This window comes from Taudactylus pleione, unplaced genomic scaffold (genome assembly GCF_031769625.1).
Source record: "Taudactylus pleione unplaced genomic scaffold, aTauple2 ptg000128l, whole genome shotgun sequence".
Taxonomy (NCBI): Eukaryota; Metazoa; Chordata; class Amphibia; order Anura; family Myobatrachidae; genus Taudactylus; species Taudactylus pleione.
The window spans coordinates 9924678-9995361 of NW_028284530.1; positions in this window are offsets into that span (position 1 = coordinate 9924678).

Genomic DNA, 70684 nt, shown 5'->3' on the forward strand with positions numbered 1-70684 from the left:
GAGGAGAGGCTGGAGTGTGAGGAAAGGAGCAGGGTGATGGAGAAGATGAGAGTCTGGAGTGTGAGGGAAGGAGCAGGGTAATGGAGAAGAGGAGAGTCTGGAGTGTGAGGGAAGGAGCAGGGTAATAGAGAAGAGGAGAGGGTGGAGTGTGAGGAAAGGAGCAGGGTGATGGAGAAGAGGAGAGTCTGGAGTGTGAGGGAAGGAGCAGGGTAATAGAGAAGAGGGGAGGCTGGAGTGTGAGGGAAGGAGCAAGGTAATAGAGAAGAGGAGAGGCTGGAGTGTGAGGGAAGGAGCAGGGTGATGGAGAAGAGGAGAGGCTGGAGTGTGAGGGAAGGAGCAGGGTAATGGAGAAGAGGAGAGGCTGGAGTATGAGGGAAGGAGCAGGGTAATGGAGAAGAGGAGAGTCTGGAGTGTGAGGGAAGGAGCAGGGTAATAGAGAAGAGGAGAGGCTGGAGTGTGAGGGATTGAGCAGGGTAATGGAGAAGAGGAGAGGCTGGAGTGTGAGGGAAGGAGCATGGTAATGGAGAAGAGGAGAGGCTGGAGTGTGAGGGAAGGAGCAGTGTAATGGAGAAGAGAAGCGCTGGAGTGTGAGGGAAGGAGCAAGGTAATAGAGAAGAAGAGAGGCTGGAGTTTGAGGAAAGGAGCAGGGTGATGGAGAAGAGGAGAGTCTGGAGTGTGAGGGAAGGAGCAGGGTAATGGAGAAGAGAAGCGCTGGAGTGTGAGGGAAGGAGCAGGGTAATAGAGAGGAGGAGAGGCTGGAGTGTGAAGAAAGGAGCAGGGTAATAGAGAAGAGGAGAGTCTGGAGTGTGAGGGAAGGAGCAGGGTGATGGAGAAGAGGAGAGTCTGGAGTGTGAGGGAAGGAACAGGGTAATGGAGAAGAGGAGAGTCTGGAGTGTGAGGGAAGGAGCAGGGTAATGGAGAAGAGGAGAGTCTGGAGTGTGAGGGAAGGAGCAGGGTAATGGAGAAGTGGAGAGTCTGGAGTGTGAGGGAAGGAGCAGGGTGATGGAGAAGAGGAGAGTCTGGAGTGTGAGGGAAGGAGCAGGGTAATAGATAAGAGAAGAGGCTGGAGTGTGAGGGAAGAAGCAGGGTAATAGAGAAGAGGAGAGGCTGGAGTGTGAGGAAAGGAGCAGGGTGATGGAGAAGATGAGAGTCTGGAGTGTGAGGGAAGGAGCAGGGTAATGGAGAAGAGGAGAGTCTGGGGTGTGAGGGGAGGAGCAGGGTAATAGAGAAGAGGAGAGGCTGGAGTGTGAGGAAAGGAGCAGGGTGATGGAGAAGAGGAGAGTCTGGAGTGTGAGGGAAGGAGCAGGGTAATAGAGAAGAGGAGAGGCTGGAGTGTGAGGGAAGGAGCAAGGTAATAGAGAAGAGGAGAGGCTGGAGTGTGAGGGAAGATGCAGGGTGATGGAGAAGAGGAGAGTCTGGAGTGTGAGGGAAGGAGCAGGGTAATGGAGAAGAGGAGAGGCTTGAGTGTGAGGGAAGGAGCAGGGTAATGGAGAAGAGGAGAGTCTGCAGTGTGAGGGAAGGAGCAGGGTAATAGAGAAGAGGAGAGGCTGGAGTGTGCGGGAAGGAGCAGGGTGATGGAGAAGAGGAGAGGCTGGAGTGTGAGGGAAGGAGCATGGTAATGGAGAAGAGGAGAGGCTGGAGTGTGAGGGAAGGAGCAGGGTAATGGAGAAGAGAAGCGCTGGAGTGTGAGGGAGGAGCAGGGTAATAGAGAAGAAGAGAGGCTGGAGTGTGAGGAAAGGAGCAGGGTGATGGAGAAGAGGAGAGTCTGGAGTGTGAGGGAAGGAGCAGGGTAATGGAGAAGAGAAGCGCTGGAGTGTGAGGGAAGGAGCAGGGTAATAGAGAAGAGGGGAGGCTGGAGTGTGAGGGCAGGAGCAAGGTAATAGAGAAGAGGAGAGGCTGTAGTGTGAGGGAAGGAGCAGGGTGATGGAGAAGAGGAAAGGCTGGAGTGTGAGGGAAGGAGCAGGGTAATGGAGAAGAGGAGAGCCTGGAGTGTGAGGGAAGGAGCAGGGTAATGGAGAAGAGGAGAGTCTGGAGTGTGAGGGAGGGAGCAGGGTAATAGAGAAGAGGAGAGGCTGGAGTGTGAGGGAAGGAGCAGGGTAATGGAGAAGAGGAGAGGCTGGAGTGTGAGGGAAGGAGCATGGTAATGGAGAAGAGGAGAGGCTGGAGTGTGAGGGAAGGAGCAGGGTAATGGAGAAGAGAAGCGCTGGAGTGTGAGGGAAGGAGCAGGGTAATAGAGAAGAAGAGAGGCTGGAGTGTGAGGAAAGGAGCAGGGTGATGGAGAAGAGGAGAGTCTGGAGTGTGAGGGAAGGAGCAGGGTAATGGAGAAGAGAAGCGCTGGAGTGTGAGGGAAGGAGCAGGGTAATAGAGAGGAGGAGAGGCTGGAGTGTGAGGAAAGGAGCAGGGTAATAGAGAAGAGGAGAGTCTGGAGTGTGAGGGAAGGTGCAGGGTGATGGAGAAGAGGAGAGTCTGGAGTGTGAGGGAAGGAGCAGGGTGATGGAGAAGAGGAGAGTCTGGAGTGTGAGGGAAGGAGCAGGGTAATAGAGAAGAGGAGAGGCTGGAGTTTGAGGGAAGGAGCAAGGTAATAGAGAAGAGGAGAGGCTGGAGTGTGAGGAAAGGTGCAGGGGGATGGAGAAGAGGAGAGTCTGGAGTGTGAGGGAAGGAGCAGGGTAAAGGAGAAGAGGAGAGGCTTGAGTGTGAGGGAAGGAGCAGGGTAATGGAGAAGAGGAGAGTCTGCAGTGTGAGGGAAGGAGCAGGGTAATAGAGAAGAGGAGAGGCTGGAGTGTGCAGGAAGGAGCAGGGTAATGGAGAAGAGGAGAGGCTGGAGTGTGAGGGAAGGAGCATGGTAATGGAGAAGAGGAGAGGCTGGAGTGTGAGGGAAGGAGCAGGGTAATGGAGAAGAGAAGCACTGGAGTGTGAGGGAAGGAGCAGGGTAATAGAGAAGAAGAGAGGCTGGAGTGTGAGGAAAGGAGCAGGGTGATGGAGAAGAGGAGAGTCTGGAGTGTGAGGGAAGGAGCAGGGTAATGGAGAAGAGAAGCGCTGGAGTGTGAGGGAAGAAGCAGGGTAATAGAGAGGAGGAGAGGCTGGAGTGTGAGGGAAGGAGCAGGGTTATAGAGAAGAGGGAAGTCTGGAGTGTGAGGGAAGGAGCAGGGTAATGGAGAAGAGGAGAGTCTGGAGTGTGAGGGAAGGAGCAGGGTAATGGAGAAGAGGAGCTTCTGGAGTGTGAGGGAAGGAGCAGGGTAATGGAGAAGAGGAGAGTCTGGAGTGTGAGGGAAGGAGCAGGGTAATGGAGAAGAGGAGAGTCTGGAGTGTGAGGGAAGGAGCAGGGTAATAGATAAGAGGAGAGGCTGGAGTGTGAGGGAAGGAGCAAGGTAATAGAGAAGAGGAGAGTCTGGAGTGTGAGGGAAGGAGCAGGGTGATGGAGAAGAGGAGAGGCTGGAGTGTGAGAGAAGGAGCAGGGTAATGGAGAAGAGGAGAGTCTGGAGTGTGAGGGAAGGAGAAGGGTAATGGAGAAGAAGAGAGGCTGGAGTGTGAGGGAAGGAGCAGGGTAATGGAAAAGAGGAGAGGCTGGAGTGTGAGGGAAGGAGCAGGGTAATAGAGAAGAGGAGAGGCTGGAGTGTGAGGGAAGGAGCAAGGTAATAGAGAAGAGGAGAGGCTGGAGTGTGAGGGAAGGAGCAGGGTGATGGAGAAGAGGAGAGGCTGGAGTGTGAGGGAAGGAGCATGGTAATGGAGAAGAGGAGAGGCTGGAGTGTGAGGGAAGGAGCATGGTAATGGACAAGAGGAGAGGCTGGAGTGTGAGGGAAGGAGCATGGTAATTGAGAAGAGGAGAGGCTGGAGTGTGAGGAAAGGAGCAGGGTGATGGAGAAGAGGAGAGGCTGGAGTGTGAGGGAAGGAGCAGGGTAATAGAGAAGAGTAGAGGCTGGAGTGTGAGGGAAGAAGCAGGGAAATAGAGAAGAGGAGAGGCTGGAGTGTGAGGAAAGGAGCAGGGTAATGGAGAAGAGGAGAGTCTGGAGTGTGAGGGATGGAGCAGGGTAATGGAGAAGAGGAGAGTCTGGAGTGTGAGGGAAGGAGCAGGGTAATAGAGAAGAGGAGAGGGTGGAGTGTGAGGAAAGGAGCAGGGTGATGGAGAAGAGGAGAGTCTGGAGTGTGAGGGAAGGAGCAGGGTAATAGAGAAGAGGGGAGGCTGGAGTGTGAGGGAAGGAGCAAGGTAATAGAGAAGAGGAGAGGCTGGAGTGTGAGGGAAGGAGCAGGGTGATGGAGAAGAGGAGAGGCTGGAGTGTGAGGGAAGGAGCAGGGTAATGGAGAAGAGGAGAGGCTGGAGTATGAGGGAAGGAGCAGGGTAATGGAGAAGAGGAGAGTCTGGAGTATGAGGGAAGGAGCAGGGTAATAGAGAAGAGGAGAGGCTGGAGTGTGAGGGATTGAGCAGGGTAATGGAGAAGAGGAGAGGCTGGAGTGTGAGGGAAGGAGCATGGTAATGGAGAAGAGGAGAGGCTGGAGTTTGAGGGAAGGAGCAGGGTAATGGAGAAGAGAAGCGCTGGAGTGTGAGGGAAGGAGCAGGGTAATAGAGAGGAGGAGAGGCTGGAGTGTGAGGAAAGGAGCAGGGTAATAGAGAAGAGGAGAGTCTGGAGTGTGAGGGAAGGAGCAGGGTGATGGAGAAGAGGAGAGTCTGGAGTGTGAGGGAAGGAACAGGGTAATGGAGAAGAGGAGAGTCTGGAGTGTGAGGGAAGGAGCAGGGTAATGGAGAAGAGGAGAGTCTGTAGTGTGAGGGAAGGAGCAGGGTAATGGAGAAGTGGAGAGTCTGGAGTGTGAGGGAAGGAGCAGGGTGATGGAGAAGAGGAGAGTCTGGAGTGTGAGGGAAGGAGCAGGGTAATAGATAAGAGAAGAGGCTGGAGTGTGAGGGAAGAAGCAGGGTAATAGAGAAGAGGAGAGGCTGGAGTGTGAGGAAAGGAGCAGGGTGATGGAGAAGATGAGAGTCTGGAGTGTGAGGGAAGGAGCAGGGTAATTGAGAAGAGGAGAGTCTGGAGTGTGAGGGGAGGAGCAGGGTAATAGAGAAGAGGAGAGGCTGGAGTGTGAGGAAAGGAGCAGGGTGATGGAGAAGAGGAGAGTCTGGAGTGTGAGGGAAGGAGCAGGGTAATAGAGAAGAGGAGAGGCTGGAGTGTGAGGGAAGGAGGAAGGTAATAGAGAAGAGGAGAGGCTGGAGTGTGAGGGAAGATGCAGGGTGATGGAGAAGAGGAGAGTCTGGAGTGTGAGGGAAGGAGCAGGGTAATGGAGAAGAGGAGAGGCTTGAGTGTGAGGGAAGGAGCAGGGTAATGCAGAAGAGGAGAGTCTGCAGTGTGAGGGAAGGAGCAGGGTAATAGAGAAGAGGAGAGGCTGGAGTGTGCGGGAAGGAGCAGGGTGATGGAGAAGAGGAGAGGCTGGAGTGTGAGGGAAGGAGCATGGTAATGGAGAAGAGGAGAGGCTGGAGTGTGAGGGAAGGAGAAGGGTAATGGAGAAGAGAAGCGCTGGAGTGTGAGGGAAGGAGCAGGGTAATAGAGAAGAAGAGAGGCTGGAGTGTGAGGAAAGGAGCAGGGTGATGGAGAAGAGGAGAGTCTGGAGTGTGAGGGAAGGAGCAGGGTAATGGAGAAGAGAAGCGCTGGAGTGTGAGGGAAGGAGCAGGGTAATAGAGAGGAGGAGAGGCTGGAGTGTGAGGAAAGGAGCAGGGTAATAGAGAAGAGGAGAGTCTGGAGTGTGAGGGAAGGAGCAGGGTGATGGAGAAGAGGACAGTCTGGAGTGTGAGGGAAGGAGCAGGGTAATGGAGAAGAGGAGAGTCTGGAGTGTGAGGGAAGGAGCAGGGTAATGGAGAAGAGGAGAGTCTGAAGTGTGAGGGAAGGAGCAGGGTAATGGAGAAGAGGAGAGTCTGGAGTGTGAGAGAAGGAGCAGGGTAATAGATAAGAGGAGAGGCTGGAGTGTGAGGGAAGGAGCAAGGTAATAGAGAAGAGGAGAGTCTGGAGTGCGAGGGAAGGAGCAGGGTGATGGAGAAGAGGAGAGGCTGGAGTGTGAGGGAAGGAGCAGGGTAATGGAGAAGAGGAGAGTCTGGAGTGTGAGGGAAGGAGAAGGGTAATGGAGAAGAAGAGAGGCTGGAGTGTGAGGGAAGGAGCAGGGTAATGGAAAAGAGGAGAGGCTGGAGTGTGAGGGAAGGAGCAGGGTAATAGAGAAGAGGAGAGGCTGGAGTGTGAGGGAAGGAGCAGGGTAATGGAGAAGAGGAGAGTCTGGAGTGTGAGGGAAGGAGCAAGGTAATAGAGAAGAGGAGAGGCTGGAGTGTGAGGGAAGGAGCAGGGTAATGGAGAAGAGGAGAGGCTGGAGTGTGAGGGAAGGAGCATGGTAATGGAGAAGAGGAGAGGCTGGAGTGTGAGGGAAGTAGCATGGTAATGGAGAAGAGGAGAGGCTGGAGTGTGAGGGAAGGAGCAGGGTAATTGAGAAGAGGAGAGGCTGGAGTGTGAGGAAAGGAGCAGGGTGATGGAGAAGAGGAGAGTCTGGAGTGTGAGGGAAGGAGCAGGGTAATAGAGAAGAGGAGAGGCTGGAGTGTGAGGGAAGGAGCAGGGTAGTGGAGAAGAGGAGAGGCTGGAGTGTGAGGGAAGGAGCAGGGTGATGGAGAAGAGGAGAGGCTGGAGTGTGAGGGAAGGAGCAGGGTAATGGAGAAGAGGAGCGGCTGGAGTGTGAGGGAAAGTGCAGGGTAATAGAGAAGAGGAGAGTCTGGAGTGTGAGGGAAGGAGAAGGGTAATAGAGAAGAGGTGAGGCTGGAGTGTGAGGGAAGGAGCAGGGTAATAGAGAAGAGAAACGCTGGAGTGTGAGGGAAGGAGCAGGGTAATGGAGAAGAGAAGCGCTGGGGTGTGAGGGAAGGAGCAGGGTAATGGAGAAGAGGAGAGTCTGGAGTGTGAGGGAAGGAGCAGGGTGATGGAGACGAGAAGAGGCTGAAGTGTGAGGGAAGGAGCAGGGAAATAGAGAAGAGAAACGCTGGAGTGTGAGGGAAGGAGCAGGGTAATGGAGAAGAGAAGCACTGGAGTGTGAGGGAAGGAGCAGGGCAATGGAGAAGAGGAGAGGTTGGAGTGTGAGGGAAGGAGCAGGGTGATTGAGGAGAGGAGAGGCTGGAGTGTGAGGGAAGGAGCAGGGTAATAGAGATGAGGAGAGGCTGGAGTGTGAGGGAAGGAGCAGGGTAATAGAGAAGAGGAGAGGCTGGAGTGTGAGGAAAGGAGCAGGGTGATGGAGAAGAGGAGAGGCTGGAGTATGAGGGAAGAAGCAGGGTGATGGAGAAGAGGAGAGGCTGGAGTGTGAGGGAAGGAGCAGGGTAATGGAGAAGAGGAGAGTCTGGAGTGTGAGGGAAGGAGCAGGGTGATGGAGAAGAGGAGAGGCTGGAGTGTGAGGAAAGGAGCAGGGTGATGGAGAAGAGGAGAGGCTGGTGTGTGAGGGAAGGAGCAGGGTGATGGAGAAGAGGAGAGGCTTAAGTGTGAGGGAAGGAGCAGGGTAATGGAGAAGAGGAGAGTCTGGAGTGTGAGGGAAGGAGCAGGGTAATGGAAAAGAGGAGAGTCTGGAGTGTGAGGGAAGGAGCAGGGTTATGGAGAAGAGGAGAGGCTGGAATGTGAGGAAAGGAGCAGGGTGATGGAGAAGAGGAGAGTCTGGAGTGTGAGGGAAGGAGCAGGGTAATAGAGAAAAGGAGAGGCTGGAGTGTGAGGGAATTAGCAGGGTAATGGGGAAGAGGAGAGGCTGGAGTGTGAGGGAAGGAGCAGGGTGATGGAGAAGAGGAGAGGCTGGAGTGGGAGGGAAGGAGCAGGGTAATGGAGAAGAGGAGAGTCTGGAGTGTGAGGGAAGGAGCAGGGTAATAGAGAAGAGGAGAGGCTGGAGTGTGAGGAAAGGAGCAGGGTGATGGAGAAGAGGAGAGTCTGGAGTGTGAGGGAAGGAGCAGGGTAATAGAGAAGAGGAGAGGCTGGAGTGTGAGGGAAGGAGCAGGGTAATAGAGAAGAGGAGAGGCTGGAGTGTGAGGAAAGGAGCAGGGTGATGGAGAAGAGGAGAGTCTGGAGTGTGAGGGAAGGAGCAGGGTAATAGAGAAGAGGAGAGGCTGGAGTGTGAGGGAGGAGCAGGGTAATAGAGAAGAAGAGAGGCTGGAGTGTGAGGAAAGGAGCAGGGTGATGGAGAAGAGGAGAGTCTGGAGTGTGAGGGAAGGAGCAGGGTAATGGAGAAGAGAAGCGCTGGAGTGTGAGTGAAGGAGCAGGGTAATAGAGAAGAGGGGAGGCTGGAGTGTGAGGGAAGGAGCAAGGTAATAGAGAAGAGGAGAGGCTGTAGTGTGAGGGAAGGAGCAGGGTGATGGAGAAGAGGAAAGGCTGGAGTGTGAGGGAAGGAGCAGGGTAATGGAGAAGAGGAGAGCCTGGAGTGTGAGGGAAGGAGCAGGGTAATGGAGAAGAGGAGAGTCTGGAGTGTGAGGGAGGGAGCAGGGTAATAGAGAAGAGGAGAGGCTGGAGTGTGAGGGAAGGAGCAGGGTAATGGAGAAGAGGAGAGGCTGGAGTGTGAGGGAAGGAGCATGGTAATGGAGAAGAGGAGAGGCTGGAGTGTGAGGGAAGGAGCAGGGTAATGGAGAAGAGAAGCGCTGGAGTGTGAGGGAAGGAGCACGGTAATAGAGAAGAAGAGAGGCTGGAGTGTGAGGAAAGGAGCAGGGTGATGGAGAAGAGGAGAGTCTGGAGTGTGAGGGAAGAAGCAGGGTAATGGAGAAGAGAAGCGCTGGAGTGTGAGGGAAGGAGCACGGTAATAGAGAAGAAGAGAGGCTGGAGTGTGAGGAAAGGAGCAGGGTAATGGAAAAGAGGAGAGGCTGGAGTGTGAGGGAAGGAGCAGGGTAATAGAGAAGAGGAGAGGCTGGAGTGTGAGGGAAGGAGCAGGGTAATGGAGAAGAGGAGAGTCTGGAGTGTGAGGGAAGGAGCAAGGTAATAGAGAAGAGGAGAGGCTGGAGTGTGAGGGAAGGAGCAGGGTAATGGAGAAGAGGAGAGGCTGGAGTGTGAGGGAAGGAGCATGGTAATGGAGAAGAGGAGAGGCTGGAGTGTGAGGGAAGTAGCATGGTAATGGAGAAGAGGAGAGGCTGGAGTGTGAGGGAAGGAGCAGGGTAATTGAGAAGAGGAGAGGCTGGAGTGTGAGGAAAGGAGCAGGGTGATGGAGAAGAGGAGAGTCTGGAGTGTGAGGGAAGGAGCAGGGTAATAGAGAAGAGGAGAGGCTGGAGTGTGAGGGAAGGAGCAGGGTAGTGGAGAAGAGGAGAGGCTGGAGTGTGAGGGAAGGAGCAGGGTGATGGAGAAGAGGAGAGGCTGGAGTGTGAGGGAAGGAGCAGGGTAATGGAGAAGAGGAGCGGCTGGAGTGTGAGGGAAAGTGCAGGGTAATAGAGAAGAGGAGAGTCTGGAGTGTGAGGGAAGGAGAAGGGTAATAGAGAAGAGGTGAGGCTGGAGTGTGAGGGAAGGAGCAGGGTAATAGAGAAGAGAAACGCTGGAGTGTGAGGGAAGGAGCAGGGTAATGGAGAAGAGAAGCGCTGGGGTGTGAGGGAAGGAGCAGGGTAATGGAGAAGAGGAGAGTCTGGAGTGTGAGGGAAGGAGCAGGGTGATGGAGACGAGAAGAGGCTGAAGTGTGAGGGAAGGAGCAGGGAAATAGAGAAGAGAAACGCTGGAGTGTGAGGGAAGGAGCAGGGTAATGGAGAAGAGAAGCACTGGAGTGTGAGGGAAGGAGCAGGGCAATGGAGAAGAGGAGAGGTTGGAGTGTGAGGGAAGGAGCAGGGTGATTGAGGAGAGGAGAGGCTGGAGTGTGAGGGAAGGAGCAGGGTAATAGAGATGAGGAGAGGCTGGAGTGTGAGGGAAGGAGCAGGGTAATAGAGAAGAGGAGAGGCTGGAGTGTGAGGAAAGGAGCAGGGTGATGGAGAAGAGGAGAGGCTGGAGTATGAGGGAAGAAGCAGGGTGATGGAGAAGAGGAGAGGCTGGAGTGTGAGGGAAGGAGCAGGGTAATGGAGAAGAGGAGAGTCTGGAGTGTGAGGGAAGGAGCAGGGTGATGGAGAAGAGGAGAGGCTGGAGTGTGAGGAAAGGAGCAGGGTGATGGAGAAGAGGAGAGGCTGGTGTGTGAGGGAAGGAGCAGGGTGATGGAGAAGAGGAGAGGCTTAAGTGTGAGGGAAGGAGCAGGGTAATGGAGAAGAGGAGAGTCTGGAGTGTGAGGGAAGGAGCAGGGTAATGGAAAAGAGGAGAGTCTGGAGTGTGAGGGAAGGAGCAGGGTTATGGAGAAGAGGAGAGGCTGGAATGTGAGGAAAGGAGCAGGGTGATGGAGAAGAGGAGAGTCTGGAGTGTGAGGGAAGGAGCAGGGTAATAGAGAAAAGGAGAGGCTGGAGTGTGAGGGAATTAGCAGGGTAATGGGGAAGAGGAGAGGCTGGAGTGTGAGGGAAGGAGCAGGGTGATGGAGAAGAGGAGAGGCTGGAGTGGGAGGGAAGGAGCAGGGTAATGGAGAAGAGGAGAGTCTGGAGTGTGAGGGAAGGAGCAGGGTAATAGAGAAGAGGAGAGGCTGGAGTGTGAGGAAAGGAGCAGGGTGATGGAGAAGAGGAGAGTCTGGAGTGTGAGGGAAGGAGCAGGGTAATAGAGAAGAGGAGAGGCTGGAGTGTGAGGGAAGGAGCAGGGTAATAGAGAAGAGGAGAGGCTGGAGTGTGAGGAAAGGAGCAGGGTGATGGAGAAGAGGAGAGTCTGGAGTGTGAGGGAAGGAGCAGGGTAATAGAGAAGAGGAGAGGCTGGAGTGTGAGGGAGGAGCAGGGTAATAGAGAAGAAGAGAGGCTGGAGTGTGAGGAAAGGAGCAGGGTGATGGAGAAGAGGAGAGTCTGGAGTGTGAGGGAAGGAGCAGGGTAATGGAGAAGAGAAGCGCTGGAGTGTGAGTGAAGGAGCAGGGTAATAGAGAAGAGGGGAGGCTGGAGTGTGAGGGAAGGAGCAAGGTAATAGAGAAGAGGAGAGGCTGTAGTGTGAGGGAAGGAGCAGGGTGATGGAGAAGAGGAAAGGCTGGAGTGTGAGGGAAGGAGCAGGGTAATGGAGAAGAGGAGAGCCTGGAGTGTGAGGGAAGGAGCAGGGTAATGGAGAAGAGGAGAGTCTGGAGTGTGAGGGAGGGAGCAGGGTAATAGAGAAGAGGAGAGGCTGGAGTGTGAGGGAAGGAGCAGGGTAATGGAGAAGAGGAGAGGCTGGAGTGTGAGGGAAGGAGCATGGTAATGGAGAAGAGGAGAGGCTGGAGTGTGAGGGAAGGAGCAGGGTAATGGAGAAGAGAAGCGCTGGAGTGTGAGGGAAGGAGCACGGTAATAGAGAAGAAGAGAGGCTGGAGTGTGAGGAAAGGAGCAGGGTGATGGAGAAGAGGAGAGTCTGGAGTGTGAGGGAAGAAGCAGGGTAATGGAGAAGAGAAGCGCTGGAGTGTGAGGGAAGGAGCAGGGTAATAGAGAGGAGGAGAGGCTGGAGTGTGAGGAAAGGAGCAGGGTAATAGAGAAGAGGAGAGTCTGGAGTGTGAGGGAAGGAGCAGGGTGATGGAGAAGAGGAGAGTCTGGAGTGTGAGGGAAGGAGCAGGGTAATGGAGAAGAGGAGAGTCTGGAGTGTGAGGGAAGGAGCAGGGTAATGGAGAAGAGGAGAGTCTGGTGTGTGAGGGAAGGAGCAGGGTAATGGAGAAGTGGAGAGTCTGGAGTGTGAGGGAAGGAGCAGGGTAATGGAGAAGAGGAGAGTTTGGAGTGTGAGGTAAGGAGAAGGGTAATAGATAAGAGAAGAGGCTGGAGTGTGAGGGAAGAAGCAGGGTAATAGAGAAGAGGAGAGGCTGGAGTGTGAGGAAAGGAGCAGGGTGATGGAGAAGATGAGAGTCTGGAGTGTGAGGGAAGGAGCAGGGTAATGGAGAAGAGGAGAGTCTGGAGTGTGAGGGAAGGAGCAGGGTAATAGAGAAGAGGAGAGTCTGGAGTGTGAGGAAAGGAGCAGGGTGATGGAGAAGAGGAGAGTCTGGAGTGTGAGGGAAGGAGCATGGTAATAGAGAAGAGGAGAGGCTGGAGTGTGAGGAAAGGAGCAAGGTAATAGAGAAGAGGAGAGGCTGGAGTGTGAGGAAAGGTGCAGGGGGATGGAGAAGAGGAGAGTCTGGAGTGTGAGGGAAGGAGCAGGGTAATGGAGAAGAGGAGAGGCTTGAGTGTGAGGGAAGGAGCAGGGTAATGGAGAAGAGGAGAGTCTGCAGTGTGAGGGAAGGAGCAGGGTAATAGAGAAGAGGAGAGGCTGGAGTGTGCAGGAAGGAGCAGGGTAATGGAGAAGAGGAGAGGCTGGAGTGTGAGGGAAGGAGCATGGTAATGGAGAAGAGGAGAGGCTGGAGTGTGAGGGAAGGAGCAGGGTAATGGAGAAGAGAAGCACTGGAGTGTCAGGGAAGGAGCAGGGTAATAGAGAAGAAGAGAGGCTGGAGTGTGAGGAAAGGAGCAGGGTGATGGAGAAGAGGAGAGTCTGGAGTGTGAGGGAAGGAGCAGGTTAATGGAGAAGAGAAGCGCTGGAGTGTGAGGGAAGGAGCAGGGTAATAGAGAGGAGGAGAGGCTGGAGTGTGAGGGAAGGAGCAGGGTTATAGAGAAGAGGGAAGTCTGGAGTGTGAGGGAAGGAGCAGGGTAATGGAGAAGAGGAGAGTCTGGAGTGTGAGGGAAGGAGCAGGGTAATGGAGAAGAGGAGCATCTGGAGTGTGAGGGAAGGAGCAGGGTAATGGAGAAGAGGAGAGTCTGGAGTGTGAGGGAAGGAGCAGGGTAATGGAGAAGAGGAGAGTCTGGAGTGTGAGGGAAGGAGCAGGGTAATAGATAAGAGGAGAGGCTGGAGTGTGAGGGAAGGAGCAAGGTAATAGAGAAGAGGAGAGTCTGGAGTGTGAGGGAAGGAGCAGGGTGATGGAGAAGAGGAGAGCCTGGAGTGTGAGGGAAGGAGCAGGGTAATGGAGAAGAGGAGAGTCTGGAGTGTGAGGGAAGGAGAAGGGTAATGGAGAAGAAGAGAGGCTGGAGTGTGAGGGAAGCAGCAGGGTAATGGAAAAGAGGAGAGGCTGGAGTGTGAGGGAAGGAGCAGGGTAATAGAGAAGAGGAGAGGCTGGAGTGTGAGGGAAGGAGCAAGGTAATAGAGAAGAGGAGAGGCTGGAGTGTGAGGGAAGGAGCAGGGTAATGGAGAAGAGGAGAGGCTGGAGTGTGAGGGAAGGAGCATGGTAATGGAGAAGAGGAGAGGCTGGAGTGTGAGGGAAGGAGCATGGTAATGGAGAAGAGGAGAGTCTGGAGTGTGAGGGAAGGAGCATGGTAATTGAGAAGAGGAGAGGCTGGAGTGTGAGGAAAGGAGCAGGGTGATGGAGAAGAGGAGAGGCTGGAGTGTGAGGGAAGGAGCAGGGTAATAGAGAAGAGTAGAGGCTGGAGTGTGAGGGAAGAAGCAGGGAAATAGAGAAGAGGAGAGGCTGGAGTGTGAGGAAAGGAGCAGGGTGATGGAGAAGATGAGAGTCTGGAGTGTGCGGGAAGGAGCAGGGTAATGGAGAAGAGGAGAGTCTGGAGTGTGAGGGAAGGAGCAGGGTAATAGAGAAGAGGAGAGGGTGGAGTGTGAGGAAAGGAGCAGGGTGATGGAGAAGAGGAGAGTCTGGAGTGTGAGGGAAGGAGCAGGGTAATAGAGAAGAGGGGAGGCTGGAGTGTGAGGGAATGAGCAAGGTAATAGAGAAGAGGAGAGGCTGGAGTGTGAGGGAAGGAGCAGGGTGATGGAGAAGAGGAGAGGCTGGAGTGTGAGGGAAGGAGCAGGGTAATGGAGAAGAGGAGAGGCTGGAGTATGAGGGAAGGAGCAGGGTAATGGAGAAGAGGAGAGTCTGGAGTGTGAGGGAAGGAGCAGGGTAATAGAGAAGAGGAGAGGCTGGAGTGTGAGGGATTGAGCAGGGTAATGGAGAAGAGGAGAGGCTGGAGTGTGAGGGAAGGAGCATGGTAATGGAGAAGAGGAGAGGCTGGAGTGTGAGGGAAGGAGCAGTGTAATGGAGAAGAGAAGCGCTGGAGTGTGAGGGAAGGAGCAAGGTAATAGAGAAGAAGAGAGGCTGGAGTTTGAGGAAAGGAGCAGGGTGATGGAGAAGAGGAGAGTCTGGAGTGTGAGGGAAGGAGAAGGGTAATGGAGAAGAGAAGCGCTGGAGTGTGAGGGAAGGAGCAGGGTAATAGAGAGGAGGAGAGGCTGGAGTGTGAGGAAAGGAGCAGGGTAATAGAGAAGAGGAGAGTCTGGAGTGTGAGGGAAGGAGCAGGGTGATGGAGAAGAGGAGAGTCTGGAGTGTGAGGGAAGGAACAGGGTAATGGAGAAGAGGAGAGTCTGGAGTGTGAGGGAATGAGCAGGGTAATGGAGAAGAGGAGAGTCTGGAGTGTGAGGGAAGGAGCAGGGTAATGGAGAAGTGGAGAGTCTGGAGTGTGAGGGAAGGAGCAGGGTGATGGAGAAGAGGAGAGTCTGGAGTGTGAGGGAAGGAGCAGGGTAATAGATAAGAGAAGAGGCTGGAGTGTGAGGGAAGAAGCAGGGTAATAGAGAAGAGGAGAGGCTGGAGTGTGAGGAAAGGAGCAGGGTGATGGAGAAGATGAGAGTCTGGAGTGTGAGGGAAGGACCAGGGTAATGGAGAAGAGGAGAGTCTGGGGTGTGAGGGGAGGAGCAGGGTAATAGAGAAGGGGAGAGGCTGGAGTGTGAGGAAAGGAGCAGGGTGATGGAGAAGAGGAGAGTCTGGAGTGTGAGGGAAGGAGCAGGGTAATAGAGAAGAGGAGAGGCTGGAGTGTGAGGGAAGGAGCAAGGTAATAGAGAAGAGGAGAGGCTGGAGTGTGAGGGAAGATGCAGGGTGATGGAGAAGAGGAGAGTCTGGAGTGTGAGGGAAGGAGCAGGGTAATGGAGAAGAGGAGAGGCTTGAGTGTGAGGGAAGGAGCAGGGTAATGGAGAAGAGGAGAGTCTGCAGTGTGAGGGAAGGAGCAGGGTAATAGAGAAGAGGAGAGGCTGGAGTGTGCGGGAAGGAGCAGGGTGATGGAGAAGAGGAGAGGCTGGAGTGTGAGGGAAGGAGCATGGTAATGGAGAAGAGGAGAGGCTGGAGTGTGAGGGAAGGAGCAGGGTAATGGAGAAGAGAAGCGCTGGAGTGTGAGGGAGGAGCAGGGTAATAGAGAAGAAGAGAGGCTGGAGTGTGAGGAAAGGAGCAGGGTGATGGAGAAGAGGAGAGTCTGGAGTGTGAGGGAAGGAGCGGGATAATGGAGAAGAGAAGCGCTGGAGTGTGAGGGAAGGAGCAGGGTAATAGAGAAGAGGGGAGGCTGGAGTGTGAGGGCAGGAGCAAGGTAATAGAGAAGAGGAGAGGCTGTAGTGTGAGGGAAGGAGCAGGGTGATGGAGAAGAGGAAAGGCTGGAGTGTGAGGGAAGGAGCAGGGTAATGGAGAAGAGGAGAGCCTGGAGTGTGAGGGAAGGAGCAGGGTAATGGAGAAGAGGAGAGTCTGGAGTGTGAGGGAGGGAGCAGGGTAATAGAGAAGAGGAGAGGCTGGAGTGTGAGGGAAGGAGCAGGGTAATGGAGAAGAGGAGAGGCTGGAGTGTGAGGGAAGGAGCATGGTAATGGAGAAGAGGAGAGGCTGGAGTGTGAGGGAAGGAGCAGGGTAATGGAGAAGAGAAGCGCTGGAGTGTGAGGGAAGGAGCAGGGTAATAGAGAAGAAGAGAGGCTGGAGTGTGAGGAAAGGAGCAGGGTGATGGAGAAGAGGAGAGTCTGGAGTGTGAGGGAAGGAGCAGGGTAATGGAGAAGAGAAGCGCTGGAGTGTGAGGGAAGGAGCAGGGTAATAGAGAGGAGGAGAGGCTGGAGTGTGAGGAAAGGAGCAGGGTAATAGAGAAGAGGAGAGTCTGGAGTGTGAGGGAAGGAGCAGGGTGATGGAGAAGAGGAGAGTCTGGAGTGTGAGGGAAGGAGCAGGGTGATGGAGAAGAGGAGAGTCTGGAGTGTGAGGGAAGGAGCAGGGTAATAGAGAAGAGGAGAGGCTGGAGTGTGAGGGAAGGAGCAAGGTAATAGAGAAGAGGAGAGGCTGGAGTGTGAGGAAAGGTGCAGGGGGATGGAGAAGAGGAGAGTCTGGAGTGTGAGGGAAGGAGCAGGGTAAAGGAGAAGAGGAGAGGCTTGAGTGTGAGGGAAGGAGCAGGGTAATGGAGAAGAGGAGAGTCTGCAGTGTGAGGGAAGGAGCAGGGTAATAGAGAAGAGGAGAGGCTGGAGTGTGCAGGAAGGAGCAGGGTAATGGAGAAGAGGAGAGGCTGGAGTGTGAGGGAAGGAGCATGGTAATGGAGAAGAGGAGAGGCTGGAGTGTGAGGGAAGGAGCAGGGTAATGGAGAAGAGAAGCACTGGAGTGTGAGGGAAGGAGCAGGGTAATAGAGAAGAAGAGAGGCTGGAGTGTGAGGAAAGGAGCAGGGTGATGGAGAAGAGGAGAGTCTGGAGTGTGAGGGAAGGAGCAGGGTAATGGAGAAGAGAAGCGCTGGAGTGTGAGGGAAGGAGCAGGGTAATAGAGAGGAGGAGAGGCTGGAGTGTGAGGGAAGGGCAGGGTTATAGAGAAGAGGGAAGTCTGGAGTGTGAGGGAAGGAGCAGGGTAATGGAGAAGAGGAGAGTCTGGAGTGTGAGGGAAGGAGCAGGGTAATGGAGAAGAGGAGCTTCTGGAGTGTGAGGGAAGGAGCAGGGTAATGGAGAAGAGGAGAGTCTGGAGTGTGAGGGAAGGAGCAGGGTAATGGAGAAGAGGAGAGTCTGGAGTGTGAGGGAAGGAGCAGGGTAATAGATAAGAGGAGAGGCTGGAGTGTGAGGGAAGGAGCAAGGTAATAGAGAAGAGGAGAGTCTGGAGTGTGAGGGAAGGAGCAGGGTGATGGAGAAGAGGAGAGGCTGGAGTGTGAGAGAAGGAGCAGGGTAATGGAGAAGAGGAGAGTCTGGAGTGTGAGGGAAGGAGAAGGGTAATGGAGAAGAAGAGAGGCTGGAGTGTGAGGGAAGGAGCAGGGTAATGGAAAAGAGGAGAGGCTGGAGTGTGAGGGAAGGAGCAGGGTAATAGAGAAGAGGAGAGGCTGGAATGTGAGGGAAGGAGCAAGGTAATAGAGAAGAGGAGAGGCTGGAGTGTGAGGGAAGGAGCAGTTTAATGGAGAAGAGGAGAGGCTGGAGTGTGAGGGAAGGAGCATGGTAATGGAGAAGAGGAGACGCTGGAGTGTGAGGGAAGGAGCATGGTAATGGAGAAGAGGAGAGGCTGGAGTGTGAGGGAAGGAGCATGGTAATTGAGAAGAGGAGAGGCTGGAGTGTGAGGAAAGGAGCAGGGTGATGGAGAAGAGGAGAGGCTGGAGTGTGAGGGAAGGAGCAGGGTAATAGAGAAGAGTAGAGGCTGGAGTGTGAGGGAAGAAGCAGGGAAATAGAGAAGAGGAGAGGCTGGAGTGTGAGGAAAGGAGCAGGGTGATGGAGAAGATGAGAGTCTGGAGTGTGAGGGAAGGAGCAGGGTAATGGAGAAGAGGAGAGTCTGGAGTGTGAGGGAAGGAGCAGGGTAATAGAGAAGAGGAGAGGGTGGAGTGTGAGGAAAGGAGCAGGGTGATGGAGAAGAGGAGAGTCTGGAGTGTGAGGGAAGGAGCAGGGTAATAGAGAAGAGGGGAGGCTGGAGTGTGAGGGAAGGATCAAGGTAATAGAGAAGAGGAGAGGCTGGAGTGTGAGGGAAGGAGCAGGGTGATGGAGAAGAGGAGAGGCTGGAGTGTGAGGGAAGGAGCAGGGTAATGGAGAAGAGGAGAGGCTGGAGTATGAGGGAAGGAGCAGGGTAATGGAGAAGAGGAGAGTCTGGAGTATGAGGGAAGGAGCAGGGTAATAGAGAAGAGGAGAGGCTGGAGTGTGAGGGATTGAGCAGGGTAATGGAGAAGAGGAGAGGCTGGAGTGTGAGGGAAGGAGCATGGTAATGGAGAAGAGGAGAGGCTGGAGTGTGAGGGAAGGAGCAGTGTAATGGAGAAGAGAAGCGCTGGAGTGTGAGGGAAGGAGCAAGGTAATAGAGAAGAAGAGAGGCTGGAGTTTGAGGAAAGGAGCAGGGTGATGGAGAAGAGGAGAGTCTGGAGTGTGAGGGAAGGAGCAGGGTAATGGAGAAGAGAAGCGCTGGAGTGTGAGGGAAGGAGCAGGGTAATAGAGAGGAGGAGAGGCTGGAGTGTGAGGAAAGGAGCAGGGTAATAGAGAAGAGGAGAGTCTGGAGTGTGAGGGAAGGAGCAGGGTGATGGAGAAGAGGAGAGTCTGGAGTGTGAGGGAAGGAACAGGGTAATGGAGAAGAGGAGAGTCTGGAGTGTGAGGGAAGGAGCAGGGTAATGGAGAAGAGGAGAGTCTGGAGTGTGAGGGAAGGAGCAGGGTAATGGAGAAGTGGAGAGTCTGGAGTGTGAGGGAAGGAGCAGGGTGATGGAGAAGAGGAGAGTCTGGAGTGTGAGGGAAGGAGCAGGGTAATAGATAAGAGAAGAGGCTGGAGTGTGAGGGAAGAAGCAGGGTAATAGAGAAGAGGAGAGGCTGGAGTGTGAGGAAAGGAGCAGGGTGATGGAGAAGATGAGAGTCTGGAGTGTGAGGGAAGGAGCAGGGTAATTGAGAAGAGGAGAGTCTGGAGTGTGAGGGGAGGAGCAGGGTAATAGAGAAGAGGAGAGGCTGGAGTGTGAGGAAAGGAGCAGGGTGATGGAGAAGAGGAGAGTCTGGAGTGTGAGGGAAGGAGCAGGGTAATAGAGAAGAGGAGAGGCTGGAGTGTGAGGGAAGGAGCAAGGTAATAGAGAAGAGGAGAGGCTGGAGTGTGAGGGAAGATGCAGGGTGATGGAGAAGAGGAGAGTCTGGAGTGTGAGGGAAGGAGCAGGGTAATGGAGAAGAGGAGAGGCTTGAGTGTGAGGGAAGGAGCAGGGTAATGGAGAAGAGGAGAGTCTGCAGTGTGAGGGAAGGAGCAGGGTAATAGAGAAGAGGAGAGGCTGGAGTGTGCGGGAAGGAGCAGGGTGATGGAGAAGAGGAGAGGCTGGAGTGTGAGGGAAGGAGCATGGTAATGGAGAAGAGGAGAGGCTGGAGTGTGAGGGAAGGAGAAGGGTAATGGAGAAGAGAAGCGCTGGAGTGTGAGGGAAGGAGCAGGGTAATAGAGAAGAAGAGAGTCTGGAGTGTGAGGAAAGGAGCAGGGTGATGGAGAAGAGGAGAGTCTGGAGTGTGAGGGAAGGAGCAGGGTAATGGAGAAGAGAAGCGCTGGAGTGTGAGGGAAGGAGCAGGGTAATAGAGAGGAGGAGAGGCTGGAGTGTGAGGAAAGGAGCAGGGTAATAGAGAAGAGGAGAGTCTGGAGTGTGAGGGAAGGAGCAGGGTGATGGAGAAGAGGACAGTCTGGAGTGTGAGGGAAGGAGCAGGGTAATGGAGAAGAGGAGAGTCTGGAGTGTGAGGAAAGGAGCAGGGTAATGGAGAAGAGGAGAGTCTGAAGTGTGAGGGAAGGAGCAGGGTAATGGAGAAGAGGAGAGTCTGGAGTGTGAGAGAAGGAGCAGGGTAATAGATAAGAGGAGAGGCTGGAGTGTGAGGGAAGGAGCAAGGTAATAGAGAAGAGGAGAGTCTGGAGTGCGAGGGAAGGAGCAGGGTGATGGAGAAGAGGAGAGGCTGGAGTGTGAGGGAAGGAGCAGGGTAATGGAGAAGAGGAGAGTCTGGAGTGTGAGGGAAGGAGAAGGGTAATGGAGAAGAAGAGAGGCTGGAGTGTGAGGGAAGGAGCAGGGTAATGGAAAAGAGGAGAGGCTGGAGTGTGAGGGAAGGAGCAGGGTAATAGAGAAGAGGAGAGGCTGGAGTGTGAGGGAAGGAGCAGGGTAATGGAGAAGAGGAGAGTCTGGAGTGTGAGGGAAGGAGCAAGGTAATAGAGAAGAGGAGAGGCTGGAGTATGAGGGAAGGAGCAGGGTAATGGAGAAGAGGAGAGGCTGGAGTGTGAGGGAAGGAGCATGGTAATGGAGAAGAGGAGAGGCTGGAGTGTGAGGGAGTAGCATGGTAATGGAGAAGAGGAGAGGCTGGAGTGTGAGGGAAGGAGCAGGGTAATTGAGAAGAGGAGAGGCTGGAGTGTGAGGAAAGGAGCAGGGTGATGGAGAAGAGGAGAGTCTGGAGTGTGAGGGAAGGAGCAGGGTAATAGAGAAGAGGAGAGGCTGGAGTGTGAGGGAAGGAGCAGGGTAGTGGAGAAGAGGAGAGGCTGGAGTGTGAGGGAAAGTGCAGGGTAATAGAGAAGAGGAGAGTCTGGAGTGTGAGGGAAGGAGAAGGGTAATAGAGAAGAGGTGAGGCTGGAGTGTGAGGGAAGGAGCAGGGTAATAGAGAAGAGAAACGCTGGAGTGTGAGGGAAGGAGCAGGGTAATGGAGAAGAGAAGCGCTGGGGTGTGAGGGAAGGAGCAGGGTAATGGAGAAGAGGAGAGTCTGGAGTGTGAAGGAAGGAGCAGGGTGATGGAGACGAGAAGAGGCTGAAGTGTGAGGGAAGGAGCAGGGAAATAGAGAAGAGAAACGCTGGAGTGTGAGGGAAGGAGCAGGGTAATGGAGAAGAGAAGCACTGGAGTGTGAGGGAGGGAGCAGGGTAATGGAGAAGAGGAGAGGTTGGAGTGTGAGGGAAGGAGCAGGGTGATTGAGGAGAGGAGAGGCTGGAGTGTGAGGGAAGGAGCAGGGTAATAGAGAAGAGGAGAGGCTGGAGTGTGAGGGAAGGAGCAGGGTAATAGAGAAGAGGAGAGGCTGGAGTGTGAGGAAAGGAGCAGGGTGATGGAGAAGAGGAGAGGCTGGAGTATGAGGGAAGGAGCAGGGTGATGGAGATGAGGAGAGGCTGGAGTGTGAGGGAAGGAGCAGGGTAATGGAGAAGAGGAGAGTCTGGAGTGTGAGGGAAGGAGCAGGGTGATGGAGAAGAGGAGAGGCTGGAGTGTGAGGAAAGGAGCAGGGTGATGGAGAAGAGGAGAGGCTGGTGTGTGAGGGAAGGAGCAGGGTGATGGAGAAGAGGAGAGGCTTAAGTGTGAGGGAAGGAGCAGGGTAATGGAGAAGAGGAGAGTCTGGAGTGTGAGGAAAGGAGCAGGGTAATGGAAAAGAGGAGAGTCTGGAGTGTGAGGGAAGGAGCAGGGTTATGGAGAAGAGGAGAGGCTGGAATGTGAGGAAAGGAGCAGGGTGATGGAGAAGAGGAGAGTCTGGAGTGTGAGGGAAGGAGCAGGGTATTAGAGAAAAGGAGAGGCTGGAGTGTGAGGGAATTAGCAGGGTAATGGGGAAGAGGAGAGTCTGGAGTGTGAGGGAAGGAGCAGGGTGATGGAGAAGAGGAGAGGCTGGAGTGGGAGGGAAGGAGCAGGGTAATGGAGAAGAGGAGAGTCTGGAGTGTGAGGGAAGGAGCAGGGTAATAGAGAAGAGGAGAGGCTGGAGTGTGAGGAAAGGAGCAGGGTGATGGAGAAGAGGAGAGTCTGGAGTGTGAGGGAAGGAGCAGGGTAATAGAGAAGAGGAGAGGCTGGAGTGTGAGGGAAGGAGCAGGGTAATAGAGAAGAGGAGAGGCTGGAGTGTGAGGAAAGGAGCAGGGTGATGGAGAAGAGGAGAGTCTGGAGTGTGAGGGAAGGAGCAGGGTAATAGAGAAGAGGAGAGGCTGGAGTGTGAGGGAAGGAGCAGGGTAATGGAGAAGAGGAGAGGCTGGAGTGTGAGGGAAGGAGCATGGTAATGGAGAAGAGGAGAGGCTGGAGTGTGAGGGAAGGAGCAGGGTAATGGAGAAGAGAAGCGCTGGAGTGTGAGGGAAGGAGCAGGGTAATAGAGAAGAAGAGAGGCTGGAGTGTGAGGAAAGGAGCAGGGTGATGGAGAAGAGGAGAGTCTGGAGTGTGAGGGAAGAGCAGGGTAATGGAGAAGAGAAGCGCTGGAGTGTGAGGGAAGGAGCAGGGTAATAGAGAGGAGGAGAGGCTGGAGTGTGAGGAAAGGAGCAGGGTAATAGAGAAGAGGAGAGTCTGGAGTGTGAGGGAAGGAGCAGGGTGATGGAGAAGAGGAGAGTCTGGAGTGTGAGGGAAGGAGCAGGGTAATGGAGAAGAGGAGAGTCAGGAGTGTGAGGGAAGGAGCAGGGTAATGGAGAAGAGGAGAGTCTGGAGTGTGAGGGAAGGAGCAGGGTAATGGAGAAGTGGAGAGTCTGGAGTGTGAGGGAAGGAGCAGGGTGATGGAGAAGAGGAGAGTCTGGAGTGTGAGGGAAGGAGCATGGTAATAGATAAGAGAAGAGGCTGGAGTGTGAGGGAAGGAGCAGGGTAATAGAGAAGAGGAGAGGCTGGAGTGTGAGGAAAGGAGCAGGGTGATGGAGAAGAGGAGAGTCTGGAGTGTGAGGGAAGGAGCAGGGTAATAGAGAAGAGGAGAGGCTGGAGTGTGAGGGAAGGAGCAAGGTAATAGAGAAGAGGAGAGGCTGGAGTGTGAGGGAAGGTGCAGGGTGATGGAGAAGAGGAGAGTCTGGAGTGTGAGGGAAGGAGCAGGGTAATGGAGAAGAGGAGAGGCTTGAGTGTGAGGGAAGGAGCAGGGTAATGGAGAAGAGTAGAGTCTGCAGTGTGAGGGAAGGAGCTGGGTAATAGAGAAGAGTAGAGGCTGGAGTGTGCGGGAAGGAGCAGGGTAATGGAGAATAGGAGAGTCTGGAGTGTGAGGGAAGGAGCATGGTAATGGAGAAGAGGAGAGGCTGGAGTGTGAGGGAAGGAGCAGGGTAATGGAGAAGAGAAGCGCTGGAGTGTGAGGGAGGAAGCAGGGTAATAGAGAAGAGGAGAGGCTGGAGTGTGAGGAAAGGAGCAGGGTGATGGAGAAGAGGAGAGTCTGGAGTGTGAGGGAAGGAGCAGGGTAATGGAGAAGAGAAGCGCTGGAGTGTGAGGGAAGGAGCAGGGTAATAGAGAGGAGGAGAGGCTGGAGTGTGAGGAAAGGAGCAGGGTAATAGAGAAGAGGAGAGTCTGGAGTGTGAGGGAAGGAGCAGGGTGATGGAGAAGAGGAGAGTCTGGAGTGTGAGGGAAGGAGCAGGGTAATGGAGAAGTGGAGAGTCTGGAGTGTAAGGGAAGGAGCAGGGTAATGGAGAATTGGAGAGTCTGGAGTGTGAGGGAAGAAGAAGGGTGATGGAGAAGAGGAGAGTCTGGAGTGTGAGGGAAGGAGCAGGGTAATAGATAAGAGGAGAGGCTGGAGTGTGAGGGAAGGAGCAGGGTAATAGAGAAGAGGAGAGGCTGGAGTGTGAGGAAAGGAGCAGGGTGATGGAGAAGAGGAGAGTCTGGAGTGTGAGGGAAGGAGCAGGGTAATAGATAAGAGGGGAGGCTGGAGTGTGAGGGAAGGAGCAAGGTAATAGAGAAGAGGAGAGGCTGGAGTGTGAGGGAAGGAGCAGGGTGATGGAGAAGAGGAGAGGCTGGAGTGTGAGGGAAGGAGCAGGGTAATGGAGAAGAGGAGAGGCTGGAGTGTGAGGGAAGGAGAAGGGTAATGGAGAAGAAGAGAGGCTGGAGTGTGAGGGAAGGAGCAGGGTAATGGAAAAGAGGAGAGGCTGGAGTGTGAGGGAAGGAGCAGGGTAATAGAGAAGAGGAGAGGCTGGAGTGTGAGGGAAGGAGCAGGGTAATGGAGAAGAGGAGAGTCTGGAGTGTGAGGGAAGGAGCAAGGTAATAGAGAAAAGGAGAGGCTGGAGTGTGAGGGAAGGAGCAGGGTAATGGAGAAGAGGAGAGGCTGGAGTGTGAGGGAAGGAGCATGGTAATGGAGAAGAGGAGAGGCTGGAGTGTGAGGGAAGGAGCATGGTAATGGAGAAGAGGAGAGGCTGGAGTGTGAGGGAAGGAGCAGGGTAATTGAGAAGAGGAGTGGCTGGAGTGTGAGGAAAGGAGCAGGGTGATGGAGAAGAGGAGAGTCTGGAGTGTGAGGGAAGGAGCAGGGTAATAGAGAAGAGGAGAGGCTGGAGTGTGAGGGAAGGAGCAGGGTAGTGGAGAAGAGGAGAGGCTTGAGTGTGAGGGAAGGAGCAGGGTGATGGAGAAGAGGAGAGGCTGGAGTGTGAGGGAAGGAGCAGGGTAATGGAGAAGAGGAGCGGCTGGAGTGTGAGGGAAGGAGCAGGGTAATAGAGAAGAGGAGAGTCTGGAGTGTGAGGGAAGGAGAAGGGTAATAGAGAAGAGGTGAGGCTGGAGTGTGAGGGAAGGAGCAGGGTAATAGAGAAGAGGAGAGGCTGGAGTGTGAGGGAAGGAGCAGGGTATTGGAGAAGAGGAGAGGCTGGAGTGTGAGGGAAAGAGCATGGTAATGGAGAAGAGGAGAGGCTGGAGTGTGCGGGAAGGAGCAGGGTAATGGAGAAGAGAAGCGCTGGAGTGTGAGGGAAGGAGCAGGGTAATAGAGAAGAAGAGAGGCTGGAGTGCGAGGAAAGGAGCAGGGTGATGTAGAAGAGGAGAGTCAGGAGTGTGAGGAAAGGAGCAGGGTAATGGAGAAGAGAAGCGCTTGAGTGTGAGGGAAGGAGCAAGGTAATAGAGAAGAAGAGAGGCTGGAGTGTGAGGGAAGGAGCAGGGTGATGGAGTAGAGGAGAGTCTGGAGTGTGAGGGAAGGAGCAGGGTAATGGAGAAGAGAAGCGCTGGAGTGTGAGGGAAGGAGCAGGGTAATAAAGAAGAGGAGAGGCTGGAGTGTGAGGAAAGGAGCAGGGTAATAGAGAAGAGGAGAGTCTGGAGTGTGAGGAAAGAAGCAGGGTGATGGAGAAGAGGAGAGTCTGGAGTGTGAGGCAAGGAGCAGGGTGATGGAGAAGAGTAGAGTCTGGAGTGTGTGGGAAGGAGCAGGGTAATGGAGAAGAGGAGAGTCTGGAGTGTGAGGGAAGGAGCAGGGTAATGGAGAAGAGGAGAGTCTGGAGTGTGAGGGAAGGAGCAGGGTAATGGAGAAGTGGAGAGTCTGGAGTGTGAGGGAAGGAGCAGGGTAATAGAGAAGAGGAGAGGCTTTAGTGTGAGGGAAGGATCACGGTAATAGAGAAGAGGAGAGTCTGGAGTGTGAGGGAAGGAGCAGGGTAGTGGAGAAGAGGAGAGGCTTGAGTGTGAGGGAAGGAGCTGGGTGATGGAGAAGAGGAGAGGCTGGAGTGTGAGGGAAGGATCACGGTAATAGAGAAGAGGAGAGTCTGGAGTGTGAGGGAAGGAGCAGGGTAGTGGAGAAGAGGAGAGGCTGGAGTGTGAGGGAAGGAGCAGGGTGATGGAGAAGAGGAGAGGCTGGAGTGGGAGGGAAGGAGCAGGGTAATGGAGAAGAGGAGAGTCTGGAGTGTGAGGGAAGGAGTAGGGTAATAGAGAAGAGGAGAGGCTGGAGTGTGAGGAAAGGAGCAGGGTGATGGAGAAGAGGAGAGTCTGGAGTGTGAGGGAAGGAGCAGGGTAATAGAGAAGAGGAGAGGCTGGAGTGTGAGGGAAGGAGCAGGGTAATAGAGAAGAGGAGAGGCTGGAGTGTGAGGAAAGGAGCAGGGTGATGGAGAAGAGGAGAGTCTGGAGTGTGAGGGAAGGAGCAGGGTAATAGAGAAGAGGAGAGGCTGGAGTGTGAGGGAAGGAGCAGGGTAATGGAGAAGAGGAGAGGCTGGAGTGTGAGGGAAGGAGCATGGTAATGGAGAAGAGGAGAGGCTGGAGTGTGAGGGAAGGAGCAGGGTAATGGAGAAGAGAAGCGCTGGAGTGTGAGGGAAGGAGCAGGGTAATAGAGAAGAAGAGAGGCTGGAGTGTGAGGAAAGGAGCAGGGTGATGGAGAAGAGGAGAGTCTGGAGTGTGAGGGAAGGAGCAGGGTAATGGAGAAGAGAAGCGCTGGAGTGTGAGGGAAGGAGCAGGGTAATAGAGAGGAGGAGAGGCTGGAGTGTGAGGAAAGGAGCAGGGTAATAGAGAAGAGGAGAGTCTGGAGTGTGAGGGAAGGAGCAGGGTGATGGAGAAGAGGAGAGTCTGGAGTGTGAGGGAAGGAGCAGGGTAATGGAGAAGAGGAGAGTCAGGAGTGTGAGGGAAGGAGCAGGGTAATGGAGAAGAGGAGAGTCTGGAGTGTGAGGGAAGGAGCAGGGTAATGGAGAAGTGGAGAGTCTGGAGTGTGAGGGAAGGAGCAGGGTGATGGAGAAGAGGAGAGTCTGGAGTGTGAGGGAAGGAGCAGGGTAATAGATAAGAGAAGAGGCTGGAGTGTGAGGGAAGGAGCAGGGTAATAGAGAAGAGGAGAGGCTGGAGTGTGAGGAAAGGAGCAGGGTGATGGAGAAGAGGAGAGTCTGGAGTGTGAGGGAAGGAGCAGGGTAATAGAGAAGAGGAGAGGCTGGAGTGTGAGGGAAGGAGCAAGGTAATAGAGAAGAGGAGAGGCTGGAGTGTGAGGGAAGGTGCAGGGTGATGGAGAAGAGGAGAGTCTGGAGTGTGAGGGAAGGAGCAGGGTAATGGAGAAGAGGAGAGGCTTGAGTGTGAGGGAAGGAGCAGGTTAATGGAGAAGAGTAGAGTCTGCAGTGTGAGGGAAGGAGCAGGGTAATAGAGAAGAGGAGAGGCTGGAGTGTGAGGGAAGGAGCAAGGTAATAGAGAAGAGGAGAGGCTGGAGTGTGAGGGAAGGTGCAGGGTGATGGAGAAGAGGAGAGTCTGGAGTGTGAGGGAAGGAGCAGGGTAATGGAGAAGAGGAGAGGCTTGAGTGTGAGGGAAGGAGCAGGGTAATGGAGAAGAGTAGAGTCTGCAGTGTGAGGGAAGGAGCTGGGTAATAGAGAAGAGTAGAGGCTGGAGTGTGCGGGAAGGAGCAGGGTAATGGAGAATAGGAGAGTCTGGAGTGTGAGGGAAGGAGCATGGTAATGGAGAAGAGGAGAGGCTGGAGTGTGAGGGAAGGAGCAGGGTAATGGAGAAGAGAAGCGCTGGAGTGTGAGGGAGGAAGCAGGGTAATAGAGAAGAGGAGAGGCTTTAGTGTGAGGGAAGGATCACGGTAATAGAGAAGAGGAGAGTCTGGAGTGTGAGGGAAGGAGCAGGGTAGTGGAGAAGAGGAGAGGCTTGAGTGTGAGGGAAGGAGCTGGGTGATGGAGAAGAGGAGAGGCTGGAGTGTGAGGGAAGGATCACGGTAATAGAGAAGAGGAGAGTCTGGAGTGTGAGGGAAGGAGCAGGGTAGTGGAGAAGAGGAGAGGCTGGAGTGTGAGGGAAGGAGCAGGGTGATGGAGAAGAGGAGAGGCTGGAGTGGGAGGGAAGGAGCAGGGTAATGGAGAAGAGGAGAGTCTGGAGTGTGAGGGAAGGAGTAGGGTAATAGAGAAGAGGAGAGGCTGGAGTGTGAGGAAAGGAGCAGGGTGATGGAGAAGAGGAGAGTCTGGAGTGTGAGGGAAGGAGCAGGGTAATAGAGAAGAGGAGAGGCTGGAGTGTGAGGGAAGGAGCAGGGTAATAGAGAAGAGGAGAGGCTGGAGTGTGAGGAAAGGAGCAGGGTGATGGAGAAGAGGAGAGTCTGGAGTGTGAGGGAAGGAGCAGGGTAATAGAGAAGAGGAGAGGCTGGAGTGTGAGGGAAGGAGCAGGGTAATGGAGAAGAGGAGAGGCTGGAGTGTGAGGGAAGGAGCATGGTAATGGAGAAGAGGAGAGGCTGGAGTGTGAGGGAAGGAGCAGGGTAATGGAGAAGAGAAGCGCTGGAGTGTGAGGGAAGGAGCAGGGTAATAGAGAAGAAGAGAGGCTGGAGTGTGAGGAAAGGAGCAGGGTGATGGAGAAGAGGAGAGTCTGGAGTGTGAGGGAAGGAGCAGGGTAATGGAGAAGAGAAGCGCTGGAGTGTGAGTGAAGGAGCAGGGTAATAGAGAGGAGGAGAGGCTGGAGTGTGTGGAAAGGAGCAGGGTAATAGAGAAGAGGAGAGTCTGGAGTGTGAGGGAAGGAGCAGGGTGATGGAGAAGAGGAGAGTCTGGAGTGTGAGGGAAGGAGCAGGGTAATGGAGAAGAGGAGAGTCAGGAGTGTGAGGGAAGGAGCAGGGTAATGGAGAAGAGGAGAGTCTGGAGTGTGAGGGAAGGAGCAGGGTAATGGAGAAGTGGAGAGTCTGGAGTGTGAGGGAAGGAGCAGGATGATGGAGAAGAGGAGAGTCTGGAGTGTGAGGGAAGGAGCAGGGTAATAGATAAGAGAAGAGGCTGGAGTGTGAGGGAAGGAGCAGGGTAATAGAGAAGAGGAGAGGCTGGAGTGTGAGGAAAGGAGCAGGGTGATGGAGAAGAGGAGAGTCTGGAGTGTGAGGGAAGGAGCAGGGTAATAGAGAAGAGGAGAGGCTGGAGTGTGAGGGAAGGAGCAAGGTAATAGAGAAGAGGAGAGGCTGGAGTGTGAGGGAAGGTGCAGGGTGATGGAGAAGAGGAGAGTCTGGAGTGTGAGGGAAGGAGCAGGGTAATGGAGAAGAGGAGAGGCTTGAGTGTGAGGGAAGGAGCAGGGTAATGGAGAAGAGTAGAGTCTGCAGTGTGAGGGAAGGAGCTGGGTAATAGAGAAGAGTAGAGGCTGGAGTGTGCGGGAAGGAGCAGGGTAATGGAGAATAGGAGAGTCTGGAGTGTGAGGGAAGGAGCATGGTAATGGAGAAGAGGAGAGGCTGGAGTGTGAGGGAAGGAGCAGGGTAATGGAGAAGAGAAGCGCTGGAGTGTGAGGGAGGAAGCAGGGTAATAGAGAAGAGGAGAGGCTGGAGTGTGAGGAAAGGAGCAGGGTGATGGAGAAGAGGAGAGTCTGGAATGTGAGGGAAGGAGCAGGGTAATGGAGAAGAGAAGCGCTGGAGTGTGAGGGAAGGAGCAGGGTAATAGAGAGGAGGAGAGGCTGGAGTGTGAGGAAAGGAGCAGGGTAATAGAGAAGAGGAGAGTCTGGAGTGTGAGGGAAGGAGCAGGGTGATGGAGAAGAGGAGAGTCTGGAGTGTGAGGGAAGGAGCAGGGTAATGGAGAAGTGGAGAGTCTGGAGTGTAAGGGAAGGAGCAGGGTAATGGAGAATTGGAGAGTCTGGAGTGTGAGGGAAGAAGAAGGGTGATGGAGAAGAGGAGAGTCTGGAGTGTGAGGGAAGGAGCAGGGTAATAGATAAGAGGAGAGGCTGGAGTGTGAGGGAAGGAGCAGGGTAATAGAGAAGAGGAGAGGCTGGAGTGTGAGGAAAGGAGCAGGGTGATGGAGAAGAGGAGAGTCTGGAGTGTGAGGGAAGGAGCAGGGTAATAGATAAGAGGAGAGGCTGGAGTGTGAGGGAAGGAGCAAGGTAATAGAGAAGAGGAGAGGCTGGAGTGTGAGGGAAGGAGCAGGGTGATGGAGAAGAGGAGAGGCTGGAGTGTGAGGGAAGGAGCAGGGTAATGGAGAAGAGGAGAGGCTGGAGTGTGAGGGAAGGAGAAGGGTAATGGAGAAGAAGAGAGGCTGGAGTGTGAGGGAAGGAGCAGGGTAATGGAAAAGAGGAGAGGCTGGAGTGTGAGGGAAGGAGCAGGGTAATAGAGAAGAGGAGGGGCTGGAGTGTGAGGGAAGGAGCAGGGTAATGGAGAAGAGGAGAGTCTGGAGTGTGAGGGAAGGAGCAAGGTAATAGAGAAAAGGAGAGGCTGGAGTGTGAGGGAAGGAGCAGGGTAATGGAGAAGAGGAGAGGCTGGAGTGTGAGGGAAGGAGCGTGGTAATGGAGAAGAGGAGAGGCTGGAGTGTGAGGGAAGGAGCATGGTAATGGAGAAGAGGAGAGGCTGGAGTGTGAGGGAAGGAGCAGGGTAATTGAGAAGAGGAGTGGCTGGAGTGTGAGGAAAGGAGCAGGGTGATGGAGAAGAGGAGAGTCTGGAGTGTGAGGGAAGGAGCAGGGTAATAGAGAAGAGGAGAGGCTGGAGTGTGAGGGAAGGAGCAGGGTAGTGGAGAAGAGGAGAGGCTTGAGTGTGAGGGAAGGAGCAGGGTGATGGAGAAGAGGAGAGGCTGGAGTGTGAGGGAAGGAGCAGGGTAATGGAGAAGAGGAGCGGCTGGAGTGTGAGGGAAGGAGCAGGGTAATAGAGAAGAGGAGAGTCTGGAGTGTGAGGGAAGGAGAAGGGTAATAGAGAAGAGGTGAGGCTGGAGTGTGAGGGAAGGAGCAGGGTAATAGAGAAGAGGAGAGGCTGGAGTGTGAGGGAAGGAGCAGGGTATTGGAGAAGAGGAGAGGCTGGAGTGTGAGGGAAGGAGCATGGTAATGGAGAAGAGGAGAGGCTGGAGTGTGCGGGAAGGAGCAGGGTAATGGAGAAGAGAAGCGCTGGAGTGTGAGGGAAGGAGCAGGGTAATAGAGAAGAAGAGAGGCTGGAGTGTGAGGAAAGGAGCAGGGTGATGTAGAAGAGGAGAGTCAGGAGTGTGAGGAAAGGAGCAGGGTAATGGAGAAGAGAAGCGCTTGAGTGTGAGGGAAGGAGCAAGGTAATAGAGAAGAAGAGAGGCTGGAGTGTGAGGGAAGGAGCAGGGTGATGGAGTAGAGGAGAGTCTGGAGTGTGAGGGAAGGAGCAGGGTAATGGAGAAGAGAAGCGCTGGAGTGTGAGGGAAGGAGCAGGGTAATAAAGAAGAGGAGAGGCTGGAGTGTGAGGAAAGGAGCAGGGTAATAGAGAAGAGGAGAGTCTGGAGTGTGAGGAAAGAAGCAGGGTGATGGAGAAGAGGAGAGTCTGGAGTGTGAGGCAAGGAGCAGGGTGATGGAGAAGAGTAGAGTCTGGAGTGTGTGGGAAGGAGCAGGGTAATGGAGAAGAGGAGAGTCTGGAGTGTGAGGGAAGGAGCAGGGTAATGGAGAAGAGGAGAGTCTGGAGTGTGAGGGAAGGAGCAGGGTAATGGAGAAGTGGAGAGTCTGGAGTGTGAGGGAAGGAGCAGGGTAATAGAGAAGAGGAGAGGCTGGAGTGTGAGGGAAGGATCACGGTAATAGAGAAGAGGAGAGTCTGGAGTGTGAGGGAAGGAGCAGGGTAGTGGAGAAGAGGAGAGGCTTGAGTGTGAGGGAAGGAGCTGGGTGATGGAGAAGAGGAGAGGCTGGAGTGTGAGGGAAGGATCACGGTAATAGAGAAGAGGAGAGTCTGGAGTGTGAGGGAAGGAGCAGGGTAGTGGAGAAGAGGAGAGGCTTGAGTGTGAGGGAAGGAGCAGGGTGATGGAGAAGAGGAGAGGCTGGAGTGTGCGGGAAGGAGCAGGTTAACGGAGAAGAAGAGAGTCTGGAGTGTGAGGGAAGGAGCAGGGTGATGAATGAGACTTCAGCCTAGCACGCCAGGATTTGCATGTGTGCCAACCCTCCCCATTGGTGCATAGCCTGACCATTCATGGGCATCTTTGAGATGCAGCCGATGTAGTGGCACTGCAGCATTGACAGAAATCAGTGTATAGGACCTGGAAGGGAGCAGTCACCAGCACTGTAAAGAAGATGCAGGGCACTTAGGACAGAGTTTGAAGTTAAGACTAATAATATTAAGTATGATCCTACACTGGCTTCAATAGCTGGTGTTATAGGGTAGATGGGAGTGTGTGTGTGTGGGGGGTGCGATTCGCAGGGCTATAGGGTTCATTGTATTGTTAGTAGAAGGGACTCTTATTATCTTAGCCGCTCATATCAGAATTATGTTAATTACTTTTCCAATATTTTATCTAAATCACACAATTATCATACTTATAAGGGGTGGTAAAATCTATATTCGCTTTGGGCCGGGACTGTCCCGCTGTCCCACCCATGGGCCGCAGTGTCCCGCGGTGGGGGGAAGTTGGGGGAAGTATACACCACTGCTCTGCATAGCAAAAATAAGAAGCATCACATGTAAGTTTACAGAGAATAAATGATGTGTATTGGGGAGATTGAATGAAGAGGGGGATGTATGTTGGGGAGAGTGAGTGAAGAGGGGGCTGTATATTGGGGAGTGAGCGAAGAGGGGGCTGTGTATTGGGGAGTGAGTGAAGAGGGGGCTGTGTATTGGGGAGAGTGAGTGAAGAGGGGGCTGTGTATTGGGGAGAGTGAGTGAAAAGGGCAATGTATATTGGGGAGTGAGCGAAGAGGGGGCGGTATATTGGGAAGATTGAATGAAGAGGGGGCTATATATTGGGGAGAGTGAGTGAAGAGGGGGCTGTGTACTGGGGAGCTTGAATGAAGAGGGGGCTGTGTATTGGGGAGTGAGTGAAGAGGGGACTGTGTATCAGGGAGTGAGTAAAGCAGGGGCTGTGTATTGAGCAGAGTGAGTGAAGAGGGGGCAGTGCATTGGGGAGAGTGAGTGAAGAGGGGGCTGTGTATTGGGGAGTGACTGAAGAGGGGGCTGGGTATTGGGGAGAGTGAGTGAAGAGGGGGCTGTGTATTGGGGACAGTGAGTGAAGAGGGGGCTGTGCATTGGGGAGAGTGAGTGAAGAGGGGGCTGTATATTGGGGAGTGAGCGAAGAGGGGGCTGTATATTGGGGAGTGAGTGAAGAGGGGGCTGTGTATTGGGGAGAGTGAGTGAAGAGGGGGCTGTGCATTGGGGAGTGAAGAGGGGACTGTGTATTGGGGAGAGTGTGTGAAAAGGGGAATGTATATTGGGGAGTGAGCAAAGAGGGGGTGGTATATTGGGAATATTGAATGAAGAGGGGACTGTATTGGGGAAATTGAACGAAGAGGGGGCTGTATATTGGGGAGAGCGAATGAAGAGGGGGCTGTGCATTGGGGAGATTGAATGAAGAGGGGGTGGTGTATTGGGGAGTGAGTGAAGAGGGGGCTGTGTATCAGGGAGTGAGTAAAGCAGGGGCTGTGTATTGAGCGGAGTGAGTAAAGCAGGGGGCTGTGCATTGGGGAGATTGAATGAAGAGGGGGCTGTGTATTGGGGAGATTGAATGAAGAGGGGGCTGTGTATTGGGGAGATTGAATGAAGAGGGGGTGGTGTATTGGGGAGTAAGTGAAGAGGGGGCTGTGTATCAGGGAGTGAGTAAAGCAGGGGCTGTGTATTGAGCGGAGTGAGTGAAGAGGGGGCTGTGCATTGGGGAGAGTGAAGGGGCTGTGCATTGGGGAGAGTGAGTGAAGAGGGGGCTATGTATTGGGGAGTGAGTGAAGAGGGGGCTGTGTATTGGGGAGAGTGAGTGAAAAGGGGGATGTATATATCGGGGAGTGAGCGAAGAGGGGGCACGCTGTGTGCTGGGCTGCTGTGAGGGAGGGGGAGCGGCGCTGGACCCGGGCCGCCGCCGGGCCCCTCAGGAAGCCCAGGCCCCAGTAATCTGTGCCCGCTCCCCCCCCTCTTGGCGCCCCTGGTTATACCAGGGTGTCAGAGCCAATGAAGTACATTTATAGGCCAGTGATTTCTGTATCACACCACTGTTAGAGTGCATTCAAGACTCAATTCCTCAATGTCCTGATCAGTGCATTAAAGCATCAACTTTAAACACAACAATGATCATTACACACATATAGAGGGAGCCAGTGTTTTCAAGAGTCCAACTCTACATCAAAAATTTAGTTTTGCTTTAATGCACACACTGGCATGCTTACTGTCAGGCAATGTCTCACTAACATACATAAAATGGCTTTCATGCATAATAAATTAGAGGCATAGCCATCCCTAGGCATAGACAAACTAAGCTAGGGGCACCCAATGCTGCCTACGGCCGGCAGAGGTTTGGGGCAGGCACGGCCGGGCACCTGCTGTTGGCTGGGCAGAGACACTGTCACTGTGCAGCGTCCATGATTGCAGCTCAGCTGACAGCTTCGATCGGGCCTGGCAGCAGCAAACAGTGAGTGGACAGTGGTGGGACAGCCAGCGGCGGATTGTGGGGACGGGGCACCTGGATGACGACTAGTGGTTAGCGCGGGTGCTGTAATGGGACAGGGGTGAAGGGTGCTGTGCTAGGAGAGGGGTGCTGTGCTCTCTGCTGGGACAGGGTTGCTGGGTGAGGGGTACTGTGCTATGATCTGTGCTGGGTGACGGGTACTGGGAGTGCAGCACAATGTGGAAAGGGGCCACAGCACAGTGAGACCATGCCCCTTCTGTGAAGCCACACGCTTTTGCCGGATCCCATGGGGGGGCACCACCCAAAATCTTGCCTAGGGCACAAATTTGGCTAGGGCTGGCTCTGATTAGAGGAGTGAATATATGTATATATCATACTTGCCGATATAAAATTGTTCTGACGCTGCCCCCTTTTCTGCCTTACTCTCCCCTCCCTCATACCTGTGCGGCGGCTGCGGATGGCCAGGTGCTGTGCTTTATAGTAATAGGCTGCACAGCCCCTGCATCACAGCAGATGTAATGTGCATTGTTTTAAGACTGCACATTACACCTTCACCTCTCTGTGGTGCAGGGGCCGAGCAGCCTATTGCTATAAAGCACAGCCCCTGACCATCCGCAGCCGCCGATCCTTTGAAATTTTTTGGGGGGAGGCGAGCAGCCATTTGCCCCCCTGTCTCCCCACACAGATAAGCTGTCCCATATGTACAGCAGCACAGCTCGCCAACGCTCATTCAAGATGTCACAGTGAAATTTTTGGGGTCAGATGTATGAAAGCCATTTATCTAATAAATTGACTGCGTTCCTGTAGTATAGAGAGTGCAGCTGATTGAGAAAGAGTACGGATACACAATGGTGCAAATATTGGGCAATAGGGAATAAAGAAATAACATATTGCACTGTGTGGGTGTCATACAACAAATGACTGTACAGAATATATCTATGCCTATTCTGTTCCCCTGGCACTAATGCTGTTACATCAGGAAAAGCACTCTGGGCAAAATATTTCCAGCTGTTACACTTGGACGTTGCTCACTTGCTCAATTTCCAAAATATGTAACATAATCCATTTATCTAAAATTAATGAAACTTACCGCCTAGGGTGGAAGAAGGCGCTCCTGCCCCATACATTCTCCCACTCCTTAACCTAATACTCCGAGCAGTGATGATGTCACAATGACAGTTTGTCACATTGAAGTGAATAATTGTGGCCAAATCCGGTGGGCCATGGCCTTGTCCCTCCAAAAAATATAAATGCTATGCATAGCATTGTGTGATGCAAAGGGGGTCATTTGACTCCCTCAGCAGCTGACCAGGGCCCTTCCAACAATCCCACGCCCGGGTAATCAGTATCCCTCCCCCCTCTCAGTGCCCCTGTAATGTAGACATTTTGGATCTCCCCTAGAATTCTGGACTCCAAAACAAGGGAAAATGTCTTCATCTGGTATCGGATTCTCACGGGTTTTGGATTCGGGCACCAATTTCAAAGTCCCATTGAAATCAATTGGCTTACCGCTGATTGGCTGAGAGAGTTGTCTCTCACGGCTCGCAGTAAATGGATCCCTGCACTCTCATCCACTGAGAGGCTGCTGCTGCGCTGACACAAGCCAGGTACCACAGGCACTGAAAGAGCGCTGTGTTCACTGCAGCGCTCGGACCATCATCATCCTCACAGACACCACCGGGGGCATTTACCATCAGGGGAACCCTCCTGCCTGCAGTCACAGTAAGTGCACTAATGGCAGGGGCGTAGGAACCAGTGTGTGTGTGTGGGTGGGGGGGGGGGGTTAGAGGAGGCAGTTGCCCCACATGATTTCTGTTGGGTGGGCAAAGACTGTGTTTTGCCCCCCATGAACTTCTACACAAAAGCAAATGGGGATGAATAAAATGAAAATGGGGATGACGCGATAATAGTTTTATTTGAACTCGCCAAGCTGTTGTCGTTTCTGTTTACCAATAATGAAGTTATCTTCATACTTGTTCTTGCAAATGCTTTTTCTTTCTTAGAAGCCCCACTCATTTTGCTATCGCAATTTGCAATAAGTATAAGCAGACACACGGGACCAGGAAGCTGCACTTTCCATTGACTGTTGACTGCTCTCTCTGGGCCTGATTCCGCAAGTTTGTGGGTGGTGACAGGGGGAGGGGGTGGTCGGCTGAACTCAGGCGTGCAGTTGCATTTCAATGCCGTTGTAGGGGCGTGCATAATTTGTCCACTGCGATGGCCTACTCAGCCTGAGGTCTGATCGCGTTCATGGATGTTAGCAATTTCTGAGCAAGGTCAGAGCTTGTGCAACTGTGCGTGAGCCTGCGATGGTACTCAATTGTACCGATGGTTTCACAGTCTTGCTAAACACTACGATGTGTGGTAAGTAAAGTGGGCATCCTTGTGTAGTGCTGTGAGGGAATAGCAAATGCAAAGGATTAGTATACTATTGCAGTTGAACTGCATGCGTATTCGCTATTGCATATACAGTTGCGTACGATAGTAAATCAGGCCCTCTGTTACAATGACCGTTTAAAACATTAGCAGCAGTCTAATTGTCGCCATATCGTAGCACACCCCAGATATTATAGCACATACTATAACCAGTGAGGCAGTGACTATAGATTTAAAAAAAATTCCCAAATAAATTAGATTAGGCTGTCAACAAAATCTGAATAAAAACTAGGTTATACTCCTTTCAGACATACGACCCGGGAAATTTCCTGCTCAGACCCAGGAATTTTCCCTATGTAAAATCCCGGGTATTTGGTGGAGACCCCCCTTTCACACTACATAGTCTACCCGGGAAATTCTGGCTGGAACCAGTACTGTCATTCTGTAATGGGTCCCCGGGCTGCAGTGACTTGGGAGGCCCACTCTTGGAGCCAGGTTGATGGCGCTGCGCTAGAGCCGAGCTTGGTGACCCCATGAAACCGCCGCCCCAGTGACCTGGAGCCACCTCTTCTAGCATCCTGCCCCTCGCATTGTCCAAGATGCCGTTGAAGAAGAGCTGCTGAGACACAAGTACCGGCTGGACTTCAATGTTGGTGAGGCTGCATCTATGACAGGAGTGACCGTCAGCCGGCCAATCAGAAACTGCTTGGTGCTACTCGGGTAGAAATTCCCGGGTAGCACCATTCAGACATCAGCAGGGCAATTTCCCGGGACTTAAGTCCCGGGAAAAACCCTGGTCGATTGCAGGGGCGGCTACCCGGGAACGTGTTCCCGGGTAGGTACCTTTCACACAGACATGAGACCCGGGAATTTTGGCTGAGGCAGGCCAAAATCCCGGGAATCTCAGTATGTCTGAAAGGGGTATTAGTGACTATGAAAAAGCAAAATTTTTAAGATGAACAATTAAATGTATCTATCTTTCTAACAGCTATTGTCCTAATTGGTAGTAATAATAATAATAATAATATTTATTTAATACTGTATAAATAAATTATTATAGTAAAATAAACAATGAAACTCAGGTTGGCCAACACCAGAAACACTGACGAAAATTAACATAGGTTTGGGAGTCTTTGTATATCTAAAGTCACTATTACAACTGATACCAAATGCGAGAAAAAAGGGCTCCAGGCCCTATTGTAGTTCTTGGCCTTTTGCCCCCAATGTAAATATTAGTTCCTACGCCATGTATCCAACTCACACTATGTCCACTATCCGACCTGAACTGTATCCAACCCACACTGTAACCTGTACTGTATCCAACCCACACTTTATCCGACCCGCACTGTATCCGACTCGCACTGTGTGTCCTGCACTGTAATCTGCTCAATATTTAATTTTGTGTCCCAAAACATTCCGCACTGTACCCCGCAGGTGCGGAATGCTGTTTTTATGGTTGGGGAGATGTTGGGGAGCTGCTCAACAAAAAGGCTGATTGATCAAGGCTTTACATGGGCACAGAGTGCCAGTCATCAGTGGCCCAGGGCCCCCAGGAGGGAGGTACAGATTGGGCGCTGAGAATAGGCATGTGCTGGGGGCATGTGCCCTTGTATAGGGGGCATTCATGTCTGCTGTTGATATTTTACTCCTGCTTTAGGATTTTCTTACTTTGCTGTTTATTAATTACTACTATTGAGCAATGATATTCCACACATGATTCTTAGTAAATTTCTGTGTTGGATTTTATTCTATTGAAAGTACTTGCAAGTTGGTTCGATTGGTTATTGTAAATACATTACTAATTTGCAAAACATTTTTAAACAGAAATAAATGGCGTGTGCTTATGTCGCTGCTCTGTCGCTTCGTTTAACCAGCCGACCTATGATGGTGAACAATATTGTGAGCTGTGAGATGATCAAAATTGACTGGAAATGACTGGAAATTAATGTTATTGAGATTAATAATACTGTAGTAACAAAAACAGGCACAAATAATGTGATTTAGCAGTTTTTTATAATTTTTGAAAAAATATATATACAGAACCAAAACCAAAAAACAAAAGTTAATCCAGATCCAAAACCAAAACACTGGGGTCGGTGCACATCTCTAGTTATAAGTAGTTATTTAAGTAAGCTAACTTGCATTTTGATTCACTTGTCATTTAAAAGACTATGTGAAAATCTTTCACAGGTTTTTTTTATTTTTTTATTATTATTATAACCCAGTGTTTTATATACTGAATATCTCCTTCATTTTGTGTCCAGGAAAAGTTTAACCTTTCCTTTTATATATGAGATGGGTGGATGACGTTCATTGTTTCTATAACTCTCCAAGTGCAAGTCAAATTAGTTTATTTATATTATAGTGGCTTGTGCGAAATCTGGCAACGAACCAAGCACATTACTAAAATAATATTGTCAGTCAATGCCGGTGTTCTGCGCTGATTAGACCACAAGTAACTAAATCCTGATTGCAGTCTATGATAGGTTAACGACAAGTGAGATGTGGCACATTCATATCACTCAAGGCTAATCACTCTAGACTGTAAAATTACACAACTAAATTAAGTTATTCAACCTGTTAGAACTGATGATCATTTTCAGAGAGATCTTAAGGAAATTGAATTGAACGCAGTCCAGAATACATATCGCATCTCACAGTATCTAAAATGTCAAGGATGTTACAATTAAGCCTTCACTTATTCTAATTGCAAAGTTTCAAGATCTTTAGAACTTCTAGTTAGGAAAGATACACATTACTCCTTCTGCATGGGGTAATTCAGGATTTTTTTCTTGATGTATTGATAGACGGACAAAGAAACTATTTCAAAAGAAATAAACAGCCGAAAGAATGAACTTTGTACAGTATGTTATAGACAGAGTATTTTGAAATGCTGAAAGTTGGTGGTAGTTTAAAGGTGAACGGCATAATAAAAATAAAGACTAATTATCTTTCAAAAATAAATGTGCAGTTGATCATTCCAGCACCGCCTTTGATCTGTACAGTTGATGTCTTTTGATATATGTTTATAAAGACAAAATGATGATGAAATTAAACTGGTGAGGAGTACTCATTATGATAAAACACTGCAGGCAATATTACTTATCACAAGAATTAAAATATATCTAATCGTTTATATTAGGGATGTTCGCCGACCCCCGTGTTTTGGGTTTGGATCTGTATCTCCTTCGAGGTTTTAGATCTGGATTTGGTTTTGCAAAACCTCCCTTGTGTGTTTTGGTTTTGGATCTGTATTTTCTTCAAAAATAGATAAAAACAGCTAAAATCACATAATGTGGGCCTTATTTTTGTTCTTACAGTATTATTAACCTCAATACCATTAATTTCCAGTCATATCCAGTCAATTGTGATCACTTCACAGCTCACGATATTGTTCACCAACATAGGCCAAAGGCTGGCTGGCTAAACTAAGCAACCAACAGAGCAGCGGCACAAACACACGTCAGTTATTTCTGTTTGCAAATGTTTTACAATTAATAATGTATTAGCAATAACCAATCAAACTAACTCACAAGTACGTTCAATAGAAAACAATGCAACACAGAAATTCACTAAAAATCGTGCATGGAATACCCTTGCTCAAAACAAGTAGTCGTAGTTAACATGCAACAAACAAACAAAAACCTAAACCATGTGTAAATAGCAACAACAGACATGAATGCCCCCTACACAAGTGCACATGCCCCCAGTACATGCCTATTCTCAGTGCCCAATCTGTATTTCCCGCCTGGGGGTGCTGGGCCACTGATTACTGGCACTCTGTGCCCATATAAAGCCCTGTTTATTCAGCCTTTTTGTTGAGCAGTTCCCCCAAATCTCCCCAACCATAAAAACAGCATTCCATGCCTGCGGATCAGAAACAGTGCGGGACAGGTACAGTGCGGGTAGGGGTGGTTCTAGATATTGTGGAGCTTGGGGCGAACGTTCCCAGTTGCGCTCCCCCCCCCCAAAAAAAAAAATAAATAAAAAAATTGTATAGATGGCCGTTCCTCCTCGCTTTCGAAAAAGGGGGCGTGGCCGATCGGGGAGGTGGCGTGTACTGGTGGAATGCCCCCAATTCTTCACACTTTGGGGCGTGCCCAGCACTTACAGAGGTGCTGGGTTTCCCCCAAGCTCTCCCCTCATGGTGAATAATTGCCAATCGCAGTAATGCTCCTTACGCAGGCGACGGCCTTGTTAGCCCGCCCCTAGAACGTCCCTGAGTGCAGGTCTGATACAGTGCAGGTTGGATACAGTACAGGTTAGATACAGTGCGAGTCGGATACAGTGCGGGCCAGATATAGTGCGGGATACAGTGCAGGCCGGATATAGTGCGGTTTACAGTGTGGGTTGGATATAGTGCAGGTCGGATACAGTGTGGGATACAGTGCAGGCCGGATATAGTGCGGTTTACAGTGTGGGTTGGATATAGTGCAGGTCGGATACAGTGCGGGACTGATATAGTGCAGGTCGGATACAGTGCGGGGTTCAGTGTGATTCGGTTATAGTGCATGTCTGATACAGTGCAGTTTATTGTGCAAGTTGGATACAGTGTGGGTTGGATACAGTGTGGGATACATTGTGGATTGGATACAGTGCAGGACAGATATAGTGTTGGATACAGTGCAGGATACAGTGCAGTTTATTGTGCAAGTCAGATACAGTGTGGGTTGGATACAGTGCGGGATACATTGTGGGTTGGATACAGTGCAGGACAGATATAGTGTTGGATACAGTGCAGGATACAGTGTGGGTTGGGTACAGTACAGGTCAGATACAGTGCGGTATACAGTGTGATTCGGTTACAGCGATTGTCTGATACAGTGCAATTTATTGTGCAAGTCGGATGCAGTGTGGGATACAGTATGGGTCTGATATAGTGCAGGTCGGATACAGTGTGAGGTACAGTGTGATTCGGTTACAGTGCATGTCTGATACAGTGCAGTTTATTGTGCTAGTCGGATACATTGTGGGTTGGATATAGTGCAGGTCAGATACAGTGTGGGATACAGTACGGGTCTGATATAGTGCATGTCGGATACAGTGCGGGGTACAATGTAATTTGGTTACAGTGCATGTCTGATACCAGTGCAGTTTATTGTGCTAGTCGGATACAGTGTTGGTTGAATACAGTGCAGGATACATTGTGGGTTGGATACAATGCAGGATGGATATAGCATTGGATACAGTGCAGGATACAGTGTGGGTTGGGTACAGTCCAGGTCAGATACAGTGTTGTATGCAGTGTGGGTTGGATACAGTGCAGCAACACAAAACAAAGAGACATCTGCACAAACCTTAAATTCTTATCATCCTTCCCCGTTCTGAAATTGTGGTATAATGTAACTTAATCTGAGGGGAGGTGCACCCAGGAATAAGATAACTATAGTCAAATGAAAAAGAAAGAGAGTATTCCTGATATGGGGCACTCACGGACTGATATTCATCAGAAAAGAAAAACATATAGTGTCCCACAAAAAATATAAATAATAACCTTTATTAAATACTTAAAATAAGATAAGAGAAATAATATTTATTTTTTATTTATTAATATATGTTTTATAAAACCGTATATACGTTTATTAAAAATAATGTTATTCGCAAAAATGGTTGTTTTATTTATTTCTCAGTGAACCATCAATACACATACCATGCTGTTGAAAAATGTGATGACATAAATTCTTATAAATGTGGTCGAATATATGAAATCTTACTTGTGGTTAGCAGACTTACATTATATTATTATTCTATTATAATCTCTCATGGATTCAATAGATCCCAAATAATATCCAGATATATCTGACACGCATCCATTAATTGGTGTCACAACTAGAATCCTTGTATTTTACTTGTTTAGAATAATACTTCCAGGTTAATCAGTAACACAATCTTCCACAATTAGAACAAAATATATTGAATCAGTTAATAGGGGTTGATTGATCCTATAGTCTTGGATCTTATGTTGTTATAATAATTAATCAATTTTAATTTAGGAACTGACCAGTCCCACTTATTTAATGTATAGCGCATAGATATCTCTCACATCTGCTTGATTACTTCTGACTCAGGAGCCTTTTGCCTCTGCAGCATGTGAATTAATCATATAACCCATTTGATTCTAATATAAAAATTATAATGATATTAATGTATCACAATTAGAGAATCAGCATGTCCCATATATGTTATGACACACTGGAATCTAATGTGCACTTATCACGTGTGCACATTCGCTGGTTCTTACTGCCAATTGTCAGATACTCATATATTGTTACATACTAACGTTGCTCCTCAACCTAGGAATAATGTATCCAAAGTTGGTTACAACCCCTGCTGAACATTGCTGGGATACATTTATGTTTATTCATTACTCTGTTTAATTCCACATGATCTAATTTGTATCTAATTCATACAGGGTCTAAGCAAGTGACTTGTGTTGCATATACATATATTAAGTTATAGGGATATAATGCAGAACTTAATTAAAACTATCCCTTATAGCACAAAGGGTGGATGTGTCAATAGATCAAAATGATCATTGTGCACCCTCGTCCTCCAACATATCTCTGGGGTGTGGTAATGTGTCTACCCCTGTCTATAATTACTTCAGACAAACATAACACATTTATTTTAAACATAACAGCATGATATTTGTGGATAACCATAGAATTACACAGGACACACTGTATACCACACTGTATCTGACCTGCACTGTACCCAACCCACACTGTATCCAACACTATATCCAACCTGCACTGTATCCAACCCACAATGTATCCCGCACTGTATCCAACCCACACTGTATCCTGCACTGTATCCAACACTATATCCAACCTGCACTGTATCCAACCCACAATGTATCCCGCACTGTATCCAACCTACAGTGTATCCTGCACTGTATCCAACACTATATCTGACCTGCACTGTATCCAACCCACACTGTATCCCGCACTGTATCCAACCTGCACTGTATCCAACCCACAATGTATCCCGCACTGTATCCAACCTACAGTGTATCCTGCACTGTATCCAACACTATATCTGACCTGCACTGTATCCAACCCACACTGTATCCCGCACTGTATCCAACCTACAGTGTATCCCGCACTGTATCCAACCTGCACTGTATCCAACCCACAGTGTATCCTGCACTGTATCCAACACTATATCTGACCTGCACTGTATCCAACCCACACTGTATCCTGCACTGTATCCAACACTACATCTGACCTGTACTGTATCCAACCCACACTGTATCCTGCACTGTATCCAACACTATATCCAACCTGCACTGTGTCCAACCATTCTTGTGGATAACCTTATTTTTAATACATGTATACACGGTTTTATAAAACATATAAATAAATAAAAAAACAAATATTGCTGATCTTATTTTAAGGATTTAATAAAGGTTATTTTTTATATTTTTTGTTGGTCACTATATGATATTCGTTTCTGATGAATTTCAGTCCGTGAGTGTCCCATATCAGGAATACTTTCTCTCTTTTTCATTTGACTATTGATACAGTGCTGGATACATTGTGGGTTGTAAAACAGTGCAGGTCGGATATAGTGTTTGATACAGTGCAGGTTGGATACAGTGCAGGATACAGTGTGGATTGGATACAGTGCAGATCAGATACAGTGCGTTATACAGTGTGGGTTGTATACAGTGCAGAATACATTGTGGGTTGGATACAGTGCAGATCGGAGGGGTTTTTGGATATAGTGCGGGTTGGATACAGTGCAGATCAGATACAGTGCGTTATACAGTGTGGGTTGTATACAGTGCGGAATACATTGTGGGTTGGATACAGTGCAGGTCGGAGGGGGTTTTGGATACAGTGTGGGTTGGATACAGTGCAGGTTAGATACAGTGTGGGTCAGATTCAGTGCAGGTCGGATACAGTGCAGGTTACAATGCAGGTCGGAAAGTTTGCGTAAAAAGCCTCCAAACACGATTTCCACAATAAAAACTGAAGCCAAATGTTTAGGTTTATGTTATTTTCTTTTTTTTTTTTGTATATGTAGTAATGTGTGTAATAGACCAATGGGTCTAATTTATAATTAAAACCTCAACCATAGATGTTAGTTAGATACACTGTATGTGTATAATAAAGTGTATCTAACTGGCTATCTATTACAGAGTATACATCTTTAACGTGAGTCAGTGTTTGCCCTGCACCCATGTCTGTGCTATTTAAATTCACAAGGACAAATAGCTACTTACTTTACAACCCACAGATCATGTGATGTGGCGGTAGGGGCTTGGTGTATGCAGAGAATTTCATACACCCAGAGGTCCACACCCTGCACCCATATTATACTTACCACTCTGGAGTCCCACGCCGGCGCCAGCGAAGTAAAAAAAAAACACCAAGAAAATGGCCGGCACTGCCATTTTCTCAGAAATTTGCGCATGCACAGTATGGAAAACACAGGGAAAATGGCCACCATGGCCATTTTTCTGGTGACCTGTGAATGCGCTGCAGACTCTGGGCACATAAAATAAAAGGAGATAGAGTCCAATCTGCGCAAGGTGAGCTACCAGCACTAATTTCACTCTAGAGTCTTTCACCAGAATACTCTAAGGAGAGTATAGAAAGAAGATAGAATGATTAATACAGGTGCTCACGTCCATATATGATAGATGACCCTTTCGATAGTTTTCTCTGGAACAAGTCATTAAGCTGCGAGAATCAGTCCCATCTGTCCATGTAAAAAATCTGTAGTTATAACACTTCCACTATTCCTCCTCCTTAGGGAGTGTTACTCTCACCATGCAACAGATAGAGAAGGAATTTCATAGTGTAAAACCATTTTATTTAAGTTTTTATTTAAGTTATTATTTTATTTAAAAAACTCATAAAAACAAGGTAGTTCACTAAAGTGCATTACATATAGTTCATTCACCGTCTGGAGTCTCCTCATATGTTCCAGTCCTCGGTGGGATAACGCTATGGGCAAAATTTACTAAGCGGCGGTTTGTCGGCGGTTTCTATTCTTTTCTAAACCGCAGGGGTTTGGTGGTGGTTTTGCAGTGGTTTATAGATGACAGCCCTGTTCTATTCTATTCTAAAATGTGTATTGATGGCAGTTTTGCAGCGGTTTTGGACTTAGTAAATCTGCAGATAGCAAAACCGCCGCCAAACCACAGTCAAAACACATTTTAGAATAGAATAGAACAGAGCTGTCATTTAGAAACCACTGCAAAACCGCCACCAAACCCCCGGAGTTTAGAATAGAATAGAAACCTCCACAAAACCACCGGGGTTTAGAATAGAATAGAAACCGCCGTCAAACCACTGCTTAGTAAATTTTGCCCTATGCCTGTATATACAGAAAAGCCCCCAATCTTTCTCCGAGCAGCAGAATGTGTGTGTAATCAGCTGGGGCAGGGGGGGGGGGTCAGTGGGTCAGTGGGAGATGCTCTCTGTTCTGGTGTCTGACATATCTCGGCAGTGGGTGCAGGGCTCCCATGTTCCAGTCACACCTGGGGAGAAGCATCTCCTGCTATTGAAAGAGTAATCTATCAAAAAATATAAAGACAATTATCATATATGGACCTGAGCACCTGTATTAATCACACTCATTCTATCTTGTTTCTAGACACTGGGCACACTCTAGTGTCCGGAGTCTATCAGTGCGGCACTGTGCCAAGTGCTCTGCCGGCCGCCAGACTGAGAGGAGGGTGCCCGGGACAGAGACTGCACACGGGCCCCCTCCTCTTTTGAAACGCCCCTGTATACAAATTAGATATACTTTGCTAGATAATGAGGGCCCCCTCCTCTTTTGAAACGCCCCGGTATACAAATTAGATATACTTTGCTAGATAATGTATCTAACCAATGATTAATAATAGAGGGGGAAATGTACTAAGCTTTGAAGAGTGATAAAGTGGAGAGAGAGACAATACCAGCCAATCAGCTCCTAACTGCCATGTTATAGGCTGTGCTTGAAAAATGACAGTTAGGAGTTGATTGGTTGGTAGTTTATCTCTCCACTTTAACACTCTCCAAGGCTTATTGCATCTGCCTCAGAGTATAAATTATATTTACAAATGATTGTAGTTGACTTGATAATTCTACTATAAGCACCTACATATAGTGTATGCACAGGTCACCGGGAAAAAGGCTGCGGTGGCCATTTTCCCTGTACTGCACATGCGCAAACGATGGGAAAATGGGCGCCGTGGCCATTTTCCAGTCGTTTTACAGCGCCGGACCCCCGCGCGGATGTGGGACTCCAGAGAGGTAAGTAATATTATGGGTGCAGGGTGTACGGGGCCCCCCTGGACCCAGGGGCCCATGTTCCCTGCACACCATGCACCCATTATAGATACGCCCTGAGAAATACCTTCCCCAATTAACTTATACAGTAGGTTACAGAACATGACCAGCTACACTAAAACAATTCAGATGTATTAATACCGATATGCTAGTTTCTGCATATTTTAGTTACCGGGCCATTCATTATCAGGGGTCCGGTAGGACCACCTGATATTCAGCAAGCTCCGAAAACTGGAAGTTTTCAGATTTTGTTTGCGAGAACAAGCGCCATCTTCATGTGGCGCTTGTTCTTGGATTCCTGTTCCTTATTATGGGAAGGAGTTCAGAGGATGCGAAGAGGGATCCGAGATGATCCCTCCACCACCTCCTCACTACCTCCCTGGCGGCTGTGCGAATGCGTGACCGCGTGACACTTGTGTCAACCCGGCGGCACAGGCCGCAATCCAGTGTCCAAAGTACCCAATCCAGCATACCACCATTTGTGTCAACCCGGTGACACAGGCCACAATCCAGCGACTACTAGCCAAGGCTTACCAGCCTTCAAGGCTGCTGCATGGCCCAAAGGTCACAATTTGTTCTATGGCCCCTAGGCCACTGCTAGCCAAGAACTCACCAGCTCTCAAGGCTGCTCCACGGCCCAAAGGCCACATCTTGTTCTACGACCCCTAGGCCACTGCTAGCCAAGAACTCACTAGCCCTCAAGGCTGCTGCACAGCCCAAAGGCTGCATCGTGTTCTACGGCCCCTAGGCCACTACTAGTAAAGAACTCACCAGCCCTCAAGGCTGCAACACGGCTGCAGCTAGCCAAACATACCAGCCCCCAAGGCTGTTGTGGGACTAACTTATCTCAGTTAATACCTCAGTTCCTAACATTCCCAGCCTGTACAGGGACGTTAAAAAAAAATTAATTAGTGTCCTCTAACATGCCGTTGTACCCACTGTCCACTTAACCACAGATATGTGGACAAGCGGAACCGAGCAAACACAAGATTACATGACTGTAACAGCCCACTGAGTGGGTGTATTGTCTTCAGCGGCACCAACAGCAGCAGCATTATCTAAAAAACAGCATCTCATTCAGAGGCAGGCTACTCTGTGTATTACCGGTTTCAGGGCCATCTTTAGAGAGGAGGGAGACCGTGTGCATCTCCTGTCACAGGCCCCCTCCTCTCACCCCGGCTGGTGGCCAGCAGCTGATTGACATGGCTGGCCGGCCACCGCAAAATCAGTAGACTCTGAGCACTAGAGTGTGCCCAAAGTCTACTGTGCATGTGCAGATCACCAGGGAAATGGCGCGGCCACCATTTTCCCAGTGATTTCCTCACAGTGCATGCGCAAAATGCTGGAAAAATGGCCACAGCAGCCATTTTCTGGCGTTTTGCGCAGCGCTGAGAGACCCCTCACGGGACCTCATGAGGTACATTTTAAATAATATGGGTGCAGGGTGTGCGGCACCGCACACCCTGCAACCTTTATAGATACGCCCTGACCTGTTTCACTGAGAGGCATAATGCTGACAACCTTTTAGAAAAACTCTTTGTCATTGTGAATTCTGACAACGCTACCAATATTGTGAGAGCATTACAGCTGGGTGAATTCCAACATGTCCTATAGTTTTCTCACGCAATTCACTTGGTATTGCAATTTTTTTTTTTAACTGACAGGGCTGTGCAGGAGATGCTCTCTCTGGCCCGACAAATTTATGGACATTTTCGCCATTCAGCAGGTGCATATAGAAGATTGCAGCACCTGCAAGAAATGTTGAATTTGCCCTGCCACCAGCTGAAGCAAGAGGTAGTTACAGGGTGGAACTCCACCTTTATATGCTTCAGCGGATGGAGGAACAGCAAAAAGCCATCTAAAGCTACACAGCGAACTATGACATAGGAAGAGGAGGGGGAATGCACCTTACTCAAGCTCAGTGGAAAGTACTTTCCGTGGCGTGCAATGTGCTGAAACCCTTCAAAGTAGCTGCCTGTGAAGTGAGTTCAAATACTGCCAGCTTGAGTCAGGTAATTCCCCTAATTAGACTGTTGGAAAAGCAACTTGAGAAACTGAAGGAGGTGCTGAAATGAAGCCATTCTTCAAAGTACTTTGGACTTGTAGATCAAGTCCTTTATTCGCTTCACCAGGAACCAAGGGTTGTCAGGACCTTCCAATCAGATCAATACATTTTGGCCACCGTGCTTGATCCTAGGTTTAAGTCATATGTTGTGTCTTTCTTCCCAATGGACACAGATCTGAAGAGATGCAAAGAGCTGTTGGTAAGCAAGTTGCATGTGATGCAGCGATGGCTCCTCCTTCAGTTTCTCCAGCAGGTGCGACTGCCAAGGAAAAATTAAACTTTCCCAAAATACCCACTGGTGATGCAGATGAATCAACACAACCAAGTTTTCACATCTGGTTGGGCCTAAAAGAATTTCCTACAATTAAATTAATGAGACCTCTACCATGACTCCATCTGATATGGTCACCATTAAAAGAATGGTTGAGGACTATTTTTAATGATAGCATCCAAATAGGCATGTCAGACAGTCCGTTTGACTACTAGTAGGAAAAAAGGCAATTTGGAGGCCCTTGCATAAATTGGCTTTGCTTTACTTGAGCTGCCCACCCTCCAGTGTGTACTCTGAAAGAGTTTTCAGCACAACTGGGAACCTTGTCAGCGATCGGTGTAGGAGGCCACTTCCTCAAATTGTGGAAAAGATGATGTTCAACAAATTCCACAAGGAAGACGTTTACCACCAATTAAGTCCAAAAATTACAGAGGCACCTGTAATGGTGGATTCCAGCGGGATGAATTAATATTGTATGAAGAAAGATGATGTAGACACTGATGAGGGTGAGAAATTGGATGATGATGACAAAAACATCATGCTTCTGTAAAGCCAGTTTGTGCATGTAGAGATCAATGCCAGCAATGTCAGCTGCCCATTGGTAGCTTGTCTTCTGGGGGCCCAAACACACCAATCGCTTCATGATTGAGGATATTGTTGATGAAGGTGTTGGTGGTGAAGATGGCAGGTGATTGGATCTAGCAGAGAGAATGGAGCTAGCTGACACTGGACTGCTTGTTACTTTTTTAGCCACAGTTTCAGAATTTTACAAAAACTTTTTGGATGGATGCGCTGCAGATGACATAACAGGGAGGAGTTTCCTAGATGTTTAAGGTCCCTACCTCTAATTACCCTGGCTTTACAAAGGGTACAGATGGCTTGACAATTGTTGTCCAGATTTTGGTAGAAATTATTTCACACATATGAAGTGGACTTTATTATCTTATGCCCAGACATGACAATGGGCTTTTCCTTATCGTGGGCAACAACTGTTTTTTCCACTGCTGCCTGATTTACACAAACAACATCCTCATCAACCTCCTCATCATCAACATCCTTATTAGCGTCAGCTACACAAATATCATCCTCATCCTGGTGCACTTTCACAGAAGCATCCTTCGATTTCTATGTCAGCATGCTTACATCATCATAAGAGGCAGAACCACCAGTCATAAATAAAGGCCAAGGCCTTAGCCTTTCCTTGCCATTTCGTGTGGTGAAAGGCATATTACCAATTTTATTGTTTCTGCAGCTAACTTTCCCTTTGATGTTTTTTTCTTTACCACTGTAAAGGATTGCTTCTTTGATTTTAGATGCCCTGACTTAAGCCCTGTATGCCCTTGGCATCGGCTTTAGTAGATGACATAGACAGACTAGAATCATCATGACTGGTGGCACTGGCAGCAGCTCCAGCATTAGTATATGGTTCCTGCTCTCCTCTCAACTGATTGTTTTCCATATCAACAAACATGAACAAAGAGGGGTACAGCACACACATCAATTTGTACCAATTTAAAATATTACACTGCGGTATCAATGACCTACAGTGTTACAATATTTTTTTATGAATAAAACACTGCGCTACCACTTAGTGTCATGATATTTTTTATGAATACACTGTGCTACCACTTACAGTGTCACAATACGTGTTGACTGTTACACTGCATTTACACTTGCAGTGTCACAATATTTTTAGGAATAAAACACTGCTCTACCACAATACATGCTGAATATTACACTGCATTTCCTCTTACAGTGTCACAATATTTTTTATGAATACACTGCGCTACCACTTACAGTATCACAATACGTGTTGACTTTTACACTGCACTACCACTTACAGTGTCACAATATTTTTTATGAATAAAACACTGCGCTACCACTTACAGTTTCACAATACATGCTGAATATTACACTGCATTTCTGCTTTCAGTGTCACAATATTTTTAATGAATAAAACACTGCGTTAGCAGTGTTTTGGATACACTGGAGGGGGGGTACGGGATACAGTGCAGGGCCAGCTCAAGGCATGTTCGACCAGTGCGGTCGAACAGGGGTGCCACCCCATAGAGGGCACACCCCTCCTAGCCATTCCCGATGTCACTGGGACAGTCCTGTTTTTCTGGCACTGCCCCACTGTTCCACCCACGGGACACTTTGTCGGGAGGTAGGGCACCTCCACCGCCGCAGCTGTGCGGCGGTGCTGGCCCCAGAGAAGAGTAATTGTGTGGCATCCATTCAGTGCAGGAACAGAGCTGGGGGTAGCCCAGTTACTGATGTAGTGCTGGGCTCGCCCCCAGCCTAACATTAACGGGAGGCGTGCCATACGGCCATGACCCCAAATAACGTAATTTAGGGGGCATGGTATATGGTAATTAGGCCACACCTACATTTTCTGTCACACACAGGTAACCAGTGCATGAGTCCCGTCCTACACAGGGCGCGGCCCTCATACAGCGTCACAGTATGGGGTACAGCACAAAAAAAAATGTTTTCATTTTTTTAACTTATTTTTAATTATTTTTTACTTTTAGTTACTTTTTTTTACAGCCCATGGATGGACAGCACACTCGATGGACAGCACAACCCTGGACAGCACACCACTTGATGGACAGTACAGCACACCCCTGAATTGGACACAACACAACCCCCCTTGAACGAAGCACAGCACTGACAGCCTGGGACTCAGCAAGCAAATGGCACCGATCACCGTGGCGAGGGACTTATATACAATCCAAAACCCGCGAGAATCCGACAGCGGGATGATGCCGTATTGCCTCATTTTGAGATACGAGTTAGGCGGGAAAACCCGACTCTCCGAGAACTGGATCCGCTCATCTCTAATATATATATATATATATATATATATACAGACCCCCTGATCATCCTCCCCTTATTCTCAGTAATTAGTAAAAGGTAAAACAATACATTTAATTTGTCTGTAATAACATCAGCGCATACCTATTGCTTATTAGTGTCCTTAAGGAAATACAGTATAATAAACTCACTTGTATCTCATATGGATGCACCACTTCCCTTTTAAACGCAAAACATTACAAAACTAGCCGTATATATTAGCTGTACAAGCAGAATAATATAACCGGCAAAATTAAAGTTGCTTTTCATTAGCAAATTGAATTCTGTGATCTTTGGCACTTTCCCATCAAATTTAAATGCATGCTAATTAAGCTTCTTCCATGCTGGTACATTTAATGAGTAAATTATAATCACAAACTGTTTTAAAACATAAATGGTAATTCAGATTAACAGAATAATGACTGTGTTTTGTTATCGTCATTATGAACATAATGTCCAGTGCTATATACATAAAAATATGCATGAAACAAGACTAAGGGGTTTATTTACCAAGTGTCGGGTTCTAAAATCCAGCGCTTCCGATTATGTTTTAAAAGGGCAATACTTTTACTAGTAAAATACCCCTGAGAGTAATAAAAAAAATTGAACAAGGTGATATGGTGGGTTGGGTATACGATCCCGGCGCTGATAATGCCGGCATTCAGAATCTGGCAGCGTAATTCTGACGGTGGAAATCATGATGCAAGCATGTAAGTAACTGTACCCCCCTCCACAGCCTGACCCTAACCCTTTCCTCCTGCAGCCTAACCCTAAACCTAACCTTAACCTTAATACTCACAGGATCACAGCTGTGAGGATTCTGACTGCTGTTGGGATTCTGGTGCCGTAATTCTGTCCGTTGCCAGTGTCTGCGCTGGGATGGTGACTGCATCCCGATATGGTTGTGACAGTAAATGGGAACACAGGACCTGATTCAGACTTGGGAATAGAGGGCCTGATTCAGATCCGGTCGCAAGCGCTGAGCGCTCGCAACCGGGTTGCTGGTGGCTCACAGCGCATGCGCACAATGGAGCCGGCTCCGTCGTGCGCATGCGCGAGACCCGGCTAGCGACCTGTCGCTCCCTTTGGTGGGCGGGCCGAGGGGGGTGGCTGCCCAAACGGAGGCGTTCCCATGAGAACGCCTGCCATTTGGGGGTGGCCCCACTGACATCATAAGTGATGTCAGTGGAGAGCTTCCGGCTCTGTTAGAGCCGAAAGCGCTCTGGGGCTTGCGATGAACGAGACCCTACCACAAGGGTCTCATCGCAAGCCCGATGGTCGCAATGGTCTTGACCATCGCGACCATCATCATGGCCGCTCGCTATAGCTGTGGGCGGTTACCCACAGCTATGCGAGCGGACAAAGAGGCTGCTCCAAAAAAAAAAAAAAAAAGCCCGGCCCTGATTCAGAGCGAGCGCCTCTAAATCAGGCCCAGAGTGAGATATCTCTCTCAACTGATCATCTTGGTGAAACTATGCTGCACTGCAGGTGGGGCAGATTTAAAATGTGCAGAGAAATTTAGATTTGGGAGGGAGGTGTCCAAACTGACATCTAAATTAGTAATAAAGCTGTGCAGTATTTGTGTGCTACATGTAAAAGCAGCCAGTATTTACCCTACATGCAAAAAAGAAATTATGTATTTACACCCCTTGCATTGCAACATGGTTTGTCCAGGTACACAGTTAAGTGCTATTTCTCACTCTGGCCCTGATTCAAAGGAGCTCGGTATTTCGCTCTAAATCAGGGCGGGCTGTTTTTTTTTTTAACTTCCTTCGGGAACGCCTCCGTTTGTGCAGCCACCCCCCCGACCCGCCTACAAAACGGGGCGAACTGTCGATCAACATCGTCTTGTAGCGAGCCCCAGTGCGTGCGCACTGTCCGGCCATCAACCCGCTTGCGAGGGCTATGCGCTCGTGAGCGGGTCTGAATCAGGCCCACTATTCCCAACTCTGAATCAGGCCCACAGTTCATTAGAAGTCTAAAAGAGTGAGAAAGCGGGATATCCAAGAAATGGATTGGGATGTAATAGCCTGTGTATTTGGAGGGTTAGGCACCTGATTGAGAGAAGTACGATATGCTGATGCTTTTGCAGTTGAGTGATTATCAGGAAACTGCATATGCGCCAAAGTGCTTAACCATAGTCACTCGCTGCACCATTTTACTCGCAGTGTGATTGACAGGGTGGCAGCGTTTGGGGGAGATAACAAGGAGTGGCAGCAAAAATGCAGGTGTGTAATGACCGTTTTCGGGGCGTGTTGCTGCCTGCATCTGCAATCCCATAAACTGGAAACATGGCTCCGGCATCTCAATTCCTACGGCCATTCTAGGGGTCTATAGACTTACTCAGGACTGCCACAATCAAATGATCTGCAACCGATGCTGCATCTGTGTATGCAGATGCTACGACTTTTTATGCAGATGCTTGGATTTGCAAAGCTGCAGATGGGCTTCTCAATACATCTCAAGGCGGCTGCGACATTTGTATATTTTTGCATAGCAGCTGCGTAAACGGACGCAGCTGCAGTGCCATTAGTGTACATCTCTGAATCAGGCCCTTAGTCACCAAGCTGCCGGCGATGTGCGTTGGGTTATAAATGCCACAGTTAATACATTTCCACAGTTAATAAATAATATATACTATATATATATATATATATATATATATTTTTTTTTTTTTTTAAAGCATGTTTCCCCCTTTCCCACTGAATTTACCACTACAAGAACTATGCATCATCGGCCAGCGCTGGTGGCACTATAACAGGGAGAAACACAATATGAGGTTCCCCTGGCATAGTGCCGATTAGTGCTAGGCTTGCCAGCACAGGGCTGGTCTGCAAAAAAAAAAAAAGAGCCATCCCCAGATGACGTAAACCACTTGGAGAGGGATCTTGCAATCACTCTCCTGCATCTTCTGGCTGACTCCAGAAGCTAACACTGGGCCTCATTCAGAGATGTATGTGAACTCGATGGCTTGTGTACGTTTCCGATGGTTGGGCACCTGCCCATGCGCAGGACCCGTCCCCCTGAGCCACAGTCTGCGGCTGTTTGAGGGTGGTGTACGGGGCCATGCTGGGCCTCCCATCCGGAAAACGTGGGCCTGTCACCACCATTTTCTGGGAGTGCAGCAGCCAGGGACTGTGGCCCTCATTCAGAGGCGGTCGCAAGAAGCGACCGCTCGTTCTGAATGAGGGCGGTCGCTTGTTTTTTTTTTAGTGCGGCCTCCTGGTCGCTAGCTAAGCTGTGGGTTACCACCCACAGCTTTAGTGACCGATCAGGTTGATGTTCACGATGGTCAAGAACATCGCGACCATCGGGGCTTGCGACGAGACCCTAAGGTTGGGTCTCAGCAACCGCAAGCCCCAGGGAGGTTCCTGCTCTGATCGAGCAGGAAGCTCCCCACTGACATCACTGCTGATGTCAGTGGGGCCGCCCAACAAAACGGCAGATGTTCCGTCAGGAACGCCTCCGTTGATGTAGCCACTCTCTCGCCCTGCCTACAAAACGGGGCGAGCTGTCGATCAACATTGACAGCCACCCCTTTTGTAGTGAGCTCCGGAGCGAGAGAATTTCTCACTCTGGGGCTTGCGCACACACAGTGTGGCCGCTGCGCGTGCGGAGGGCCTTAACATCGACCGGTTGCGAGCGCTTGCGACCGGGTCTGAATGAGACCCTGTGTCTTTTCTTCTCAGACGCCTCTCTGCTGCATTAGCATATGTTAGCATCACTGCTGCGTCCAAATACACTAACTGCAGTCATCTCAGAATCAGGCCCACTATGCACATGTGCAGTGTCAGATTCCCTGGAGGAGTCTTTCAAAATTGTGAAAGACTCATCCGATGTACTGGGGATGTAATTCGCAGGGACAGCAATTATCGGTTATAATCAATACAAACCCCTAAATGAGTTAAGAGATATGTGAAAGATAAAAATCAGATAACCATGTTGGATCTATGAACTTTGCTGATTAAGCTAAAATAATGCGTTGCTGCTGTTATTATTATTATTATTATTATTATTATTATTATCAGTTATTTATAACATTGTGTTACTTTTATTGATTACTGGTTAATCTATCCCTGCCTCATTTATCTTCTGATTGTTTTGAAGAATGATGACAACACATGGTCTGACCTTAGTAAATTATACCTTAAACGTGTCTGTGTTTGTGTCACACAGATATAACTCGCCATAGCAGGACATTCAAAATTCTCATACCAACTTCTCTGTTTTCTTGAATGAAACAATTGTTAAATGATATGATGGTAATAGTGGTATTTGAGCCAATTGCTCAAACTATTATGGAAAATCATAAGTGTGCTTATCTTTTTTCTAGCTGATTCAAATTCTCATGTGTCTTGGTTTTCCTGGGACAGTTTCAGAATTTGCAAGTTACAACATCTAAAAATGTTTCACAATCCTTAGGGGTAAATTTATTAAGATTCAAGATTGTCATGCTTTACAATGAGATTTATCTCGCTGTACCTCGCCAGAACTCGGGTGATTTATTCACTTTTTATCTCTCAAATTTACCAACAGGCAATTTGTTCCTAATCGAGTTGGCCGATGGTGAAGCAGAACGAGATATCTCCCCCGAGTAGCACGTTTTTCAGGAGATTACTCACCTGAGATTGCAGAGTTTTATCTCTGCCCAACTCTCCCGAGCAAGCAGCCTGCACATTTCAGTGAGATATGTGTAAGCTGCTTGTGTCTTGTACCTGTAAAAAATGGGTTAAATTAATTTAAAAAAATTACGTAATAAAGGGCATGCATGCTGGTACCTGTAGTTCCACTTAAAATACAATAGTTTACTTCTATTTTACACTTTATTACCAACCGTACCCACAGCCCAGGTGTGCGGGGAAAAGCCCTGGGCTTCAGACCAAGCCTAAGGTTTCGGGAGAAGGGGACCCCTTTTTTGGGGGGTCCCCACCTCCCCTGAGATCCTCAGCTTGGCCTGACTGGCTTAGGGTGAGAATGCTTTGGCCCTGGAGACCCGGTAATAGGGTCTCCTGGCTGTGGCATTACACCCCGGTCGGTTTGAGTCCGGTGCTGGTTTTAAATATAGGGGGACCCCTACGCATTTTTTTCCCCTATATTTATAACCAGGACTGACCCTGCAGCCTGGTGCTGGTGCCTAAATTACGGAGGAACTCTGGCCCTGATTCAGAGCCGGTCGCTCAGAATCAGGGCATTTTTTTTTTTATGGAGCGTTCCCCTGGCTGCTCGCATTGCTGTGGATTGCCACCCACAGCTAATGCGAGCGGCCAGGATGATGGTCGCGATGGTCAAGACCATCGCGACCATCGGGCTTGCGACGAGACCCTTGTGGTAGGGTCTCGTGGCCGCAAGCCCCAGACAGCTTTCGGCTCAAACAGACCTGAAAGCTCTCCCACTGACATCACTTGTGATGTCAATGGGGCGCCCCCAGATGGTAGGTGTTCTCATGGGAACGCCTCTGTAGGGCTGCCACCCCCCGGCCCGCCCACCAAAGGGGGCATGCTGTCACTCAACATCGACAGCACGCCCCCTTTGGTGCGAGACCCAGAGCGACGGATTGCCTGGCTCCGTCGTGCGCATGCGCTCTGGGCCACCATCGACCCGGTTGCGAGCGCTCAGCGCTTGCGACCAGGTCTGAATCAGGCCCTCTACTCATTTTGTTCCCCGTAATTTTTGGAACCAGGAACTGGCTGACAAGTCCGGGCTGGTTAGGGTTTTGGGGGGGGACCCTATGTCATTTTTTTTTAAACTAACCCTATTTTAACAAACTTTACAGCCAGAAACAGACACAAATCACAATGATTTGTGTATGTTTCTGCAAAACTCGCAGCTCAGGAGGTGGAGAGTTTGAAAAGTGAGTTTTCCAGAAAGTTTGCTGTCATCTCACCCGAGCTTGTAATCCCGATTCTTGGTAAATTTGAGAGATGTATCTTTTAGGTGAAAAGTACTTCCGAGTTGTCCCAATGGTGAGTTGATTCGAGTTTACTATCTCACTCGAGTTTTAGGGCATGTTAGTGTGCTGGGAGAGCATGTTGGTGTGCAGAGGGCATGTTGGTGTGCAAACGGGGGGTGAGTGGCAAGTTGGTTGGCTTGGGGCATATTTGTGTGTAGGTGGAGGCATGTTGGTGTGCTAGGCTAGCATGTCGGTGTGCAGATGGAATATATGTGTGCAGGGGGGGCAGTTTGGTTTGCAGGGGCATGTTGGTGTGCAGGGAGGGCATGTTGGTGTGCAAGGGTAGCATGTTGGTGCACAGCGGGGCATGCTAGTTTGCACAGGGCATGTTGGTATGCAGGGGGGAGTGATAGTAAGACGGGAATTACAGTGGGTGAGGTATGGGAGCAGGGAGTGATAGTGAGAGAGGGGTTTTTCTATGGGTGAGGTATGCTGTCGGAGTGCTGATGAGTGAGGGGAATTACAGTTGGCAAAGAATGTGGTCATTTTGTAATATATATGAATTCAAAAGTTGAAGTTGATTGGTTATGTATTACTTCAAATGCTTAGTAAAATGAAACCTATAGTACTATAGACAGAGTCATAGACAAGGCACTGTGATATGTGACACCACCAAGGGTGAATACTAAAATGAAAAGGGGGGTGGGGGGGCTCAGTAACATGCACTTGCTCCGTGTGCCATATGGCTCCATGCTACACCTTTGCTTATACTCTCGCTGCACTATTGTGTCAGACTGCATGAAAGAAGATGAGCAAGGAGGCAGAGTAAGTATTCTAACTCTTTTGTCTGTAACAGGGGTGTTGTAAGAGCTGACGGTGCTTGTTTGCAGTGGGCCCGCCACATACCTGTTTTCGGTGACATCATCTTTATGTTGATATATTCGGAAACATTGCATAGGAGAAGAAGAAAGAAAAGACACTGGCACATATGTCACCGGAAAACGGTTCCGCCAAACATGTATAGGCAGGTGGGGCACAACAGGGCAGCAGCACAGCAAGGGCATCAGTGGCGAATTGGTTGGTCCTGGGTTTACGGTATGTGATGCAGGGCCCCCTGGATCCCAGATGCTGTATGCATCCCCCATGCACTTCTCTCATGCTGTCAGTCACTGCATTACAGCATTAGGTGACCAGTGTCTGGAGTGTAAGAGATGGGGGGTGGAGAGTCAGGCAGCTGTTCAAGTGTCCCTGAAATGACAGAAGTGTATGTAATGATCCTGGGCAGAACCCAGAAAATAAAGAGCCAATAATAATAGTCTTAGATGTTTGGGGATAGTAATTTCCATTAACGCATCTTCTTCTTTCATGACCTATACCATTTTCTCCCCACTTAGTTATTGTACAGTTGCTACAACTTTGATTAAAGCCAGAGGGAATACAGTGATGCATAGCTGCTGACTTCATGTTTGCCCCGACCAGGAGGGAGCATGCGGGAGGGGATGGGGTGTAACGCGGCAAAGAGGGCAGTGCAGGGGGCCTGATCGAAATTACCTGCATTGTAAAGCAGGGGAAGTGGCTACAATGATGCTAGGAATTGCGTCATCGACAGCCCACTTTACTCGGAAATTGGGTGGCACCAGGTGGATGTGGCAGGAGACACTGCGGCCTCCAAGAGACTTGGATGCCCTTCCAGGTGGCCAGGAGCAGCGCTAGAGGTTCGGGTGTGTCCATGCCGTTCGGGAGCTTAGGCAAATATGCAGTGAAGTTGCTATACATATCAACACATTAACCCAATATTACTGTCAGAGCTGTAACTAGACTTTTTGGTGCCCTGTGCCAGAAAGAGCATTGGCGCCCCCCTCATTTTTCAAAGGGACATAATACACCCAAAAAAGGGCCAGGACTTCATGGGGAAGGACCAGGGAAGAGATAGGAGAGGCCAGGAGATGCTGGGGATGAAATAAGAGGAAGCTACAAGCAAGAATGATAATAAACAGAAATTTGACAGCCCCAAACAGCGCCCCCTGACCTGTGGTGCCCTATGCGATGGCACCGGCCTCACTACCCTAGCTACGGCCCTGACTACTGTCTCTGTGGACCCTAATGATAAAAATAAAAGCATTAATTCAAAATTGGTCAGTTTACTTCCTCACATTCGCCTAAATCTGTTTGGCAAGGACTTATAGTGGCCATACTGCTATATTCTGGAACATACCATTTTTTGGGGGCCAGAATTTCTTACTAGTTTTTAGAGAAACAAGTTCACATTAATGATCAAAAAAACTATGTAATAGAGTGAGAGTTTTCTCACACTTTGTAAACTCGGCCATTGTAGTAGAGTCAGAGAACATGGAAACTCGCATGTTTTTCAGACTAAAAAACTCTCATCCAGATGTTTTCCCATTCTGAAGATAAAACTCGACCAAAGTGAAAGGCTACTGCTAAACTCTCCCATTTTCTAATATCTCACCCCATTACATTTGGCCCTATATGTTTTTCAAAGGAAACTAATTCTTATTTTACATAATTAAATTTTTTCATTAGCTAAAGTATATTTTTCTTCTTAACTTTTGTCAATCTCAGTTTGACAGTGTGTTGAGGTGAGCTGTCCTGTAATCTAATTATAATTACTGCAAGTGCTGAAAACTAAACACTACTAATGTCAAGAGATGAAAATAAATTGTAACAACAAATATTCAAATGGCTTAAGGTGCGTACACACTGGGCGATAAAGTGGACGACTGAACGATAACGATATCGTTATCGTTCAGTCGTCCACTTTATCGTCCATTTTTAAGCCCAAAAAGATGAACGATGACGACGACGCGCGTTCCCGCGGGTCGTTCGTCATCATCGTTTATCGGGCTGACATGCAGGTTGTTGCATGTCAGGGAATGGGGGAGAGAGCCCGGCGCTGAACGATATCGTTAATGATATCGTTCAGCGGCTGTGCTCAATGTCATAAACGACATTGAGCACAGCCTGCCGGGGACACACTAGACGATATCGCTCAGGGAGCATATCGTCTAGTGTGTATGCACCTTTAGAGGTTGGTTCAAGACATGTGCTAGAATCCCAGCATGCACCACTTATATACAAAGCATTGGGCATACAGGACATTAGGCTTACAGTATGTAGTAGGAATGTTGCAGCGTCATTATTCCAACGGAGAGTCACTCAGTTGATGGTGGTGGAGAGGGCTGGGTGGCCATTACTGCTCGATGGAGGAGGCGTGGCCAAATCGTGGGAGGCATGGCCACACCCCCTTAGAAAAAAGCGTTACGCGCTGAGGATAGTGGCACTGTGAGCACTTCAGCTGGGGGCTGGGCAAAGGAGACACAGGCAAAGGAGACTGCTGCTGCCCCACTGTAATTCGGCACACAGCAGTGACAGGTAAGAAATTGCTGACAGGTTATAGGGAGGGGGCAGACCCGGGCCCTTCCAACAAGCCTGGTACTTAGTTCTGGCTCCCCCATCTCGGCGCCCCTGGGTAGAGGTATAAACCCCTCCCAGTAGGAGAGAAATGCTGCAGTGAACGCATCTATAGGTCTGATTATGAGTTGGGTACAGATACGTCCTCCTCTATGTTTTATGTTGCAGTCACATCTGTGTCTTTATGCTAATGCTGATACAAAGTCCTTCCCTGGCGCATTCGTGTGTATAAATGTGCAAGGACTTTGGCGCCCAAAGTCAGCGTCCATAGGTGTGCCTTTAGATGCATCATCGCAACTTGCACCAGCTCTATGGCAATTTCTCCATCTGAGCAGAGCCTCCGATGTGAGGGGTTCGGTCTTTGGCCCTCATTCAGAGCCGCTCGCTATTTGCGGTCGTTCGTTCTAAAACAAGGGGTGGCTATTCAAATGAACCGTTCGCTAATTGCGGTCTGTTCACGCCTCTAAGTCTGAACGAGCGAGCAAAACTTGCGGTTGTAATTTTGAAAACTACGCCCCCTTGCCGCTTGCACCATACGTCATGTCCGCTATTTATTAGATTAATCGAGTACGTCGAACAGCGTATGAACTGCTCGCTATTCTTGTGGCTGGATTTTTCAACCGCTATTTTGCGAGCAGTTCTGAGTAAAAAAAAAACAAGTGACGTGGTCAATGACGCTGCTGTATTAATTATGCACTCCCTTAAAACGCCCGTTTTGACCTTTAAGCACGCCTGCGTTCGAATTCCACACCCCAGTTTTCAAGCACCTTCCCCTGTTACCACCCACATACGCCTCCTTCTGTCACTCAAAATAGCAGGCATTCGCTATATAGCGAACAAACGATTTTTGGCCGCACTGACTGGTTCGCGCATGCGTATTAAAATCCGTACGCATGCGCAGATGTGCGAACATTGGTCAGAACGAACGAGCGGCTGCTTACGAGCGGCTCTGAATAAGGGTCTTTGTGTGCAAACGCTTGCAGTGACGCGCTGTTGTCCTGCGCACAATGCTGATCTTCACGTAATGATTTTTTTTAAACTGTGCATGTACAAAAATTTCTAAAGAGTCCTCCAGCGCATTCACTACACAGAGGGCCTAATTCAGAGATGGACGCAATGCGATTGTTTGCGAATGCGCAAGCACGAACACTGAATGTACGTCATCGGGCGGATATGAGGAGGCAGCAGTGGGTGTCTCTAGGCCCGGCTGTGCTTTGGAAGGCACTAGAATATTTTAGCTACTGCGATCCGTGAGAGTATACAGTTGTGATTGCATTAGCATATTCTCTGAATCAGGTCCAGTCTATAGTCTGCACCAGGGGCGTATCTATAATGGGTGTAGGGTGAGCGGAGCACACGGGCCCCTGGGTCCAGGGGGACCCCGCACCGCACACCCTTCACCCATAATTTAACGCCACAGACGGTGAGAGTCTCTGTAGGAATATTATCAGCTACGCCATTAGCGTAAAGTCGTGCTGCATAAAAAGTCATAGACATGGCTGTGTATTAGTGTCCACCCCTGAATCAGTACCTCAGTGTTCTACAAGTGCTACACATTTAATATTACAAGCATCAGCATGCCCAAGCCATTAATGGCTGTCAGGGCTTGCTAGACTCAGTAATGTCATTTACCAAATATTAGAGATGCGCGGATCGGTTCTCCAGAATTCCGAATCCACTAGAATTTCCTGAATCCTGACACATCCAAGTCGCAGTTCTGATCTTCCCGTGGTTCGGAATTTGGATTTTAAGTTCGAATTTCGGGTTTATGGATTTTAGCTGTTTTTTTAAAAAACTTTTTATCATTTAAAAAAAAAAAAAAAAAAGATCCTAAAACAAAACCAAAACACTTGAGGGTGGTTTTGTAAAACCAAAACCAAAACACGAATTCAGATGAATTCAGATCCAAAACCAAAACAAAAATACGGAGGTCAGGGCACATGTGTCTCTACCAAATTTAAATTTTCTCACTTTTTAGCAATATTACCTTAACACCCACTAACTAAACTGGGAGGAAGCCCAGTGCTTTCAGCACGAGGCTGTTTATACTAGGTGGGGAATGGGGGCTATTTTAGTCAGCCCCGTGCAGGCTAGGGCAGGGCCCATATATAATGGGAGAACCTCAAAATGTGGATTTCTATGTTACCATGTGACCAGCTCAGCCTGTGAAAGTCTTGTGCTGGTTGTGGCTTACATGATGGGACCAGGAACTTTGTACAGATTTACATGGAGGAAAATGGCTACCATTTGGGTATGCAGGCTCATTTACTACATTGGCATGTGGAAGGATATTTGTGGTAGCCCAAATAAGATTTATATTTGTTGTGGAAAATGGATTATCACAGGCTCTGATGTTCACCTTTGTTTTCAGCAGAAACAGGCAGTAATCAGACCAGAAGTTGTATCAAAAGTAGTATGTATTGTAGTAATGTATTGTCAAAAAAGCCCACCCTAAAGACTAAGGTGGGGCATGTGACTTGAGGAATTTCCTAGGGTAAGGTAACGTGGGTTTGACATAAAATTCAAATAAAACACTGGATTATTCTCAATTATGGCATTAGGTAATATCACAGTAGTATTTTAAATACTACTCCTAAATAGTTATATAAATATGGGGCCCATTTATCCATGAGTTTTATCATGCGCAACAAGTTTTAAAACTCATTGTGTATGAAAATGATTCTCCAGCCAATCAACACCCAACTGTCATCTGTTTGAAAAATGACAGTTGGGAGCTGATTAGCTTGAACACCATTTATCATACGCAATGAGTTTTAAACCTCGTTGCATATGATAAAACTAATTTATATTTACTTCTTTAGAATTACAGGTAAAACTATGTACTAATTTTAGCTTATCTAAATACTGGAACAATAACCAACAAAATAGGGTCTCTCAATGACATATGGACTTCCCAAGCAGCACAGGCTTTTGACACCTTGAAATGTCTCTTCACGAGGCCTATACTATTAAAGCTGATGCTTCTGAAAGTGGAGCAGGAGCTGTGCTTTCCCAGGCTGAAGACAAGTATGTCCTTTACCCCCGCACATCTGCCGAAGTCAACTAAATTATGCAAATCTAGGATTTGCTGCCTTTCGTCTTGGCCTTACTGAGTTAAGGCACTTTACTGAAAAGGTCAGCTTCCCTCTTTCTTTCCTCACCAACCACAAGAACTTAGTATATTCAGGGAGTGAATAGGTACTTTCATCAGCCATGGTAGGCGCTGTTCCTAGCCAGATTCAAAAACATAACATATTGGCCTGGATCCAGCTAATTCAAGGCTAACACAATCTCCTGGCAGTTCTCTACCAAATATTTTATCCTAGCATGTAAAAAATATTAACCCTCCAGGCTTTATTCTTGGAGCATAAATTTCTTCAGAGATAACCTATTTACAAGTCATGCAATAATGTCATTACTCAAGTATGACAATGAATCCCAACATCAGAAAATGTGCTATTTGGTCCTCTGTGAATTCTGGTAGCCAACTGTAAGGATGGATGTTACCTCCTTCTTCCAAACCTGCACATCTTTGTGCATTCACCGAGGTATAAAGAGCCCTATCCTCTAGGCTCCTGCCCATTCCACAGAGGGTATGGAACCATGTATCTGTGGATTTCAATGGTGGTAGTGGATTGCTTCTCCAAGCAGGTTCTCTATGTGGTCTTACAAAAACTGCCATTGACCCTCCAACTTTCCTAGATCTTTACCAATGATGTATTCCAGCTTCACGAACGTCCCTTTTAGCGATTGTCTCCAAACCAATTTGTAGCTAAGTTTTGGAGGGTATTCTGCAGTCAGATTATTAGTATACTTTATCAATATGGTGCCTCAAAGGGCCCACATTGCCTTACACAGTACATAAACAGAAATAATACTAACATAATAAAGTGCAAAAGCCTTTCGGTATGAAACATTGCAGAACATAAGATACAAGCTATAGAAACATTGCTGCATATCCAGTCATAGGACTCACAAAAGCAGCGCCAGCTGTACCCAAGGGTGAGGAGATGATAGTATAAGTGAGGGAAGGGAAAACACATGAGGAAAGATGGTGTGTTTGTGAGATCTTACAATCAATAGGGGAGGGGCAGACATGCAGGGGTGACATAGAGGGTGCAAGACGCATAGAGAGGTATGTTAGTATGAGTGCTGAAAGCTTTAATAAAGAAGATGGCTTTTGAGAGCCCATTTGCAGCTTTGGAGAGAGGTGGAGAGTCTAATAGGGAGAGGGAAAGAATTCCAGTGGTGGGGAGCAGCACGGGCAAAATCTTGGAGGTGGTAAGTGAGAGGAGGTAATCATTTGGGAGCAGAGGATGCAATTGTTGTCAGAATATAAACCACTTACTTCTACTAACCAGTACAGAAGCAAAATTTGGATTTTGTGCTTCTCTTTTGATGTTTCAAAGGATCCTGCTTTGTTTACCCATATATCGCCATCAGCTTAATGATTCTACTTCTCCATCTCATCAACTTCAACTTTATACCTCACAACCAGAAGTGAGCGGCTTGGCCTGACATGACTCTGATAGATACTCCAGCCAAGTGGTTCTCTTCTGAAGCAACCAGCACAGTGACAAAGTGGCACCATGAACACAGTGATGTGACCCAGTCTCACGAGGGGACCTACAGGAGCAGTATACTCACACATAAGGGGAGATGCACTAAGCCTTGGAGAATGATAAAGTACCAACCAATCAGCTCCTAACTTTCATTTTTCAAACACAGCCTGTAAACTGACCGTTAGGAGCTGACTGGTTGGTACTTTATCACTCTCCAAGGCTTAGTGCATCTCCTTATATTTTTGGGGCACACATTTAGCGACAGAGTGGAGTGAGAAAAGTATTTAACAGCCAAATACTCTACATTTAGGAACAGACAGGGAAGGATACTCCATTAATAGTCAACAGCTACATATTTGGGTCATGCGTGAAAATAGTGCTCAGTTAACAAACAGTCTACGCTTGGACAGACAGGAGTAGTATACTTAGCTATTAGCCAAATATTAACATAATATGTCAGTGCTTTATAAATAAAAGATAATCATATTATGCTACCGCTGGGGACAGACAGAAGCAGAATTCTTATTTTATATCCAAATGCTATACACTTGGGATAGACAGGAGCAGAATGTTCCAGTAATAGCCAAGTACTTCACACTTGGGAACAGACAGGAGCAGTGTATTAAATTCATATCCAATAATCTACACTGGGCACAGAAAGGAGGAAAATATTCAGTTGTTTGCCAAAAAAGCTACATTTGGGGACAGACAGGAACAATATACAGTATTCAGTTAGTAGCTAAATACCATGTGCTTAGGGACACAGGAGCAGTATACTCTATTAATAGGAAACTAGTCTTCATTCAGGGACAGATAGGAACGAAATACATAGGTACTCGCTAAATACTTGGGAATAGATAGGAGCCGTATGCTCAGTTAATAGTTGGAAACAGATAATAGTGGTATATTTTATAAACATACAAATACAGTAGAGGTTAACGACCCATCCCACCAATTACTTACACCTGTAAATTATAGCGGCTCTGACATTATAACCAGGCAATAAGACCTGCAGAACCAGGAACATTGTTGAGTCAGTGGTTGAAGGCATGTGTTGTCATTTCTGTGCATGTGTTGTACCTACTTTTGAATATAGAGTGTTTTACTTAATCCCAAACTTTCCCTCCTTTGGTCCTGGCAAAACTATCAATTGGGTCAAACATTTTTCAGTTCTCATTAATTGTATGGGCTCCACTTGACATATGGGATTCATCCACCTGTCGTTCAGGTTTTAAAACAAGTGGTGAGTGGGAGCAGCTGACTGACTTTCTCCTACCACATTTCCAGGCATTGGCTTCCCCTGCCATTTAAGATGATTACCCATTATCCCTTTGCTGACCAAATCCCCGACATCCTCAAGTGCCCCACTGATGATTTTTCCAGCAAAACTGGTCAGAAATTGCCTGGTCCGCAGGAAAGTCCTGGTAGTCAGAAGAGATCCATTCAGCACATGTGTAGAACAAATTTTCTCTTCAAAAATACAGCCGGACAGCGCGGTCCCACCTCATCAGCTGAAGTACAGCTGGCTGCATTTGCATCAAAACGGACCACGTCAGTTAAGTGGTTAAGAAGACAATGGACAAGGTGGGCAGCGTGCATGTGGAGGAGGAAATGAACGGTGCAATGGAGTAGATCACAGATTCTCAAACTCAGTCCTCAGGACCCCACACAGTGCATGTTTTCCAGGTCTCTTCGCAGAATCAAAAGTGAAAAAATTAAATCACCTGTGGATCTTTAAAAATGTGTCAGTGAGTAATGACTGCACCTGTGCACCTGCTGGATGACCTGGCAAACGTGACCTGTGTGGGGTCCTGAGGACCGAGTTTGAGAACCACTGGAGTAGATCACTGGATACCAAACTCAGGACCTCATTCAGAGTCGGTCGTTGCGGCCGCACGGTCTTAGGGGAAAGGGGCCGGATATGCAAATGAAGTGATCACAAGTTGCGGTCCTAAGATGAGATCGTTTGCTGAACGACCGAAGGTAAGAAGCGGCCTAAAGAATAAATTACGCCCCCTTCTCGATCACATCACACGTCATCTCCTGGGATATAAGGGTTAATCGCGACCATCGGGAACCATCGGAGCTGGTCGTAGAGCTTAAGGTTGACCATACCCTCTATTAAGCACTACAATCAAGTCATTGTACAAACCTCCCATGTCACATGTGCCATGACACTACTTTGTTAATTATGCACTCCCATTAAACGCCGTTCGCATAATTAGGCACGCCTGCGTTCGGATCTCCACTCCCCCGTTTTCAAACACCTTCCCCTGTTACCACCCACAAACGCCTCATTCTGTCACTCAAACTAACGACCTGGCTGTGTTCAAGGAGAGAGAAATTTCTGATCGTAACAGCTAGTTTGTGCACGCGCATTGCGAACTTTACGCATGCGCAGTTGAGCGAACATCGGTGGCGTATGACCGCAACGACCGACTCTGAATGAGGTCCTCAGTCCTTAGGAACCCAAACAGTTCATGTTTTCCAGATCACCTGTGGATATTTAAAATGTGAAAGTTGGTAATACACCTGTACACCTGCTGGGTGACCAGGAAAATATGAACTGTTTGGGTTCCTGAGGCCCAAGTTTGAGAACCAGTGGACTAGAAGAACATCTGAAAGCCTGCATAGGTGTTTATGTATCTGTAAATGTAAATGTAATCATTTTGCAAATAATATGTTGCTATTTTAAAATATTGTGAGCAATACTGTAATGTGCTTGCCCCATTCAGGGCATTCCTTTATTTCAATCAAATATTCTTCCCTGTCATTGCGGAAGAAAGTATGCTTGTATGTTGACTTAGCATTAGAGGAGTAGGGACAGGAGCGAGAGGAAGTATTCTTTGGAGAAGATTTATCAGACGTTCTAAAGAGGACAAATGTGGGTGTTGCCTATAGCAACCATTCAGATTTAGCTACCATTTATTTGGTACATTCTATAACTGATAGCTACAATCTGATTGGTTGCTATGGGTAATGCTTCTAGTAGCGCTAGAAGGTTTTACAAATCTTCCCCTTTCTATTCTGCTGCCCCTACACCTCTCACCTTGACAGTGTCTTGCTCGTTCTTGCAGTGGCAGGTTATCAGAATGATGGAGAGAATTAGGGGGGAGATTTATCAAAGCTTGGCGAGAGATAAAGTGTAGCGATAAAGTACTAACTAATCAGCCCCTAATTGTCAATTTTCAATCACATCATGTAATGTGACTGTTAGAATCTGATTGATTGGTACATTATCTCACTCCACTTTATCTCTTTCCAAGCTTTAATAAATCTCCCCCTTTAGTGTATAAGAACCACTTCAGGCACCAGAAAGAGAGAGCATCCTTGGCTCTAGATAGAATCAGAAAAATAGATTTTGGAAAAGTTTATATATGTATACACATGTATGGATGCAACTTATTACATTAGTAAAAGTATTTATTTTTATTGTTTGTTAGAAAACATTCAGTTATTCTGCATTTATAATATTTAGTGGTCACTTTTACTACTGCTATCTATGAAGAGGTTTATTAGGGATACAATCAATATCCCAGCAAAGGGGATGCCGGCACTTAGAATACTGGCCCTTGAATTCCGACACCTGCCAGAATACCGGCACCAGTATCCCGAAGGTAAGTAGCAGGGTTAGGAGCAGAGTTAGCGTTAGAGTTAGGAGCTAGGGATAGGAACTAAGAGAAGGGTTAGGCACTAAGAGGGGAGGGTTAGGTTTAGGGTGCGGGGAGGGGGAGGTTAGGGTTAGGCACTAGGGGGGAGGTTAGACACCGGGGAGGGAAGGTTAGCGGTAGGGATAGAGAGAGGGTTAGGATACCTAACGACAGGTGTCGGTATCCTAACCCTGTCAGGATGCCAGTGTTTGGCTTTTGACTGCCAGGATCCCGAGCACTGGCATCCCATATGCAACCCATTTATTATGTTGTGACTTATAGCCCACCATATTAAAGAAGACATTAAAGCTCAATTACTACCTTTCCAGCAAAATATTCACTGTGCATTTGCCACTTTAAACTGTATCTGGAGAAGGGTGAGGGGACAGACCAATCAGAAGATGTAATGGTCCTCCCATCACACAGCCCTGTTTTGTAGGTGGGAGACAGACCATGGAGCCCTGGAAAAATGGCTGGATGGAGCAGCCCTGCTGGAGCTCTAGGAGGGGAAGAGTTACTCTGGGTACACACTTGTGTATATATAATATATATTGTTTGTTTAGTCAAAGAACTATATATTTTACCAGTGCATATGTCAGTGATGTCATTCACAGACATATCAGGTCAGCCCTGCAGCATAGCCGATGCTGATATATCTGAGAGATACAAGGGTGGTTCAGTAAGTAAGGTAACAAGACCTCTCACGTGTGTAATATTCTCTATTGCATTCTAATTTCCTGCCAGGCCAGAGCATGCAGAGCACTGCTTCCCCTCACGGCCATTAGACTGCACTACATATCAGCCATACTGTGACTGGGGCTGGTGGAAACATGGTCAAACATTAAGGTGCGTAGTGTGATCACATTTCTAAAGGGCAAATCAGCAGCTGAAATTCATTGCCAACTTCTTGAGGTGTACAGACCTTGTATAGAATAAGTATGTGTACTATACTTCTGTAATCACTCTTTGCATGTATACATGAAAAGATGCCACTACCAGGGTCTTATTCTTAGAAAACATGCATATTTTTAATGTGACAAGTATACAGAAAATCAAAAATATAAATAGAAATGAATATGCCAGGTGGCTGCTTTACCAGAAGGTTGAGCATTGGCATAAATTGCAGAAAGTTTGGTCCGGATCTCCTTGTTTCTGCTTGCCCCAGATTCTGACATTCTGGTATACAGTACACCTCTGACCTCCTCTTTTACAACGCGTTTCGGGACTCCCTGTCCCTTTTCAAGGCATGGAGCTCAATATAAGGTTGATTCACTTATAATTACACATATACATTTCTAAGGTCTGGGGTAGACCAGAATCGTCCATTTAGGTCGCTCTCCCCACTTTTTTGCAGCGCCACTGTGTTCCCCCAAATTACTTTTTTATCGATTGTTGAGGTGTACGGTGATAACGTCATGTCACGGAAACAAGTTTGGGTTTGGTGCACTGTCTTTGATAACGGCAGGACAGACGTTCAAGATGAGGAACGATCTGGCCAGCCAAGCATTTCCACCGCAGATGACAATTTGTGCCACAATGAAGGTCATATTCAGGAGCAGAGGCGTCACTGGGGTTGGTGTCACCCGATGCTGTAACTCATGGTGACACCCCCACCTCCACCAAAAAAAAAAATCAGGACCAAGGTATGCAGCTCCATGCTCTCTCCCCCCTTACCAGTCCAACAGTCCAATACTCACACTGCAGTGCTCCTCCCAGAATGTCAGGTGCACCCAGGAGGCGTGATGATGTAGAGAAGAGAGGAGGACGGTCTGACAGACTGGACCAAAATACTGCTGCCGCCAGTACACCCACACCT